This window comes from Aethalodelphis obliquidens, unplaced genomic scaffold, assembly GCF_003676395.1.
Source record: "Aethalodelphis obliquidens isolate GAN/ISIS:26980383/991018 unplaced genomic scaffold, ASM367639v1 scaffold9, whole genome shotgun sequence".
In the NCBI taxonomy this organism is placed as follows: Eukaryota; Metazoa; Chordata; class Mammalia; order Artiodactyla; family Delphinidae; genus Aethalodelphis; species Aethalodelphis obliquidens.
Window position 1 is genome coordinate 32,477,724 of NW_020837953.1, and position 70,353 is coordinate 32,548,076.

At 46.1% G+C, this 70,353-nt stretch overlaps 4 protein-coding genes across 5 annotated transcripts; 1 reads left to right on the forward strand and 3 right to left on the reverse strand.

The window, feature by feature from the left end:
• Window positions 1-4,384: 4,384 nt before the first annotated feature.
• Window positions 4,385-5,452, reverse strand: ZNF593 (zinc finger protein 593). Its single transcript, XM_027109614.1, has 3 exons — window positions 5,066-5,452; window positions 4,768-4,830; window positions 4,385-4,676 (listed from the first exon to the last, which is right to left on the reverse strand). Exons 1-3 carry the CDS (start codon window positions 5,263-5,265, stop codon window positions 4,535-4,537), a joined length of 405 nt encoding a protein of 134 aa, XP_026965415.1. The 5' UTR covers window positions 5,266-5,452; the 3' UTR covers window positions 4,385-4,534.
• A 1,207-nt stretch (window positions 5,453-6,659) lies between these two features.
• CUNH1orf232 (chromosome unknown C1orf232 homolog) lies at window positions 6,660-10,073 on the forward strand. The gene is made up of 4 exons (XM_027110708.1): window positions 6,660-6,743; window positions 8,069-8,152; window positions 8,264-8,361; window positions 9,782-10,073. Exons 1-4 carry the CDS (start codon window positions 6,660-6,662, stop codon window positions 10,071-10,073), a joined length of 558 nt encoding a protein of 185 aa, XP_026966509.1.
• Window positions 10,074-10,746: 673 nt separating this feature from the next.
• Window positions 10,747-14,339, reverse strand: FAM110D (family with sequence similarity 110 member D). The gene is made up of 2 exons (XM_027109615.1): window positions 14,246-14,339; window positions 10,747-12,434 (listed from the first exon to the last, which is right to left on the reverse strand). The coding sequence occupies exons 1-2, from the start codon at window positions 14,251-14,253 to the stop codon at window positions 11,528-11,530; spliced, it is 915 nt and encodes a 304-aa protein (XP_026965416.1). The 5' UTR covers window positions 14,254-14,339; the 3' UTR covers window positions 10,747-11,527.
• A 25,513-nt stretch (window positions 14,340-39,852) lies between these two features.
• On the reverse strand, window positions 39,853-49,876 carry PDIK1L (PDLIM1 interacting kinase 1 like). 2 transcript variants are annotated; one of them, XM_027109617.1, is made up of 3 exons: window positions 49,625-49,876; window positions 46,822-47,123; window positions 39,853-42,855 (listed from the first exon to the last, which is right to left on the reverse strand). In XM_027109617.1, exons 2-3 carry the CDS (start codon window positions 47,104-47,106, stop codon window positions 42,115-42,117), a joined length of 1,026 nt encoding a protein of 341 aa, XP_026965418.1. In that variant the 5' UTR covers window positions 47,107-47,123; window positions 49,625-49,876; the 3' UTR covers window positions 39,853-42,114. The 2 variants fall into 2 exon arrangements, with proteins under 2 accessions (XP_026965418.1, XP_026965417.1); XM_027109616.1 differs by lacking the exon at window positions 49,625-49,876 and adding an exon at window positions 49,108-49,241.
• Window positions 49,877-70,353: the final 20,477 nt, after the last annotated feature.

The following is a 70,353-nucleotide window of genomic DNA, read 5'->3' on the forward strand; positions in this document are numbered from 1 at the left end:
GCAAATTAAATTCCTTTTCTAACGATCAGCATGTTGTTACTCAGCATGAATAACACCGAACTGTGGAGGTGGTCTCTGACTCACCTCCTGGCACTTATTGATCAGCAAACACCTACAGATAGGGGATGCAAGAGAGTCACAGATAAGCTGGGTGACCAATGTGAGAGCAGATGGAGTCACCATTTGGTCACTGACCCTCTACTGGGCACCATCAATGGCAGCTATGCTGCAGGAATGTCTGAAACAGTGTGATTTAGCAGTGGGTTAATAACTGTCACCATTTTGAGATCGTTATGAGCATAAGTGATATTTTGGGATACTTGTGATAACTACAATTTGATATGAAAATATCTGTGATTTCTACTGGTGACAAAGCCACAGATACTGCTAATATTTCAATCCATAAAGAAGGAAATGGTAAATTTTAGTTAGAGGTTAGTGAAAAGAAATATATAATTTTTTTGCCATGCAAGTTTATAGGCCCCCTGAGTTGGGAAGCCCAGGTTAAGAGCTTTCCTCTAGAGCGATGTCTGACACAGACTAAGTGTCTGCAGTTATCATCATCATTATCATCATCCCAGGCCAGGGGACTCCCAGGACTTTGGAATCAGGCAGAATCAGTTCCACTTGTTTGAGATGAACATACACACTGTTATGTATAAAATAGATAACCAGTGAGGACCTACTATATAGCACAGGGAACTATACTCAATATTTTGTGCTAATCTATAAGGGAAAAGAATTTGAATATATATGTGAGAATATATATATATTCTTGGACTTCCCTGGTGGTGGTGGTTAAGACGCTGCACTTACACTGCAGGGGGCACGGGTTTGATCCCTGCTCAGGGAAGTTTCGCATGCCATGTGGTGCTGCCAAAAAAAGAAAAAAGAAAAAAATAAAATATATATAATATGTATTTATATATATATATATATATATATATATATATCACTGAATCACTTTGCTGTACACCTGAAACTAAGACATTGTAAATTAACTACATCTCAATTTAAAAAAAAATTAGTTCCGGGACTTCCCTGGTGGTCCAGTGGTTAAGATTCCATGCTCCCAATTCAGGGGGCCTGGGTTGGATCCCTGCCGGGAACTAGATTCCACACGCCGCAACTAAGAGTCCACGTGCTGCAACTAAAAAAGATCCCGTGTGCCTCAACTAAGACCCAGGGCAGCCAAAAAAAAAAAAAAAAAAATCAGTTCCACTTGCTATGTGACTGAACCCACCCCTTACACCTCTCTGAACCTGTTTCTTCCTCTCTAAAACCCAGGGGCTGGGGGGTGTGTGACTAGACCTTAGCTCTGTGAGGATGTCTTTTAAATATTTTGAAATCTGTAATATGAGGTAGATATGAGTTATTATTGCTTTAATTCCGTGGGGAGGGGCCTGGGAGGCCTGCCCCCTTTGTGTCACCTAACTTGGAATCTCTACCAGCGCCCCAATACCTGGCCTCCAAAGCCTGTCATGACCTTGATTGTCACCCAGAGACCTGAAGTCTGAATTTGGCCCACAGACGTCCATGTGGTGTGTGTGTTTTGTCATCATTTAACAATTTCACATACAAATTGAGTTCTCTGAAACTTGGCCAGCTCTGTTCACCCCATCCCACCTTCACACGTGGCATCAAACATGAGTGCACGTCGTCGGCTGCTTCCTTTCAAGGGGACTCCAGTTCACCAGGTCCCCATAGGACTTGCTCCCTCATTTGTGAACCAGTAGGCTCCCAGTTTGCAATTTGGCCCTCACCTCTCTGGCTTTGTCCTTGGCCTCACGTCCTCATATGCTGCACTGTGTGTATCCCTTTAACACTCCTCGGTGCTTTCCCCTGTAATGTTTTTGCCTCTTCTTACACTGGCCTCCCTGTGGCACTCTGGGGAAATCCAATAAACACAGACCTATCTCCACCATCCTGATTTCATCAAACACCTACCCTGAGCTGGCACAAGATAGAGGGGAGAAGCCAGCCAGCCTCTGCCCTCCCTGAACTCACAATCCTGTAGGGGAGAAACCAACAAGAACTCGCCACGTGTACTCAGATACTCCCTGCAAAGGACTGGGGTCCTAACAACCACACCAGTGCCTTTACTCTGGGTCCCCAACACGTGGCAGGGCTATAGGCAGTGAGGGGCACAGTAAACGGCAGCTTCTATTCTGAAGGTAGTTTTGTGAGTTTATGAAAGGTCTTTGGATCTATTTGCTGTAAAAATTTCAGTGATAACAGTAGGTCATTAAGTGGAAGGAGGACATGCCCTTTCCCCAGCATGTCCCCATCCTGTTGCCCAGGTTGGGCCACTGTTAAGTTTTCTGGGTGTTCTTCCATTCTCTCTATATGCAGATACTCTACATGCTATTCTGGAAATATGCTTGTCCCCCCCTTTTTATGAGTTAATCAATACCAAATGGAATCATACGAATAATGCCCAGCACAGTCAACTACTATGTTTTTTTTGGCCACACCACGTGGCTTGCAGGATCCAGGTATTGCACCCAAGCCATGGCAGTGAAAGCCTGGAATCCTAACCACTAGGCCACCAGGGAACTCCCAGTCAGCTACTATTTTTTAGCACACCTCAGACAGCTTTCTTTTTTTTTAATGTTATTATTATTTATTTTTATTTATTTATTTTTGGCTGCATTGGGTCTTTGCTGCTGTGCACAGGCTTTCTCTAGTTGCGGCGATCGGGGGCTACTCTTCGTTGCGGTTCGCAGGCATCTCATTGTGGTGGCTTCTCTTGTTGCGGAGCACAGGCTCTAGGCATGTGGGCTTCAGTAGTTGTGTCACACGGGCTCAGTAGTTGTGGCTCGCGGGCTCTAGAGCGCAGGCTCAGTAGACGTGGTGCACAGGCTTAGTTGCTCTGCGGCATGTGGGATCTTCCCAGACCAGGGCTCAAACACGTGTCCCCTGCATTGGCAGGCGGATTCTTAACCACTGCACCACCAGGGAAGCCCTCAGACAGCTTTCTTAAGATGCAGATCTTTTATTATTGTCCCCAAGCTGACGTAAGGAAGTCCCTACAGGAACTCCATCTTGGGGAAAGGGGTGGAATGTGCCTTCCCCCAAGGTAGGTGTGGTTGATCCAACAGAAACCAAGTGAAAAAGGCCTATTCCTGTTCGGAGGGGGTGCTAATAAGGCACCCAACCCCTCCTTTGCTGAGAGCTGACTGGTGACATCCAATCATCTGAGGTAGGGTTAGGGCCACGACCAGGGCTGGGAGGCCCTCCCATACCTGGTCCAGGCCTGAGACTTCTCAACACTGCCAGGCAAGGCCTCTCCTGCCTACCCGGCCTGGACTCCCTGGTGGGTGGGGGAGGTGCTGCTCAGGCCTGATGCTGATCTCTCCTGACAGCTGCTCCTAAGGCTGGCAGGGCGGGCAGGAGGGGGAAGGGACAGATTTAAAGGTCTAGCTGCCCCGCCCCCTGCCAGACCTGGGAAGGCAGACGCTGGTGAGCATCCTCTCTGTCCTGATTTCCGCTTCTTGGTACCATGAACGCCACTGGTCCTCATTCCCGCTTCCATCCCACAGGACATCAGGAGGACTAGCAGCACCCACCATGCGATTTCGACGCCTGACACCTGGCTACTTCCGAGTGCTACAGGTAAGCACCCCAAATGGTGGCTTCTGGGACCGACCCCTTCCTCCCCCTACCATGGCTGGGATGATACCCAGCAGCCAGGCTGTCACGTTCCCTGCCGCCTGAGCAGCCAGGGCCCACATAGCCCACATAGGCAGTGAAGCGAGAGAGATTGGGGTGGAATCTCCCTGGGGCAGCAATGGTATCCATATCTCCTTGCTGCAGCTGTAGCTTCTCAGCCCCTTTCCACCCCCCACCTTCCCAGAAGTTTCAGCTGACCCCTCAGGTGGACCCTCTGTGCACCTCCAGATGCAGGTGGCCGGGGACCTGAAGGCAGAGCCCCGGAGTCCGCTGGTGGGGATCGTGGCTGCACTGCTGGCTATCCTCGGGCTGGGCGGCTCCTGCTATGCTGTCTGGAAGATGGTGGGGCAGCGGCGGCCGCCACAGGCTCCATGATGAAGTAGGCAGCCTCTCACCTGGGCCCTGGGGGGTAGGTGACTCGCGGGGGCTACAATCTCAGAAGCCTACTTCTTTTCTGAGGGGGGGGTCACTCCCTGCCCTCATTGGAAGCAAGGTAGTATAAACCTGATCCTACCCATCCCCCACACACACCTGGGCTGCAATGGGGGGCTTCAGCTCAGATGCTAGGACCCCTGAGGGAAGGAAAGGAGGCAGATTCTAAAGCTGAAGTAGGGAGCAAACACCCTGGGCCCTGTACACAGGAGTAGAGAGAAACCCTTACAGGGCTTGAATTTGGAGGAGTGGCCTGGAGGTTAGTGAGTCAGAGGCAAGCTCTCTTTATCCAGTTCTTTTATTGGGAGGGAGGGCACCCGGCAGAGGCCATCTACTTCCCAAACCAAAAGAGACTGGCATAGTCTCTCCCAGCCTGGCCCTTGCATCACTGTCCATGGGCAGCTCCTCTGCCTTGCATCCTCAGGCCATGTCAGGTAGACGTGTCCATCTCAGGGACCGCGGTGGATACTTCTGTGGGCACTGCCAGCCTTTGGGGAGGAACATAGGAACCCATACCCGCTGCCCTCTCTGCTTCTTCCTGACTGTAGGGCTCCACACTCAGCTGCTTCAGCCTGGGAAAAAGAATAGGAGTTGAGAGCTGACCAGATGCAAGCCCTGTCTGCCCGGGACACATCCATCAATCCTCTCCTTACTACTTCATACCTTTTCTTGTGGTCTTTGGATCGGAAGTGGGTCTTCAGGTTGGCAGAATCGATGAAGTACCTCCTGTAGGGATGGGGGGTAAGGAGGATAGTTAGAAGGTGATGCCTCTCAGGTACGCCTATTTCCCTGACTCTAGCTCATTCCCTGATGCTAGGCTCCGGGCTTGAAGGGATGGGAGGCCGGCAGACCCACTGGTCCCAGGAAAAGAGACCCTGCGCGTCCCGGGACCCGGATCTCACACCCCCGGCCCGTCCCGCGGACCCTTCTCCTCCTCAGGCTGGGCCCGGCCGTAACTCACGCGCAGGCCAGACAGCGATGCAGGCCGCCCCCTGGCAGGTCGGGATCGGGTTCCGCGCTTGGGTCTGGCTGGGGCCGTGCGGCAACCTGGAGCCGCAAATCGCGGTGAATCTCATCCAGGTCCGGCCGCCGCCGCTTCGCCTTCATCTGGCGGGCCAGGGAGTGCGCTCGGTGCGCGCCCGTCCGGCGGGAGCGACCCATGGCTGGTGACAGCAGGACTAGGGGTCCCAGAGCCGAGCTGAGAGAACACGTGTGGGCGCTTCCGGACTGCTCAATGACGCCTTGTAACGCCCTGGGAATGATCAGGCTCAGCCAGACCGCCTCTGATGACGTCACTTGCGCGGGCCGCGCCTCGAGCGCCCCCAGGCGGCCGTCGATGTCAGTGACGGAGCTCGGGGCCGGGCCCCACGAAGTGTCCTCTTCCGTCGCTGGAAGGGCAGGGTGGTGCGTGCCCTGGGGGGATGCCGGCCCGTCCGCTGCCCTGCCCGCCCCGCCTGGCCCACAGCACCGTCCTCTGGCCTTATCACGCCTTCCTGGTTCCCAGATCTTAGACTCCACGTTGCGCGTGTGGGGGGGGATGCTGCATCTTTGGGAGGCACTGAAAAATGTCTGTGATGTTAATAAATTAATAAATGAACGAGAGTGAATAAGTTTGGGATCCCGGCCCCCACAGAAATACCTCTAGTCCCTGAGAAAGCCCTCGCCACTTCTCACCCCTCCCCAGTTATTCCTCCCCAGAGATCACAGTGCTTAGGCGTACTGTCAGACTCAAGAGGGGTCGGCTCCTCTCACAAGAAAAGGAGATGCTCACAGAAGGACCTCCCATCTTTGAGCCCCTTCTCTGAGCCCTGGACTCCCAGGCGTGGGCTGGCATCAAAGGGAGAGATACAGCCCAGGTGTTGTGTGCTCAGAGTGGGGAGAGGGCCAGAGAGCCTTTTCCCATGCACCAGAGCCTGGTGTCTTCCAGGCTGACCAGAGGAACTCAGCAATAATTCAGGGGCTCCGGTTCTTTGGAACCTGTTGCCAGGAAACAGGGAGACCAGCACGTGCATCCCTGGGGAGAGGAATCAGTTTCCAGCCCAGACAAAGCGGTGAAATGTAAGCCCAGGGCACCGACTGGGAGCCTTTGGGACCTTCCCACTCCAGTTCACAGAGGCTGAGTGCAGACATAGGGCAGAGCCCTGTTGAGGGCACAGCTGGTATGGCTACAGTCACAGGGGGAACAACTGTGGGTCCTGAGCCCAAGGACTTTGTAAATGGAATTCGTGAATGGAAGAGAATATTTCTGGAGCCATTCCAAATGATCAAATTCAAGAACTCCTAGGCCCAGGAAGGAGGCTTCTGTGGAGGGAGTCTTCATTACACTTGGCGAATATGGGTCAAGACGAGGGGCTGAAGTGGCAGAAGCTGGCTCTCACCACAGACTCCTTTGGATCGGGTTCACCTGCTGGGCACTGTGCCATCTGGGGAGGCTGGTGCATCTTTAATGAGGTCACCTGATCCCTGGGACAGGCTCTCAGCCTCACCAAGTTCCTGGAGCCAGACACACTGGGTGCTTCCCGTGCCTGGGTGCCAGGCCCATTTCCCCTGCAGCCATGAACCAAACCTTCTGGAAAACCTACAAGTCCAAAGTGCTACAGACCCTGAGTGGGGAATCTGAGGAGGACCCAGCAGAGGAGGTGGGTAATATCCTGCTTGCCGGATGGGGCATGGGTAGAGGGGCAGCAGGAGTGAAAGACACTAAGAAGGGCAAGGGACTGGCTATGAGAGAGAGAGAAGAGAGATTTGTGCAGAAGCAACTGTCAATTCATGGATGACCAATGGCACGGTGCAGTGTCAGAAAGTCAGGACGTTCCAGAAAACCAAGGAAGAAAAGACTTGGGGGGCACTGGAAGAGTGGCCACTGTCTCCAAAGATCTCAAGGGCTGCCACACGGAAGGGATCCTTTTAGGACCAATGCACAGTACCCACACAGATACGCTCAGCTTGACACAACTTTCTAATGGGCAGAGCTGAGCAAAAGCAGGATGACTCACCTTGAGAGGAAGCAAGCCCCCGGGAAGTAGGGGAAGTGGCACTTGTACACTGAGGGTTACTGTAGCAGCAACAGAACAGAGCCATACTTGGACCATGTTTATTCTGACATTTAAAAAGAAAAACTGAAAAGGCTCCAAAACAGCCTTACCTCTGGAGGCTGCAATAAATGGCAATTGCACAAACAGACATGGCAGAGGCAGAAACTAGTGCTGGGGTGTGTGTATGTCAGTGTGAACACGTGTCTGTCTACACAGGTTGGTGTCTAGGGCTGGCCCTGTGTAGAAGTGTCTGTGGGTCAGTATTGGGATTGGCGTCCATGTGGAATCCCCATTTAAGGTGTGTGTGCAGGTGTGAACTGGTTACAGGTGTTTTCAGGTGTGTTTTTGGGGGGCAGAAGTCTACAGAGGCATGCAGGCATTCGCAGGTACTATGTTTGTATGGCATGTGTGTTTGGGTGTGTGTGAACATCTGTGTCTTGGTGTCTGTGGATGAGTGGAGAGGTTGTGTGTGCTGTGAGTGGGCCTCCGTGCAGCTGTCTTCAGTTGTGGAAGTGCACAGGTGTGAATGGTATAACTGTGTAAGTGTCCTTGTGTAGGTGCCTCACAGCACATATATCTGTGTACATACAGGGGAAGAGTTGTAGCCATGCGGAGGCACGCTCCTGTACAGGTGTGTGTCTACACTGGCGTGCAAGCCCTTGTCCACATGTTTTGCATGTATCTGTGGGTGGGCAGTATGTGAGCTCAAAGGTGTCTGCGGGGATTGACTGTACAGGAAATGTGTGACAGGTAGATTTGCGTAGAGGTACAGCTGCGTGTATTTTTGGAGGGTGTCAGGGGCCTAGGTGTGCGTCTTGTTCCATGGGGTTTGGAGGTGCCAGGTCTATGTGTACCAGGCTAGCAGTGGGGGAGGGAAGTCATATTCCTCTGCGGCCTCTCTCATGCTGGGTAGGGGTCTTGTGTCCCAGAAGGAGAACCCAGCGTTAGTGGAGTCTGAAGCAGCAGAACCAGCTGAAGAGGCCTTCAATCCCATGTCACAGCTGGCCCGCCGGGTGAGTTCTCCCTTCTTCCACCCCAACCCTGGGGAGCCTGGCAGAAGCTGCTGTGGAGTCCTGGGAGGTGGTGCTGGGGGCTCTCCTTGACTCCCAGCCCCTCTCTCCCAGGTTCAGGGGGTTGGGGTGAGAGGCTGGCTGACAATGTCGTCTCTGTTTAACAAAGAAGACGAGGACAAGCTGCTGCCACCAGAGCCCTGTGCTGACCAGTACGTGTGTGTGTTGAGGGGTCTGGGATGGGCCTGGGGATCCCCTTCTCCCATGTCCTTTCCTCTGGTTTGTTTGTCTTTCTGACTATGGAGGACTGGGGAGGGCCAGCCCCTGGCTGTTTCTGTTTCTCTCAGCAGGAAAGAGGCCCAATCAGCATATCTGGGAGATTAGGTTAGATCTCAGGAGGAATTTACCAGCTGTTGGGATTGAGATGCTAAAAGGTATTACGGGCTCTCTCTCCCCATCCATGTGGGAGGGGTCATCTCCCTAGAAGAAGGGAACCCAGGAGAGAAGTTTTAGGTGTTTGGAACAGCGAGTGGTTCAGATCAGTGGTTCCCAAGTATTGGTCTAACCCTCATCCTCCCAGGGAACTTGAGACAAACACAAATTCCCAGACCCTCCCTCAAAGATTTTGATTCAGCCGGTGTTGACTGAGGCCTGGTATCTATATTTTCAGCGAGCTCCCTGAAGACTTGAGGACAATAGTTTAGGAACCACTGTCTTAGCAGGTCTTTGATGCTGGGGGCATAGAGGGTCAGACCCGGGGCCTTGTCTTCCTCCTAGCTCCATTGTGGCACACACTTCATCTCTGCCCTTTCCTCCAGCCCAGTCACACTTCCCTTTTGGCATTCCCCTATTCCTTTCTTCCCTAGGTTCCCCCTGACCCACCCATCTCTCCTGCCCCAGGGTTCCTTTTCTCCCTCCCGCTCACCCCCTCTCCCTACCTCAAGCCTCATCACTGCTCCTTGATTGCCCTTTCCCCCACATCTACTTGCTACCTCCCTAGTTCCCCTCTCCCGTAAGCCTTTGATGTAGGCCTTTCTCCTTCCCTCGGGGTCGCTCCACCCATCCTTCTACCCAGCGACCCTCATTTTTCTGGACCCTCTTTTCCTCCATCCCGGAGCCAGAACGCTGTCCCCGCCCCGTCTCCTTCCCCAGGGCTCTGCCCTCGGGTTCCGGAACGACCGCCCCCAGAGTCTGACCCCGCCCCCTTCCCGGATCTAACGTTCCCATTCGGGTCCCACAGTCTCTTCGCATCCTTCCGCCCGCCCCTCTTTCAGGGCTCCTCCTCCTCCACCTTCCCAGACCCTGCGCCTCTGGCTCGCCTCCTCTGGCCTCGCCCTTCTCCTCTACCCTAAACCCCTGACCCCAGCTCTCTCCCCAGGGATCCTGATCCCGGTCCCCTCTTCCCAGACCCCTCACCTAATCCCCTGACCCTGTCCCACCCCAGCCCCCTTTCCCAATGCCTCTGAGCCCTCCCCTTGCCTCCAGGCCCTGCCGCCAGTCTCCCGGGCCCCTCCAGCCCTTGACCTCACCCGGGCCCCACTGGCTCCACTACTGGTCCCGTGACCCCGCCTCCTGTCCTTTGTCCTCTCCGGGGCCTCTCGGCCAGCCCCTGACCCCGCCTCTCTCCTGCAGCCCGCTGGCGGCGCAGCCCTCCTCTCAGGAGGCGGCGGAGACGCGCGGGACCGGGTTCTGGGACGTGTTCGCCAGCAGGTGGCAGCAGCAGCAGCAGCAGCAGCAGCAGGCGGCGGCAGCGTCCATGCTGAGCGGCGCGGAACCCACTCCGGATCGGGACCCTGAAGCCGGGGACGAGGCCGCCGAGCGCCCCGAGCCGCGGGAAGCCGATCCCGCAGCCGGCTTCAAGTGGGGCTTTCTCACCCACAAACTGGCCGAGATGAGGGTGAAAGCTGCGGCCAAGGGCGACTAGTCTGCCGGCCTAACTGGGCGACCGCTCCTCCCCTCCCACGATAAAAAAAAACCCTGGCCCGACACTCCGTGTGACCGCGTGCTTTTTTCCATACGGCGGGGAAGGCTGCTTTTGGGTGGGCAACCTCAGGGCAGGGTCCAGCTGGAGTGGTCCTCGCCTTCTCCCCCCACAAACGTACAAGGAGAAAATGACCAGAGACCTCTTAGGTATCAGGGTAGATTGTGTTCGATTTAGGGTACAACTTTCCAGGAATCTGGGGAACCCTAAAGGACAAGTCCCGCCGCCCTGTCCAGCCCCTTTTAATTCGACAAACGTTTCTTGTGGCCTTGCTACGTGGGCTGTCCCTGTACTAGGGGAAGGTCAGTGACTAACAAGAGAACCCAGACTACCAGCGGGTCCCACACAAGGTGATAAGTTGAGGCACAAAAATAAGGCTGTAGTTGGGAGCTCAGAGGAGATGACCCCGGCTGGGAAATTCAGGAGTTCCTGAGAGAGAATGCGTATATGTAATCTTAGAAGGATGAGTGGAGAGAAAGGGGAAGGTAACCCAGGCAAAGGGAGAAGGCCGTGAACAAAGACTTACAGGTGTGAACGTGTGAGGAAACAGGTGACCTTGTTTGTCTTTGAGGGAAAGGAAGACGGTGACAAGATGTGAGGCTGCGGGTTGCAAAGGCCTGGTTTGAAGAGTCCTTTATTGTCCTCGATTCTGGATCCTCCACATCTCAGCCCTTCATATCTAGTAACCAAAATGGGTAGCAAAGCTCCAGGAATGGGAGCCTTCAGGGGCTGGTGAACCCCAGGTTTCTGGAGCAGACCCCTCCCCAAAACTCCCCAAGCGCGCGATTCCTGGCTCCCAGCTCTAATTTGGACCCTCCTGGAGGGGGTCGGTGGCGGAGACGATCATAATGGTGTTAGTACTAATTCGGTGGTGGTCATAGCGGCTTCGTTTATTGAGCACTTCCTATATGCCAGGAACTTTGCCAAGCGCTTTGTGACCATTTCAAATATACTTTGATCACCGAGGGGTGTGTCTGCGGTCCCGAGAGGCACAGTCTGCCTGGAACCCACACTCCAAAACCCTCGCGCGTCTGCTCTGTAATCCAGCCTCTCGACTCCTTTAAATAACTTTTTGACTTTATTCAGCAGGTTCTCTGATCTCCCACCCGAGTCTTCACTCGCCCAGTCTTCACTAGCCTCCCGGCCTCCACAGGGGCCACGAGGCCGCCCCCTCCCCGTCCGCCGCCTGCGCTGGGAAGGGCCTTCGGGATCTTTTTGTCCCATCCTCCCAAGGTTCACGAGGGGAAACCGAGATCCAAAGGGAAGGGTTTGCCCAAAAGCACCCGGCGCGTGAGAGGCAGGGTGTCCCCGCCCGTGCCTGGGTCCAGCCCCGCGCTCACCCCTTGCCCTTCCCCGGACCCCGGACTCCACCAGAGCCTGCTCACGAGCGGCGGCGGTCACACCTCGGACTCGCGCGGCGGGCCGCGGGCGCGCTGGCAGCCGTACAGCCACTGGATGACGCGCGCGTTGCGCTCCACCACCGACACCTGGGGGCGCCCGTCCCGCGCCGAGCCCGCCGCTTCCGAGCCACCGCACTCCGCACGGTCTCGGCGTTCTGCGCCGCCGTCGCTGGACGTCCAGTCGCTGGCGTCCCCAGAGCCGGGCGGCGGCGACGTTCCGGGCTGGGGGCTGGCGTCGGCGCCCCAGCTCTGCGGAGAGAAGCGCTCGGCGCCCAGCACCTCCACCAGCGCGCGCTCCAGACCGCAGTAGTTGAAGAAGCGCTCCTTCTCCGACAGGGGCAGCGAGCACGTGGGGCACAATGCCCGCTTTCCCGCTGCGTCTGGGGCATCTTGGGGCGCGGCCCAACCCCCAGGAGCCGCGGGTCGCTCCGTTGAGCCTGGGCTGCTTGAAGCGACGTCTCGGGGGGCGCCCAGGAAGAGGCGACGCACGAGCCCCTGGCCCTTGGCGTTCTCTTTGTTCACTGAAGCCTTGCATTCGCGCTTCTGGCGGTAGAATATGAGGGAATCAGGCCTTGGCAGCCGCCTGCCACTGCCCCGGCGGGCAGGTCTGGGCGTCCTGGGCGACGGAGGGGGCCCCAGCTCGTTGCAGGGGTGCGGGGTGAGCGGCCTGGGACCCCCACGCAGAGCTGGCTCCTGGCGTCGCGCTATCACTTGGTGCGTCTTGACATACTTGGCTTTGTCGGCCTCCAGCCTCTCCACAGCGCTGGGGGTCCGTCCCCTGGATGGGGTGGAGGGAGAGGCCAGGAGCATCTTAGCAGAACTGGGCAGGACGGTGCCCCATAAGCCACTGGAGGTAGGCAGATAGTTGAGGAGCTGAGAGCAATTGGCTGGGGCCTCCTGGGACCTGTGGAGAAAGAGGAATGGTCAGGGGGAGAGTAGGAAATGTCCCTGCCCCTCTCCTGCAGGCATTCCTGGGAATAGGCTCAGCCAGCCACCCCTCCCCCATCCAAGTCAGCCAGGTGCCATGCCCAGGGGGCAGAGGCTCAGGTATCCCTCCCACGCCCATCCCTCAGAGACAATGGGCAGGGGCTCCCTGGCCACCCAGAAGCATATGCCCCTTTGAGGGTGCCCCATTCTGGCCACAGGGCCATGCCAAGCAGGCATCGGCAAGCAGGACACTTGGAAAAGGAAATGGGGCTGGTCCCTGCCCAATTCCCGACAGTAGCCTCAACCGGAAAAAATACCTCTTCCCAACCTAGCAACTTTGAGTCCAAGACAAGGAGGCTTCCCAGCCACATGCTGGCTCCAGCAGGACCCACCCATCCCGCCCCCAAACACAGAGGTCAGGGATATAACCACAGGGTAGGAGCCTCCAGTAATTGCAGCCAACTGCCCTGCCCAGGCCCAGCAGGGCCATCAGGGAAAGAGAGGGAGGTGGTCACCAGGTCACTTCAGCCAGCTACCTGCCACCTGCTCTGTGCCCCTGCGAAGGGAATTCCACAATGCCCAACTGTATACCTTGTTTACCTCTGCATTTCCATTTCATAGAAGAGAAAACTGGCCCAGGGAGGAGGAGGCTTGTTCAGGCCTTACTGAGAGTTTGGGCCCAGGACGGGAACCCAGATCTCTTTGCTTTACAGTCCAGAACTAGTTCCAAATGAGTATCTCACTTGCCTATCAAAACTTTCCTCTATGTTTTGCTTCTATTCCTGCTGCTATAAAACCAAGCACTTTCTGCTAGAGATTGGCCCCCTTATCTCACTAAAAATTTCCTTCCACTAATTCTTCCCAATAACCTGCGCTCCCAGAAATCTGCCCTCAGGGTCCCTCGTCCTAAAACCCCGTGACCCTTCTCATCCAGCTCCCTTCTGCTGGGGAAGGGGGGGCCGGAGGGGTCGTAAGTCAAGAGCTGAGGTTCCCCTGGCAGGAACAGAGTGGGCCACCCACGCGGCTCAGCACACTCTACCCCATCCCTGTTTCCCTGCTCCCCCCGTCCTCCATTCAGCTGAGAGGGACACATCAGTTCTGGGGGCTGAGGAGACCTCGGGTCTGCAGGCAACAAAGGAACAGAACTTGCCAGGGATGGGGGAAGGGGAGCCTTGGTAAGGGGCCTTGGGGCAGAGACTGCCAACCCTACCCACCCCAGGGCAGCCTGTGTACACACACACACACACACACACACACACACACACACACCCATCTAGGGTCTAGCAAGTCAGTCCATAGGTAGTTGGTGACTGGGAAACCAGGCAACAAGGAAGGCCTGGCAGTGCCCTCCTTCCTGCCTCCCAAGGACTAAACTTGGCAATAGGTCAGATTCCAAGGTCCCAGGAGGGCACTGTGCTTGTCTGACCTCAAGGGTACCCTCCCGTCCCCTCCTTCTCTTCCGAGCCCTGAGCAGGCGGCTATAAAAAGTTCCTAAACACAGGGACCAAAATAGTTTGCTGTCCACTGCCTCTTCCCTGCCTTCTGGGCTGCCTTGGTGCCCAACCACAGACATTCCACCCTAGAAGGCTGGCAGACATCTTTGCGCCCGCCATCCCTTTGCCCACCCTCTCCCTGTACTGGGGTTAGTGGTCCGAACTTTGCCCAAGCATTTGGCTTTGGATGCAGATGCAGGCTAGGGGACTGTGCTCACTGGCTTGGTGCCAGCCTCCTTGCCCTCGGGTCCCTGGGTGCCCTCCCACCCCAGCCCTGGGCTCAGGATGCACTCACCTCTGCATGGTGAGGCTGAATGCCAGGGTCCCCAGGCAGGTCCAGACTGAAGGCAGGAGGGACAGCAGGGACTGGAAGTAACTTTGGTGGCAGCCAAACCTCACTCTACACAGGAAAAGCCAAGAGAGCCTCCACCCCCCCAGGTTAACCCTTGCCTTCCTGACCTGGAGCCTGGCCTCTGTTAACTCCTTCCTGGTCACAGTCTCAGTGCTGGAGAGGACCTTTGGACCACGTCCAGCTCCTTTACTTTATAGATGGTCATACGGTCCCTGACAGGTTAAGTGATTTGCACAGAGGCACAGTGAGCTTGGGGCACAGCCAGCACCCCAAACAAGGTCTCCTGATTCCCAAGCTCCCTCCAGAGCCTGGGGTGGGGACATGCGATTCACGTGGGGTCAGCCCCCTCTGCTGGGCCTTGGCAGGTCATCCTCATTCAGATGAGAAGGCGCAGGGTTCTAGTTAACCAGCTTTTTCCCTCTGTAGCAGGTTTAGACCTGTCCTGGTCCAGGTGTGTGGATGGTGTCAAGCTTGCTCTCCCGAGGGGTGAGGCCAGGAATCTGCAACCTAAAGGCGGGGGGCAGTGGTGCTGCAGATGTGCCGGGTGAGCCCCTCCCAGCAAGTCTTGTCATGAAGGTCACAAGGGAGCCCATTGAAGCTGCCTCTGCTCAAGGTCCTCTGATGGCAAATGGGATTGTCTGGGAAGAGGGTGATGACGGGATGATTCTGGGGCCAAGCCTGGGTAAAGGACCCCCTTCCTTCTCTGCCCTCATTGGGAAATTCTAGAGCTAGCACAGCTTCTTATTTGACACCTCATGTCTTCAGGGGGAGCCCTGGCTCCACAATGCTGGTTCCAAGAGAGCCCCTCTTCTCTCCCCAGTGGGTAAAGTCTGCAGTACCCAGAGCTCAAAGACCAATGTCCTTGCCAAGCGGTTCTTGCACCACCACCCCATGGCCACTTTTCACAAATCCCTTTCCCTCCCTTCTAGCACTTTTTAATGTTTGCAAAGCACATTCACACCTGTGCTCTCTGATCTCCTTTGTCCCTCCCAAGGACCCTAAACAGAGGACCCAGCAGGAGTGATCACACCACTTTATGGGTAAGGAAACAGGATTAAAGGGGGGTACTTAATTCCAACCCCAAATCCACTCTTTCCAATGCACCCTCTGCCTGTCAAGTAAGGTAATAAGTCTGAAAACCAGAAGGCCCATCTCCTGGTAAGAGATTTTTATTACCTAGTTAGAGGTAATAAAATAAAAATTTTTTTGTTGTTCATGATAGATAGTTCCATATTGTGTGGTTACAGCACTCTACAAAATGCTCCCATATACATGATCACAATTCATCCCCAGGACTATGTTTCGGAAGTAGGTTTGTTATTTTCTCCATTTGATTGCTAAAGAGACTGAGGCTCAGATACGTGAAATGACTCACCCAAGCTCACACAGTTAGGAAGAACAATTAATTTTTATTGAGAGACTAATATATCCTAGGGCACTGTTCTGAGTACTTCACACAATGATTAACACATTTAATCCTCAAAACAACCCAATTATTTTCCTAATTTTATAGATGAAGGTTGCAGGTGCAGGCCAGTAGCCCTGAGATCTGGTCATGAAGGGGTTAAGCATGAGGCCGGGCAGGGCCCAGCTGGGATGCTGTCAATGGCAGGAAACCTGGCCTGTGAAGGAGGGGGAGGATGGGGCTGTTGTGTCTGACTCTTATACAACCCCCATCCCTTTGGTCTTAAAGGAGCATCCGGGTTGGGTGGCAGGGCAGGCCGGGGCCTCCTTCTCACCTCCAGACAGATACTGGGCTACAGAAAGAGGGGGATTCAGAGTGCAATGCAGGTGCTGCCCTGGGGTAGCCCCCAGGCCGATGAGGGTGACTAAAAGTGAGCCCACCTCCCCTCAGGAGTGCTCAGAATAGGGAGACACAGCCCCAGCCCTGGGAGTCCCCAGTCAGAAGGGCCAGACACAGCCCTGCCCTCAGGAGTCTGGGGGTGGGGACTGGTCAAAGAGCCCTGCTTTCAGGAGCTCCCAGTCTGAGGGGTGACGGTACCCTATCCCAGGATGTCAATAGACACATACTACCGTCCTGGAGAGCAGAGTCGTGGGGGCGAGGTTTGAGTGGGTTGGCTTTCGGCTGAGAGAGCCCTGAAGGAGTCAGCCCTGAAAGAGGTGGGAGGTGGAGGAGATCATGAGAGATCCAGCTGCCTGCCCTGCCCGTCGCTTGGTCACACTTGACTTGAATCGGATCATCTGTCTTTCTGGTCATGGGTCCCCAGGGAGAGCCTTAAAGTGACTCCTTCTGGCCCTAGAGCCAGGACCTTTGTTGAGGGGGGAGGCCAAATCCGAGGGATGTTTCCTTCCTATTTCCGAGCTCATTCCTGGATCACCTTGAGGATGAGGGTAGATGGGAATGGCTGAGTCAGAACTGGCTCCTTCCAGGAGAGGGTGGTGGGAGGATGGGGACACATCTCTGGTCAGTGTCAGGAGTGATGAGGACAGGTCGGGAGACCCTTCAGCTCCAGCCTCAGGCCCCAGATCCACACTGTCGCAGAGGAGAAATGTGTCACTTCCCTCACCAGCCAGCTACTGCCCCCCTCACCACAGGCAGCCACACCTCGGTGCCTCTGATTCTAAGCCTGGTCAGTCAGTCACTGGCTCTGTGGCCTCAGGCAAGAACTTAACCTCTCTGAGTTTCCTTCTGTGTAAAATGAGAGCAAGACCAGCTTTTGTGTGGCACAAAGAAGTGGTGCCTGAGAAAGCACCTGGTGCCTCAGGTGCTTGTAAATTTCAGGAGTCTTGGCTTCTCAGGTCTCGCCCTCCATCGCCTTCCCCGACACTGACGGCCTAAGTCTTTTTTTCTAATCCCACAGTCTCACTCTCAGCCACATCACCAAGTCGTTCTGAACACTGCCCTGTGCAAGCAGATGCGTCAGACCTGGCTTTTGCTCTCAGGGAGCTCACCCTGCTGCAGGGGTGGGGGGAACAGAAGTGTGAAGGACTGATCACAGCTCAAATGTGAGCAGCGCTGCTGTTACAAAGCTGAACAAAGCAGGGCACACTGGGGGCATCTGTTCTGCCCTGGCTGGGGTGGGAAGCTTTCAAAGAGGAGGGGGCGTCAGATCTGGGTCTGCAGGGGATTTCTGATGGGGGTGGGATGGGAGGGAGGGGAGGCTGTAGAGGGCAGGGTCGGGGGGGGTGCCGTGTCGTTGAGGGAGGGATGGTGAGAGCAATAGGCTAAGGGGACGGCAGGAGCCCGGGTCTCAGTGAGGGCAAGAGGCTAGGGAAGGCGGCTGCTGAGAGGGAAGGGGGGCCGGTGCTCAAGAGGGCTTAGAGAGAAGAGGGGGTGCAGGGAAGAGAGGGGTTTCTGTGAGGAGATGGGTGCAGGGAGGCGATGGGGACACCGAGCAAAGGCAGGCTCAGTGAGAGAAGGGGGCTTAGAGGAGAGGTGGGGCCTCAGGGCAGGGGACGGGGATTCAGTGGGAGGTGGAGAGTTCAGAGAGAGGGAGGGGCTCAGGCTGGGGTCTGTAACGCCCGGCACCACAGGAGGAGCCCCCCTCCGCCGGCCGTGGGTGAGCCCCGCACAGATTAGAGCCGCTATCCCCTAATTCCGGGCTTTCCGTTTCGGAAGGAATCTCGACCACAACAATAGCCTGGCTCCCGCGCCCTCTCCCTCCGAGGGGTGTGGCTTCTGGGCAGAGCCGGCGCCGCCTGCTGCCCGCTACTCGCCGCGGGGGCGGCCGAAGAGGGGAGGAGGGTGTCATTAAACATTCTTCCCCCGGAACACCTACAAGATGCTAACGAACAACGGAAATAAAACAGATAGGATTTCTGCTCTCAGGAGCTTACAACCTAGAGTTAGAACAAAACCAACTGCGTTTACTGAGGGTTTACTCTGTGCTAGGCGCTCTGCTAGTGCTTGACTCTCAGTACCTCTCTTACTCCTCACAAAACCCCATGTGACATGGTGAGTAAACAGAGGCAGAGAGAGGTAACTCACCTAGGGTCACACAGCTTGCAGATGGTAGAGCTGGGACTCCAGAGCCGGCTCTTACCCACTGAGCAGCACAGCCTGCCTCGATTCTACCCCTCAGGCGGGGCCCAAGCAAGTCTGCTCTCCCTGCCCGCTGGCCCTCCTGCCTTGCTTTTCTGTTGGCTGGGCAGGACTTCAAGTCTTCTGGACCCAAGCAAGGATTGGAAGGAGGTCAGCCCCAACTGCATTGTGCTCCAGGCCTTATCACCTACACTTGCATCATCCCATCTTTATCAACAACATCTCCAGCATTCCACCTTCCACCACTGTCTTCACCAAGTGGCCTTTAGATAGAGCACAAGGAACAAAAAGCATCCAGTCTACACTAAGGAAAGTAGAGGAACACGTGGAAGGGAATCAGGAGCTTCTCATAGAAAGCAATGGCAAGAAATCTATCCTCCTACCTTGACAAATACACTTTCATAATGACACACTGAAAAATATGTTTTGATTTTTTTATACAGAGAAAGTCATCAAAGTACCAAAGATGATTGAATTTAATTATCATTGAGCATACAGGGGTATTTTGTTAGATGAGGGTCAGCAATGTTAGATGAGTGAAAAAACAAAGATGTGAATAATTAATACATTATTATATCTTCATTCCATAAAACCTAGTTTTCTTGCTTTGATTTCAGCAAAATTACCAATTGTGTTGCTATAATTAAATTTTCACATAATTTGTAGTCTGCTGATAGTAATGTCTAATTAGACCACCTTTCTTTAGTCTGGTTATTTTTTTTTCAGGTTTTTAAAATTTCAATTTGAGGAAACTTTGTTCTGCTGAGGTAGTAGCAGTTAGAATTGAAAATAAATTTTCAATACTTAATACTTAAATTTAGAGATGAATTATAAGTGTTACATAACATGTTCAAATATTTAAATGGTGTGTATATGATAAATTATCATCAGCACAGAACATATTACAATGTATCTTAATGACATCATATAAATCCCTATATCTTACATCACGACTTTTACCATCTCATTAAGCAATGTCTAGATTCATAACAGTAGAGAATTGGCAAGAATATATCTTCCATATTATACTTCACCTTCATTTACAAATTTAAGTGTAAAATGCATTGTTTAATGCTGCAGAACGTTCCTCAGCCATCATACGCCACTATTGCAAATACCACGCTACCCACTGGAACACGAAGTGAAGCAAGAAAATGGATGCTAGCATTTTCTGGGAAACACTACTTCCTTATGAAGGAATCTACACATTCATGCTCCCTGAGAGGAAAGATTTGACCAGTTAATTAATCTGCATTTTCTCTTACCTAAGGGCTTTCCCCAGTCTCCCCCACACTCCAAACAGTGGCTGTCTGCAATTTCAGCAGCAGTGGAAACCTTCCGGCAGAGCGATGCAATCGTCTTTTGTTTGGAGGACGAGGCAAGAGGTGTGGAGAAACGTCTGTTTCCATGGGGCTGAATGGTGTTAGGGCTGAGTAGATGCTGAGGGTTTGAGTTTACACTGTGCAGCTCTGAGCACTGTGTCCTGAGTGGCAGATGCCCATGTGGTCCTTAATAAATGACTTTTGGGGTACTTTTTATATCAAGGGCCCTTTATGGGTGGGAGCCTCTCTGGTCACTTGTAAACGTAGCACTGAGCTATGGCCACGGAGGTGTTGTGTCACACTGAACATACCCGAAGGTGAGGACCTACCCTTTTATACGTGAAGAGGGCAATTCCCAGAGAAAGTGGAGGTTGAGGACTAGGCGGACACCCCAAGAGGTGGGCATTATAACCACCGTCTCTCACACCACCATTGCATTATAACCAACACCTTAACATCACCACCCGATTATAACCGCCACCTTCTCCAGGGCCGTTGTCAGGTTCCCCATCGTTCCTAGGACTGGGAACATCTGCAGTTTTGACCTTTCAGCAATTACTCATCTTTCTCCTGGCACTCTTACCCTGATCTTGGCCACTTTTCTCCCACTCTCAGTCCCTGTGCTCCCAGAGTGGGGTAACATGACTCAGTGGGGCACTTGACCTAAGTGTGGGTCAAAAAGCCTATCACATTTCTCTGGCTACAGTACGTCATTTAAAGCTGGACATGTAACTTGATTACAGCCGATGAGACTTTTGCTGCGACGACTGAGACAAAGCTTCCCTCTGTTCTCTGCTATGCAAGAAACTGGGAAGACAGAGCCCTGAGAGGACAGCCTGCCCGAGGACAGAGTCAGCAGAGAACAGACAGTGAAAACCAACCTGGATGAGCGGAGCCTCCGTATCTCATCACGTGTGAAGCAAACCTACACGTGGTCTTGACACCGGGTGAGCCAGTACATTTCTTTTTGGCTTAACCCTGTTGGGTTGATTTTATAGTCCCTTACAACCAAGATCAACCAGAAGGGAACACATCATTCTCTCCCAAACTAGGTCACCTTCATCCCAGTGCCTGTAGCATTGAACATGTGCAGCCTTGGTTTGCCCACCAGTCCAACCCATCTCCACACTAATTTCTCAGGTATGCTGACTAGATATTTCCAGGTTTGTGGTAAAGCTGGCCTGGAAGAGCAGCAGAAGTTCCCATAGGGAGTCAAGAGACCAAAGTTATGGTCCTGACTTGGACATGAACTCACTTTTGGTCTGGAGCAAGTCACTTTCTCTCTCCACCCTCAGATTCTGATCTGTTAAGAGGAGGAAAGTGGATCAGACCAGTGGTTCCCCAAAGCTGGTCCTTGGGTGGATTCCAGTTGGCTACATGAAGTTTACCTGGGATGGTTTTTTTCTGGCTGTGCTGGGCGACTTGTGGAACCTTAGCAGTGAAAGCTCTGAGTCCTAACCATTGGACCATCAGGGAATTCCCTGGGTTGCTTGTTAACAAGACAGATGCCAGGCCTCCATCCTTGGAGAATCTAATTGAGTAGAGCTGGGGTGGAGTCAAGGAGGAAAGACTACAACACTGGATCAGACTGATTTTATTGTTATGAGCGCCCTTACTAGAGAGTCTAGATTTAATATGTTATCTTTTGCAGCTGAAAGTAGCTCTCATAGTTGGCTTGTTCGATTGACTGAACCTAGTACTCAGCGTGACCTGTATTCTGTGAGGTGGAGATACCAGCATTCTCCTGGTGAATGTATCTGACGTCTAAAAAGATAGGAATGTTGGAGAAGATTTAGCACATGAAATTGCATATACTCCCTATTCCCAACAAGTACATTCCCAAGAGGGCTCAGAGAATAATTCTCCACCTAGGTGTTGAGATAAGCATTAGTGACAGCAGCATCAATATCCTTGAAAAATTTTACGGTGGGTGTCCTCTGTAGTTTGGATATTGAAGGAGGCACTGTTGAGATGGGCTCCCTGACTTCACTGGGGATGATGGGGTCCTAGAGGAGAAGAGGCCAAGTGGCTGAACTGCCTGAGGCAAGGCGGGGGCCTTTACTGTAACATGAGGCAGGATGAAGTAAGAAACAGGGTGTGTCAGCTTGCAGGGAATTTTTTTTTTTTTTGGCAGCACCGCAGAGCTTGCAGGATCTTTGTTCTCCGACCAGGGATCGAACCCGGGTCCCCAGCAGTGGAAGCATGGAGCCCTAACCACTGGACCGCCAGGAAATTCCCTTGGCTTGCAGGGATCTTTGATCAGTGTCTCTAGGAATGAAATAGATGAGCAACTTACTAAATATGATTGAGCTATGTAACAGAAAAACCTCCATGTCTTATGGGCAGAAGGCTAACTTAAATTGTTGTCACAAGGGAGCATCTCAACCTTTCATCTCAACCTTTCCACATCGAAGCCAGTTCACAGACCTGAAGTCCTGATTGAATAGGAGGCCAGGTCCCTTCAGGGAGGACCTTGTAGCAATGCCACAAGCATATGCTGTAAATCTTCCTCCAAGGAAGGGGGAAGGGGAAATTCAGACCTTTTAGGAAATACTAGACATTAGCTTTGAATTGATGCTAATCGCTGGGAACCCAAGAATCAACGTGTCCAAAGCTCAACGACTGATCTATCTCCTGTTCCCCCAAATCTCTCCCACTCCTGCCTTCCTCATCTCAGTTGATCCCTCTCTATCTCAGCATCCTTCCAATTGGAGTAATCTTGGACACATCTCTCTCACGTTCCACGTCTCATCCATCAGCAGCATCTGTTGGCTCCATCTCCAGAAGACATCCAGACTTAATCACTTCTATCCTCCTCCACTCCTACCACCCTGGTCCAAGCCATCACCATCTCTTGCCTGGATTACTGCAATAGTCTCTAAGTCTCCCTTCTTCTAACCTCATCCCTAATAGTCTACTCTCAGCATAACAGCTCGATCAATCCTTTAAAAATATAAGTCAGGGCTTCCCTGGTGGCGCAGTGGTTGAGAGTCCGCCTGCCGATGCAGGGGACACGGGTTCGTGCCCCGGTCCGGGAGGATCCCACATGCCGCGGAGCGGCTGGGTCCGTGAGCCATGGCCGCTGAGCCTGCGCGTCCGGAGCCTGTGCTCCGCAACGGGAGAGGCCACAACAGTGAGAGGCCCGCGTACCAAAAAAAAAAAAAAAAAAAAAAGTCAATCATGTCACTTCTCTGCTCAAATCCCAGAAAAGGCTCCTCGTTTCGCTTGAGGGAAAGCTAAAGACTTCACTGGCTTGCAAGGCTTTACACGACCCGGCCCTGCTAGCTCTCTGACCCGATCTCCTACTATCCTCCCTCTCACCCACTTTACCCCAGGTACCTTTCGCCTCCTGGCCTGTTCCTTGAACACGCCGACTATGTCCACCTTACGGTCTTTGACCCTCCACCTGGAATGCCTTTCCTCTAGTTCTCCGCTTTGATACCTCTTTTACTTCCTTAGGACTTTGTTACTATCTCACCCAGTGAGACCTACCCTTACCTTGTTTATTAAGTCAGCCAGCCCCTTTCTGCAGCATTCCCAATCCTTTTTACTCTGTTCTACTTTTTCTTTGCTTCTTCTTTATTTGTTTCAACTTATCACATTGTAACATACTAATTTACTTGTTTGTGCTCATAAATATCTCCCCGCCCCCAACTAGAATGTAAGTTCAATGAAGGCAAGGATCTCTGTTTCGTTCACTGATATATCCCAAGTGCCTAGAACAGTGCCTGGTGCCCAGTGAATGCTCAATACATTTGTTTCATGAATGAATTTTTTTTTAATTTAATTTAATTTTTTTTTATACAGCAGGTCCTTATTAGTCATCAATTTTATACACATCAGTATATACATGTCAATCCCAATTGCCCAATTCAGCACACCACCACCCCCACTGCTCTCCCACCTTGGTGTTCATACGTTTGTTCTCTGCATCTGTGTCTCAATTTCTGCCCTGCAAACTGGTTCATCTGTACCATTTTTCTAGGTTCCACATATACGCGTTAATATATGATATTTGTTTTTCTCTTTCTGACTTACTTCACTCTGTATGACAGTCTCTAGATTCATCCACGTCTCTACAAATGACCCAATTTCATTCCTTTTTATGGCTGAGTAATATTCCATTGTATTCATGAATGAATTTTGAAGAGACCCTGGAGGGACTGTGGATGGGTCCAGAGGGAGTCTCTTGAGAGGGTGGGTCTTGGGACCAGGTGATAAAAATTTGGGGCCCCAGAAGGCCTTCCAAAACCATGCAGTTTCCCTTTCTGGCCAGTGAAACAAGAGAGGAAGTCTGCTGCAGTGTCCTAGGAAAGGGTTCCTTGCTCTCAAGGGGACACTGGAGGAAATAGCCCCTTTCTTTCTCTAGATGTGATTCTTAGAACCATGTTATCATCTTGGGACCATGAGGACAGCAAGTTTAAGGAAAAAGGTGTGTGCGTTGGTGGGGGAGGGGGAAGGAGGGGCATGAGGTTAATCTGGGTCCTTTCACTCATAATGCACCCTCACGGAAGGGCTCACTGCCCCCCTCTGTGGGCAGTACGGTTAGCTGACTGCCTGTGGCTGTCACCTCTGCCTCAGCTGCTGAGAGTCCCTTTCCCCAAGGTCACATCCTCTTTGAGGCGGCCCACATCTAGTGATTGAAGGAGGTGAGAGTATAAAGTTCTGGCCCAAATGGGACACTGATGGGCAGTACTTGCTACAGAGCATTGGTTGAATCAAAGAACTTTATGGTGTTACGTCTCCATAAGGAAGAATGTAGGAATACAGTAACCAAGGGGCGAAGCAGGAGTGACCCCACTTACCCTTACTCTAATAAGCCCTTGGAGACCTCGTACTTCCTGGCCTGGCCACTCTGAGGCAAAGAGGGCACACTTTTGCCCAGAAATTTACACTGAATTATAAGCCAAGTCTGGCTCCTGGGTGCTTTGAACTCCTTGTATCCAGGGACCCGCAGTCAAGAAGTGACGTCACTGTCATGGCAAGAGTGTTTAACCTGATTATAAACAGGCTGCTGTTCCACCACGGGGACATCGAGGAGTACGTGTGGATCCCAGGTGTTCTACTTGGCTGCTTCTTGGTACTCCCCAGCCCAGGTGTAACTGTAAATGGCCAGATAAGGTAACCCTGGCTTGAGAAAGGCATGGTGACCAGGGGCTCTGGCACCCTGAGGATGAGGGTCTGAATCATGCCACCAAGTGAGCCACTGAGTGATAGCTGAGGGTGAGGGGAACGTGGAATGGGGAGAGGAGGAGGGAGATGACCAGACCAGCTGCAGTGGTGGCGGCTGTGGTTTATCCCAGTAACATTCCTTCCCAAGTTCACTCGGGAAAAGGGCCAGTGGACACCTGAAGGAGCTGCTCCTTGAATGTGTACGGGGAAGCGGATTTGAGCGCTCCAGGTGGTTTGTGGTAGACACCAACTTTCAAGGAAGGACTTGGTGCCCACCTGTGGTGAGTGCAGTCAGCCCATGACTTGCAGCTGAGCCCCTCACCCAAGGTCGCGCACCCTTCCCAGGGCAGCATGTATCTAGCGATGGGAGGAGGTGGGGTATAGAGGTCTGACCCTTCCAGCCTGATGCAGGGGCTCCATGCCAAGTTGATGGAGCAAGGCTTTGCCAGGCCTGCATTGTAAATTTCTTTTTTTTAAACATCTTTACTGGAGTATAATTGCTTTACAATGTTGTGTTAGTTTCTGCTTTATAACAAAGTGAATCAGCTATAGGTATACATATATCCCCATATCCCCTCCCTCTTGTGTCTCCCTCCCACCCTCCCTATCCCACCCCTCTAGGTGGTCACAAAGCACTGAGCTCATCTCCCTGTGCTATGTGGCTGCTTCCCACTAGCTATCTATTTTACATTTGGTAGTGTATATATGTCCATGCCACTCTCTCACTTTGTCCCAGCTTACCCCTCCCCCTCCCCGTGTCCTCAAGTCGATTCTCTACATCTGTGTCTTTATTCCTGCCCTGCCCCTAGGTTCTCCATAACATTTTTTTTTTTTTTTAGATTCCGTATATATGTGTTAGCATACAGTATTTGTTTTTCTCTTTCTGAATTACTTCACTCTGTATGACAGTCTCTAGGTCCATCCACCTCACTACAAATAACTCAATTTCATTTCTTTTTATGGCTGAGTAATATTCCATTGTATATATGTGCCACATCTTCTTTATCCATTCATCTGTTGATGGACACTTAGGTTGCTTCCATGACCTGACTATTGTAAATAGAGCTGCAATGAACGTTGTGGTACATGACTCTTTTTGAATTATGCTTTTCTCAGGGTATATGCCCAGTAGTGGGATTGCTGGGTCATATGGTGGTTCTATTTTTAGTTTGTTAAGGAACCTCCATACTGTTCTCCATAGTGGCTGTATCAATTTACATTCCTACCAACAGTGCAAGAGGGTTCCCTTTTCTCCACACCCTCTCCAGCATTTGTTGTTTGTAGATTTTTTGATGATGCCCATTCTGACTCGTGTGAGGTGACACCTCATTGTAATTTTGATTTGCATTTCTCTAATGATTAGTGATGCTGAGCATTCTTTCATGTGTTTGTTGGCACTCTATATCTTTGGAGAAATGTCTATTTAGGTCTTCTGCCCATTTTTGGACTGGGTTGTTTGTTCTTTTGATATTGAGCTGCATGAGCTGCTTGTAAATTTTGGAGATTAATCCTTTGTCAGTTGCTTCATTTGTAAATATTTTCTCCTATTCTGAGGGTTGTCTTTTTGTCTTGTTTATGGTTTCCTTTGCTGTGCAAAAGCTTTTAAGTTTCATTAGGTCCCATTTGTTTATTTTTGTTTTTATTTCCATTTCTCTAGGAGGTGGGTCAAAAAGGATCTTGCTGTGATTTATGTCATAGAGAGTTCTGCCTATGTTTTCCTCTAAGAGGTTTATAGTGTCTGGCCTTATATTTAAGTCTTTAATCCATTTGGAGTTTATTTTTGTGTATGGTGTTAGGGAGTGTTCTAATTTCATTCTTTTACATGTAGCTGTCCAGTTTTCCCAGCACCACTTATTGAAGAGGCTGTCCTTTCTCCACTGTACTTTCCTGCCACCTTTATCAAAGATAAGGTGTCCATATGTGCGTGGGTTTATCTCTGGGCTTTCTATCCTGTTCCATTGATCTATATTTCTGTTTTTGTGCCAGTACCATACTGTCTTGATTACTGTAGCTTTGTAGTATAGTCTGAAGTCAGGGAGTCTCATTCCTCCAGCTCCGTTTTTCTTTCTCAATATTGCTTTGGCTATTCGGGGTCTTTTGTGTTTCCATGCAAATCGTGCAATTTTTTGTTCTAGTTCTGTGAAAAATGCCATTGGTAGTTTGATAGGGATTGCACTGAATCTGTAGATTGCTTTGGGTAGTATAGTCATTTTCACAATGTTGATTCTTCCAGTCCAAGAACATGGTATATCTCTCCATCTGTTTGTATCATCTCTAATTTCTTTCATCAGTGTCTTATAGTTTTCTGCATACAGGTCTTTTGTCTCCTTAGGTAGGTTTATTCCTAGGTATTTTATTCTTTTTGTTGCAGTGGTAAATGGGAGTGTTTCCTTAATTTCTCTTTCACATTTTTCATTAGTGTATAGGAATGCAAGAGATTTCTGTGCATTAATTTTGTACTACTTTACCAAATTCATTGGTTAGCTCTAGTAGTTTTCTGGTAGAGTCTTTAGGATTCTCAATGTATAATATCATGTCATCTGCAAACCTGCATTGTAATTTAACTTCTTTCTCTGCCTAAGCCTCATTCCTGCTCCTTTTCTTCATAGGTGTTTTTCTGCAATAAACACCTTGCACCCCAAATTCTATCTCAGTGTCTGTTTTCAGAAAATCCAGCCATGACACCAGCAATGTATTACCCTTGAGACATACTCTTGTTCCAGCCTCCAGGAATAGTTCAGCCTCTCTCCAGCTTCCCTTCAGAGATCCCCAGGCCATCTGAAGGGGGCTTCTGAGCAGCTCCTCCCAAACATCTCTTTCTACTTTATTAGAAATTCAGACACCCTTTCCCACTTCCTCCCTTCAACGTTTGTTCTACAAACAAATGTTAAGAACCCACTAGTTCCAGAGCCTTGATGTTTCAACGCCTTCAGGTGAGAACTGAGAATAAGTCTTTGTGCCATAAAGGCCCTAGATCCTGAGTCATCTGCTCCCCTTTGGCTTCCTGAGGTTCCAACCATAGTCAGAGAGGTTGCCCTTGCCATCCTCTGGTCTAAAAGAGATTGGTCATCAGGAGGTGGGAGCCCAGGCCGTCTTCTTTACTGATGTACTGTGGGATCTACGGTCAATCACTTACCCTTTAGAGACTGCCCTAGCAAGGCTCTGAGATGAGGTGAGCTCTTGCCACTGTAACGCACAGGCCACAATGAAAATTTTGTTTCCAAATTACCCCACCCTACAGTACATCGTATATAGGAAGCAAGTCTGTGGAACTGAGGGGATGTAGAGGTGCCGACTAGGGAGTGATTTACCTAAGGACACCCAGAAAGTGCAAGTCTGTGTTTGAGCAAGGTATTCCAGGCTCATCCACCAGAGGGCAGCCTTCACCCCTCTAGCTTTCCTGATCTGCCTTCACCTGCGGGCTCTCTTCCCAGCTCCCATAGCCCAAGGGTCCACACCACGGCTGGCATAATGTGCCCTCCCTGGACACCCTTAGTGCTGCTGCTCCACCAGGTGACCACTCTGACCGTTATTTACCTTGACCCTTGGTGCTTTGTAATACCAGTTAATTGGTAAAAGCAATGATCCTTCATTTATGTTTTTCCCCATAGTTTATGAAATATCTTCACAAACATACTGTTCTGGTTTGCAAAGCAACTTGGAAAAATAATTTATTATTATGGCCACTTTTAGAAGCGGTAACTGAGGCTCACAGGTTGAGTGGCTCGACCAAAGTCCCATAGTAAGTTACTGCAGCTGCTGCACTAACATCTAGTGAGCACTTGCTGTGTGACAAGCATGAGGTTAAAGGTTGATTTATTTAATTCTACAGTAATTAAGACAGTGAAGTAGGGATAGACAAAGAGATGACTGGAACATATAGAGCTTATTATCTGTACAGTTTAAATCTCCCATGTCCTTACTGAATTTTTGTTTACTTGACCTATCAATTACTGTTACAAATTTAACAATTTGTGTTAAAATTTTCCACTGTGGGATGGTGGATTTGTCCATTTCTCTCTGTAGTATTTCGAGGCTAAGGTATTAGTGCATTAGGCACCTTAGAAATGTGCCTTCTCTCTGTGGTGAATTGAACTTTATCATCATGTAGTGACCCTCTTTATCTCTAGTGATGCTTTTTGCCTTACTATAGTTATTTTGTCCTCTTTATTTTTTTTTTTTGCCTAGTATTTCTTTGTCCAAACTTTGTCATTCTGTGTTCTTATGTTTTAGATCTGTCTTTTGTAAACAGAACATTGCTGGATTTTGTTTTATTTGGTCTGATATCCTTTATCTCTGAATTGGAGAATTTAGCTCATCCAATGAGATTGATATATTTTTATTTATTTCTCTCATCTTGTAATGTGCATTATATTTGTTGTACTTTCCCTCTCTCTCTTTTTTTTTTTAAACAGTTTTTTTTGGATTGATCTCCCCACTCCTCACCTCTGTTTATTTGGAGGTTGTAGGCTCTTGTAATGGTTGCCTCAGCAATTCTAACCTAATATCTGCTGAGTTTTCTATTTCAATTAACATACTTTTGCATTTTCAGAAATTGTATTTGGTTCTTTTTCCAAATGTACTAGTTCCCACATAGTATCAAGTTTCTCTTTTATTTCTTTAAATACATTAAACAAATTTATTTTATATTGTGTGTCTGGTAATTCCAATATCTTTGAAGGTCTGTTTCACCATCTCTCAGTTCTACTTGTTCTCCCTTATGGTGCCTTGTTACCTTGTGTGTTTGGTGACTTTTTTTTTTTTTTACCATGAGATGCTCATATATCCTAGCAATTTGTGAGAGGCCTGTGTTGAAACTGAGTTCCTTCAGAGACAATGTGCCTTTATTGCTGTCAGTAATGGTGGTGCCATCAGCCCACACCACTTTAAATTCTCTGTTTGAGGATTTGGGGATTATATAAGTAATGTGATTTGACTTCAGATTTTATGAGGGAACTGACTTGTAAATTATGAATTCTTAAAGGAGAATTTTATTTTCCCCTCTTCCCAGGGCCAGAGTTGATACAGGAAATTTTCATATCTTCTCCTTTCTGAGTGTGAGGGTTTACTTGACATTGGCTCTTGCATTATACTTATAATCCTTTGGGATATCCTATTAGAGTTCTATCTGGGAGGGGCCCTGGGATTTATCTCCTGTCTCCCATATATCCTTTGCAGACACGAAAGGAGGACATTACGGTCTGCAGGCCTTGACAGGCATCCTGTGAGGGTTAAGGACAATTTGGGCATTTACTTTCCCCTCTCCACAGTTCCTGGTTTCACTTCATTTGGGGGCTTGGCATATTCCTTACTTTCACAGCAGCTCAGCAACATCGTAAAAAGTAATTTTTAAAAAGCCCCTCTATGCAATATTTTAATTATTTTCATCAGGAGGGTTACTCAGGTACCCAATTCACTGTGTTGTTGGGAAAAAATGTTAAAATGAAATGTTTCATTATAACTCACATTTATTTGTTTTATGACATTTTAGAGTTTTTTATAATTTAATGTTATGAGTTTCATATAGTATGACTTGTATATATTATGATTTATAATGATAATAAATCATTTAATTTGCACAGCTAACCTAGAGAGGTAGATATTATTATCCCTATTTTACAGATGAAGAAACATAGGCACTGAGTTTTACCCAAGGTTACACCAACTCTAGGGCTGAACAGGGACTTGGACCCTTGGTATTCACCCTCTAAAGGTTAAGAACTTCTGCTAAGAATCTTTGGAAGACATGGACCTCTTTAAGAATCCAATGAAAGCTCTAGATCCTCTTCCCAGAAATGTGTATGTTGATACAAATACACTAAAATTTCAGGGGGGTCAAGATTCTCCAAGATCCATCCATGGATTCTACATTAAGAACCCCTGCATGTTACAGTGCAGTGAGGTGGAACAGAAAGGCATTACTTTTTTTTTTTTTTTTTTTCCCCAGTACGCGGGCCTCTCACTGCTGTGGCCTCTCCCGTTTGCGGAGCACAGGCTCCGGACGCGCAGGCTCAGCGGCCATGGCTCACGGGCCCAGCCGCTCCGCGGCATGTGGGATCTTCCCGGACCGGGGCACGAACCCGTGTCCCCTACATCGGCAGGCGGACTCTCAACCACTGCGCCACCAGGGAAGCCCGGCATTACTTTTTTAGCTTTGATCACAAGTTCATATTCTTCTGCCTGTCTTCAAAGACCCTTCATAAATTGATCTCATTATATTCATCCAACATTTTTTTCCTGACATACATTCCCAGCAGTGGTCCATCTCAGCATCTCCATGATTTCTACTCAATTCTGGGCTTCCTCTGTTTGTACAGTGCAGAGTAGTGATTTAGATCATGGGCTCTCAGGTCAAGATAGCCTGGGTCTGAACTAACTGTATTCATCAGTTAGTTGATTGGCATCAGATCCTGAACTAACTGTGGACCTTGGGCAGGTGATCTACCCTCTCTGTGCCTCTGTTTCTTTACCTGTAAAATGGTAAGAATAGTACTTATGTTGCAGGGTTGCGGGGATCATATGAGTCAATGCATGTGAAGCACTTAAAGCAGTGCCTGGCACATTGTAACTGCTTGATACATTTTTAGGGGTTATTACTATTCTTTCTTATATAGTGTGTCACTATTAGTTTCCTACATCTCATCTGTAAACTGAGAGACGATTTCTGTAAATAAAATAGTTTTTAAAATTATCTAACAAAGTGCTCAGCACACAGTAGGGCTAATTTTCTCAAGAGGCAATTTTTCTTTTGCCATTTCAAGGGGGCAATAGAGCTTTCTGTCCTGGAGGCCTATAGCTTCACTTGTCCCAGTAGGGAGACAAGTGCTTTGCTTTTTTTTTTTTTAAATATTTATTTATTTGGTTGAGCTAGGTCTTAGTTGTGGTAGTGAGCTCCTTAGTTGTGGCATGCATATGGGATCTAGTTCCCTGGCCAGGGATCGAACCCAGGCGCCCTGCATTGGGAGCTCAGAGTCTTACCCACTGCGCCACCAGGGAAGTCCCCAGGTGCTTTGCTTTTCAAGTCTCAAGGGCAATGAAATGGCTCAAAGTGTTGAAAGACAGGGAAGTGAGCAACCTTAAAGAATAATTCTTCTCCACAGCCCACTGTAGCTCACACGTACAGACATTCCTTTGGGAAGGACTGGAAGTACTAAGTGTCCTCCTCCAGCCACTGGTATTGATATGATTAGAGCGGAGGGGCTGAGGGCCCACCGGATCTCTCATCAGCTTCAGGAATCCTGTCTGCTAAAATGGAAAAGGCAGGGCCCAAGTCAAGCCTCTGGAGCAGGCTGGTTAGTTTGTGAGCCAGCTGGAAAAGGACCAGAGCCCCTGCAGATACAAGTAGTTGTATTCTGACATACAGACCTACATAGGAATGGCTGCCTCTCAGGAGACAACCAGGCAACTCCAGGCTGCATTAGGCTAGTCTCTGACTCAGTTTTCCAAACCCTTTGGTGTTCATTCTTTTCCTTTTAATATCCACCCGATTTACCCTGCACCCTGAGTTCTCCTTATGTGACTAGAATAGTGGTTCTCAGTCTTTTGGACCTCTTTAAGAATCTGCTAAAATTTATGGAACATCTCTATGGAAAAATGCATGTATACATAAAATTTTGCTTACAATTCTAGGGAGTCTGCTGACAATCTTGGAGTCCTCTGTTGGATTCCTGCTTAAGAAGCCCTTCCCTGGCGCAAAATACCTGATAATGATTTATCTCTTCTGCTTCTCAGAAACATAGTTAAGTTCTAACATGAGGTAGAAGGAACCTGAGGGTGAAGACAGGGGTGGGGTGCTGAAATGGGGCCTGTGCTGCTGGTTGGTAGAAGGTAAGTGAATCTGAAAGACTATACTTTGACCTTATCTGCCTATCCCAAAGTCTGACCAATGCTCTTTCAGTTGCAACATTTAATCCTATTTTCACATTAGGGTCACTAATATTTTAAAAATATTAGTGTGAGGGCTCTACCTACTGAAATTCTCACTTAATTAATATGAGATGGACCCTGGGCATCAGTTTTTTAAACATTCAAACGACTTTATTAATGCAAAATAAAATACATTTAAGTATATAGTTTGGCAAATTCTGATATATATATGAAACCCATGAACATACTCATTATCCCCCAGATTTCCTCCTTATGCACCTCTGTGGTCCATGCTCATACCATCTACCCCACTTCATCCCCAGGTAACCACTGAGCTGCTTTCTATTATATTTGTTCTAGATTTTATTAACGTGAAATGTAGCCATACAGTATGTACCTCCCCAGGGGAGGGGCCTGGCTGCTTTTACAATATCATTAAAGATGCATTTGTTCCTTTTTATTGCTGAATAGTTATAAGGAAGTTTGGGCATACTGCACAGACTGAGGGCATACTCCCCATAGGACTGACCTCACTGTAGACATCAAAAGCAACTTCTGAGATTCCCAGGGTCACCCTCACTTCTCAGGTGCTAACTACAAATTCAGGAGTTCCCAGGACCACCCCTAGGTTCAATAATTTGCTGGAAGGACACGCAGAACTCAGGAAAGTGTTATACTTACGACTGCAGTTTTATTATAGCAATTAGACCATTAGAACCAGACCCACTAGAATTGTAAGCAAAGGCAGAGATACACAAGGGCATAGTCTGGGAAGGTTCCAAAAGTGAAGCTTCCATCATCCTCAACACGTTACTCTCCCGGTGTTAAAATGTGACAATACTCAGAGTACTACCAACCAGAGAAGCTCATCTGAGCCTTTGGGCCCCAGAGTTTGAATGGGGCTCTGTCACACAGTGCCTGAATGGCTGACCTTTAGTCTCCAGCCCCTCCCAGAGGTTCAGTTCAATTCCTTCAGTCTCCAGTTCCTCTGGAGGTTGGAACTGATGTGATGTGTTCCAAAGCCTTCAGTGTAAATCACATTGTTAAATCTACCATGTTGCTATTTGTCTCATCTGTTCTTTGTTCCCTTTACCTCTTTAATGGGAGCACAGGCTCCGGACGCGCAGGCTCAGCGGCCATGGCTCACGGGCCCAGCCGCTCCACGGCATGTGGGATCCTCCCGGACCGGGGCACGAACCCGTGTCCCCTGCATTGGCAGGCGGACTCTCAACCACTGCGCCACCAGGGAAGCCCCTGCCTTCTTTTGCAGTGAGTAGTTTTGATGATTCCGTTTTACCTCCTTTATTGGCTTATTAGCTATATCTCTTTGGTTTTTTGTTTTGTTTTGCTTTTGGTAATTGTTTTAAGGTTTATAGTATATACCTTTAACTTATTACAGTCTATTTCAAATAATATTATACCACTTCACGTATAGTTTAAGAACATAATGACAGTATACTTCCTTTATTCCTCTGCTGGCCTTTGTGACATTGTTGTCCTACATTTAATTCTACATATATTATAAATCCCACAATACATTGTTATTATTTTTCCTCTTTTAAAGAGATTTTTCAAGAAAAGTGTTTTATATTTTCACACATATTTACCATTTCTGTTGCTCTTCATTCCTTTGTATAGGCCCAGATCCATCTGCTATCATTTCCTTCTCCCTGAAAGCCTTCTTTTATTTATTTTATTTTTTAATATTTATTCATTTTTATTTGGTTGCACCGAGTCTTAGTTGCAGCAGGCAGGCTCCTTAGTTGCAGCTCACCGGCTCCTTAGTTGTGGCACGTGGGCTCCTTAGTTGCAGCTCACAGTCTTCTTAGTTGCAGCATGCGGGCTCCTTAGCTGTGGCATGTGAGATCTACTTCCCTGGCCAGGGATCGAACCCAGGCCCCCTGCATTGGGAGCGCTGAGTCTTAACCACTGTGCCACCAGGAAAGTCCCTGAAAGCCTTCTTTTAATATTTCTTATAGTGCTGATCTACTGGTGATGAGTTCTTCCAGCTTCTGTACTTCGGAAAGAAGTCTTTTTTAACCTTCGTTTTTTGAAAGGTATTTTTTTTCTGGGTGTAAAATTCTAGATTTTTTTTTCTCTAAGTATTTAGAAGTTGTCATCCCACTGTCTTCTGGTCTGCATTATTTCCAACAAATCTGTCATCAAATTGTTTTTTTTCTTCTGTATGTAAGGTATGTTTTTCCTCTGGCTCCATTTGAGATTTTCTTTTATCATTGATTTTAAGTAATTGATATATCTTGGCATAGTTTTCTTGTTCCTGAGCTTATTGAGCTTCTTGGATCTCTGAGTTTCTAATTTTCATCAAATTTAGGAAAAAATTTTGACCATTATTACTTCAAATATTTTCTCCAACTCTCGTCTCTTCTTCTGCGACCCCAGTTATACACGGGCCACTTAATGTCTCACAGCTCACTAATGCTGTGCTCATTTTTTTTTTTTCAGTCTTCTTTTCTCTCTGTTTCATTTTGTATAGCTTATATTGAATTGCCTTCAAGGTTGCTAATCTTCTATAGTGTCTAATTTCTGTGTATTTCTCACCTCAGTAATTATATTTTTCATTTCTCAAATTTCATTTTGGAATATATATATTACAAACCTTCTCTCCTTAACGTGCTCATGCTTCCCTCTGCCTCCAAATATACACACGAAGTATATCTAACACCTTTGTATAGTACTTTACCTGTGTTATTTCTGAGGCCTGTTTCTGCTGGTTGTTCTCTTCAACGTGGGCTGTATTTTCCTGCTTTCTTTGCATGCCTAATACTTTTTAATTTTACGGCAGACATGGTGAATTTTACATTATTGAGGACTGGAATTTTTTGTACTCCTTTAAGTAATTTTGAGCTTTGTCCTGGCACGTGAAGTTTCTTAGGGAAAAATATTTATTCTTTCAAGACTGACTTTTAAGCTTTGTTAGACAGATCCAGAATACCCTTTAGCCTAGGACTAATTTGGCCTCACTCTTGATGGATGTACTTCTGTGATGTATTAGGAGATCTCTCCATTCTGGCTGGTGGGAACAGCAATTATCCTAGATCCAGTGTGAGCTGGGAGGGTTGTTCTGCCTGATCCTTTCAGACAGTCTTTCCTGCTCACAGGTAGTTTCCTCACAAGCATATACTCATCAGTGCTCAGCCAATGTCTTGAAAAAGCTCTCCGCAAATGGCTGGAATTCACTCCTGTGAATTCTAGTTGACCTGGCCTCCCTGAACTCTGAATGCTGTCTCCTCAACTCAGCGAGATTGCTGGACCTGGTTTAGATGCCCCTTCCCTGTATGGCAGCCTGAAGATTCTCTACAGGAAGCGAGCTGGGGCAATCACAGTGCTCCTCATTTGATTTCCTTCTCCCAGGGATCACTATCCTGCACTGCCAGGTGTCCAATGTCTGACGGTTTAGCTGTATAAAGCCGGAAGTTAAATCTATGCCCTGTCACTCCCTAATGGCCACAAGCAGAAGTTATCAGTTTGGTTTTTTTTCAGTCTCCCTAGGTTAAAATTCTAATGTATGGCCGAAATTGGGAACCACTGTAGTCTAATTCTATTCTTGTTATTGGAGTTTTAGCCACTATTGCCATGCTCTTCTCTGGCCCCCTTGCAGCCGTGCTTCTACTGTCACCTCTCAATTCATGCGGGTTAACTCACATTCTCCTTGCCTTATACGCAAAGCTAGGAGAAATGGCATGACATTCTAGGATTTGGTGCTTATGAGTACTCTCCAAATTTCTAGGCATGGTTCTCTACGTCTGAGAGACAGAAATCATGTTATCAGCAAATAGAGGAAAGAAAACTGGGCTAAGGAGATTGTTAGTTAAGAACTATACCTGTGGAGGGTATAAGGCAAAGAGTCAGGCAGGACGGGACATTATAGTCATGGAATACAAGATATTTTTCAAATATTGTAAAAATATAAGTTAAATTAAATAAAAAACAAACAAAACTTGCTCTCTATCAGGGGTGTAAATTAACAGTAAAAGTAGCTCAGAGTCATTCCCTGAGTCCTCCAAAGAGAATGGGAAGCAATCATTTGTTGATTGTGCCGTGCCTTTCTACATGCAGCATCTCATTTCATCTTTGCAGTTCTCTGAGTCAGGTATTATCTCTATTTTATACATGTGGGAAGCTATAGATTTGAGAGGTTAGGGAATTCATGCAAGTCACATAGCTAGTAACAGAAAAGTAGTGTCTGATTTCTAAGTCTGTGTCCTTTCCCTCTCTGTCTCTGACAACAGCTGGCACAATAGTTTCCAGCCCCAATGCATATTTGTTTAAATAACATTTTTACTTTAGTATAAATCACTAAAGTGTAAAACTTGTAAGTCCAGCTTGATGAATTTTCACAAAGTAAACACACCCCATCTAACCAGCACTCAGGTCAAGAAACAAAGTGGTACAAGTACCCTAGAAGTCTCCTCACATATGGCCCACTTTCAGCCCAGGAGTTATAGCACAGAGGTACTCAGTAGAGCCTATAGCTCAGGGTCCCTTAACTTGGGGTCGATGTGGGCATCTATAAATCTCCTGAAATTATTGGCAAACATTTTCCTGAGGAGAGGATGTAGAGCCTTCATCAGATTCTCCCCAAAGGGACAAGAATAAAAGCTACAACTGAAGACTGGTTCATGGGAAATCTATTCATTCATTCAACGTATCATCAAAATCAGAACATAGTAACAGCAATGGCTACCAGTGGAGAATTTAATGTGCCAGGTACTTTATGTGTATTATCTCTGACTCTGACAAAAACCCTGAAATGTAAATATTATCACCTCCATTTTACACATATGGGAACTGAGTCTCAGAATGAAGTGACTTGCCCAAGGCCACACATTAATTATGTAGGTATTTGTGAAAGCTAGTATTCAGTATGAGACCTGCTACCTGCCTGTGCTTCTGCAGCGAGACCACAATGCCTTTGGTAACATTAAGTTGCCTAACCTCTGCTCAGAACAAGCCAAGCTTGAAATACCAGGGCTGAACTGGAAATAAAAGAGTGAAGTTCCCAGCTCAGGCATTTTTTTTTTTTTTAAACAATTCCCTTCTAACCAATGACAACTGCAAAAGGGAAAGTGCTGCCTTTAAAAGAGGCACTTGCCGAGCTTCCCCGGTGGCATAGTGGTTGGGAGTCCGCCTACCAATGCAGGGGACACAGCTTCGTGCCCCGGTCCGGGAGGATCCCACATGCCGCGGAGCGGCTGGGCCCAGTGAGCCGTGGTCGCTGGGCCTGCGCGTCCGGAGCCTGTGCTCCGAGACGGGAGAGGCCACAGCAGTGAGAGGCTCGCGTACCGCAAAAAAAAAAAAAAAAAAAAAAGTTTAAAAAAAAAAAGAGGCACTTGCCCTCAAGAGGTGTGGCTTCCAAGAAGTGTGGCTGGTAGGTTTCTCAAGTGGGAGTTATTATCTAATCAGAACCAACTGTCTATCATTACACTGCACTTTGAGAGGACATCTATGATTGGTCGACCAAGAGAGCAACATTTGAATTTAAAGAAAAGACCAGAACAACCTTAGGGTCATTACTTCAGTGAGAAAGATAAAGCTTTGTCAGAGTAAACTCCACCTGGAGTCAGAGATTAGGCACTAAAACCGTGTTAAGGTAAAAGCTTTACCTCATTAACTGGTGTTTAGTTGCTATTAATTTCTTCATCAAGAAATCAGCCCCTATTTTAAGTAAAACTCACTGAAAAGATATGTAAAAACTATGTGAAAACGCTTTGTAAACTGCAAAGGAAAAGGCTAGTAAATACAAGTATTTATAGCTTCAAGATTCAAAAACAAAACAAAACAAAACCCTCTAAATATAAAGCAAAATTTACCTGTCTGCAAAGGCTGTACCAGGAGGCAGCAGAGTCAGAAGCAGCCACAATTCTGACACCTACTTTCCTACTCATCATTAGATCACATGTAGAGTTAAAGTTTTCTCTCATTTTCCCTCTGCTATTCCATTGGACCACTAAGTAACTACATCCTCAGTACTTTGTTTATTCTGGAAAAGACATACATAATAAAACCTATAAAAGAAGAGAAAAAAGTGGCTCAGATGACTTTTTTATAGAAAAGAAACCATGGTCTCAAGTTAAAGACTGAAAAATTGCATCCTCTTAGTACTTTTACTACACTTCATTCTGAGTCTGGGATGCATCCTCAGCTTAATGAGATAGAAAGAAAAATGAAAGAAGATCATTTATTTCAGGCAATACAAGTTCTTCTAATACAGCAAACATTAAAATTTTAGAGAACTTGAAATGCTGAAACTCCTATAATTCAATCATCTTTTCCTCTGCAATAGCTTCTATTATAGATAGTTTCATTTAATAGATAAGGCTGAAAAAGACATTGTTTCAAATTTTATATGCTCTATTTTATGTCTATGAAGTAAAGCATTACAGAACCACTCACAGAGCCACCAAAGCAGCAATGTAGCATTTCCAGGGTTTTTTTGTTGAAATTCACTTTATTTAAAAAAAAAAAAAGTCATGAACAATAAATTACAATCATTTCCCCCTTTTATAAATTCTTCATAAAATATATTTGACAATTTAAAAAGAAAATTTCAAAAGTTACTTTCATTTTTGAAGTGCTGATGACTTATTTTTTGACCATTTTGTCATGCTGGTGAATTATCTGTAGCTGCTACAATAGTTTGATTGATAAACATTTTACAGTTAAAAACAACAACAACAAAGAGGAAAAAACAGACCAGCAGAAAGAACTATTCAGTGTGCTATTTATCTGACACTTAACATTTACTTCATCATAATGACAAAGTATCCCTTAGCACCAAAAAACTACAGGAACCCCATCTTTCTAAGTGACAACTAGTGCAAAATAACATTCTAGGAACTAACTGTACAACCCCATTATTTTAACTGGCCACAGCTGCCTATAAACTTATTTGAAATATTTGGTCTTTTTTCAATTAAGACAAATTTCATAAAACACTATAAACCATGGCAAGAGACTCTATGAGGAATAATTGTTTATTGAGTACCTATTATGCGCAAGGCACTGTGCACAAATTCTTGCTTTCATTTTTCCCCTAGCAATATACAGGAATTTCCCAGCTTCACTAATCATCTTTTATTTCTTACTCCTGGCTGGAAAAGGCCCATGGCTATATACCATTTTTTAATTCTTATTTTATCAACTGATCTTTAGTGCTGAGCACACAGTAGGTACTTAATAAATACCTCCTGACTGAAAGAATAAAGACAAAGAATTTACTATAATTTTTCTTGGTATCATGGGTTATTTTAGAATACAAGGACTGGAGAAAATTTCAGAAGAAACTTCCTGATCGCCTTACATCGTTACCGCCAATGAAAGAAATAATTCCACTTCATAGGTAACATAGAATATTTTTCAAAATAAATTATAATTGTTAACTATTTTAAATGAGGTGGGGCCAAAACCATGACATGTAGATATCTGAAGAGCAAATGAAGCATTGGCATACCATCACCTAAGTCATCATGAATCTCTTGCTGAAGTGCCATGTTATTGATTAGACATTATAATGTTTTTTACTTCCAGTAACTCAATCCCCTTGGCCAGATCTGTGTTATACTAATTTGGCTATCCAGAGGGTTAATTATCATGAAGTTCCAGTGTATTTCCACCTCTAATTTCCAAAAGAATTCTTATATTTATCAGCTTGAGAGTAATATTAAAAGTATATGATTTTTTTTTACTTAAAAGGTTTTATTTTTAATAAAACCTTTCAGTTATTATTCAAACTTCATACCAAGTAATGCATAGTTCAGAAATTTTATGTACTCCAATTTTTTGTGCTTTTTCACCTTTTATAGTCCCCCGAACACATTTTAAATAAGGAAAAAATTACGATAGGAATATTCCAAAAGTTGTGGAAGTTCAAAAAACTGAGGAGACTGAATTATCAATGATTTCAATATTCTAATACCTTTTAAAATTTCTTTTTTTAACTTTTGACCAAAGAGTCTAGTGCTTTATAAAGATTAATCTATATACAATGGTCTTAAAGTATTAACAACCTTAAAGGTTGTTAATGTTCTGTTTTAGGAAAACTTTTCTTCCCTTACATTTGAACTATCTGCATTTACAGGAAAAAAAATTGGAGACAACCATATGGGGTTAAAATCAAACTGACTTCAAGAAGAATAATGGTCTGTTGGTTCTTGACACAGACCATACCAAGTGATTGTATAAAATTGATAACCTCTCTATTTGAAAGATATAACTTATGCCACAGTATTTTACCCATTTGCCAAACTGTATCATTTCCCACTTTAGAAAAAGGTGATCAACATTGAATACAACCATATCACTACCATTACTGTGCCAAATTAGACAAAACAGCATTAGTGCCAAAATGAAAGAAATTCCAGTGATTAAATGAGAGACCATATTAGGGCAGGCAACGTGAGGGTAGAACTCATTTGGTTTCTTCGACTTGATGCTGAGGCTTTGACAAAGTCTTGAAATAAAAAATTAATATATCAATTACTATCGTTCATATACAGCAAAGTTTTCAGATACAGAAGAATCCTGTGTTCAAATCTGTATCAGATTGCAGATGCTCAAGTGCAGACATGTCCCAATGCAGTGGTTTAATTAGTTAATTGAATGCGTGGTTATCTAAAGAAGGTATGACTGAATCATCAATGTCCTTGCCAACCTGTACCACATGATTGCATGGCTAATTCAACTCCTGCAGCTTTAGGGCACTGGAGAGCTCAAACATACTTCAGCAGCTTTGGATCATTTAATTTCACTTACGTTTAATCAGATAATTTTAGACTCTCCAAAATGATGCCTTAAAAAAAAAGCTGTATAATATTATAAAAATAAAAAACTTAGTATGATTTCATTAGAGGGAGGGACAGGGTAGGAGATGAGGGAAGGTTCTTTTATTTTTCATCACTGATTTCACCAGCAAATCTCAAAAACCCAAACCTACATCAAATAATTTAAACAGAAGTGGCATTTTTTCATATGGAATGCAAAATGCACACATTCACATACTTACATATACATAAATATATACATTTATGTTTCCTTTACAAAGCTTCAAAGGTTGCATTACCAGCATGCAAACCCCTTCTTCCATGGAAATTCCTAATACTGACAAGGAATGTCTAAAATACTTAAGAGACATATTTCCAGAAAACTGGACTTTCTTCTTTTCTTGGCTCTTAGAAAATTTTCCTGCCAAACTTCTACCAATGATCATTTAAAAAAATTTACACTCACATTGGTAATACACACTTAAAACATATTAACAAAATGGCCAGCTTGGACTTAAGAAAAATGAGGAAAAAAAAATCCCACAATAAAATCTAAACCCTTACAAGGTGGAGTTTAGCTTTTTATATTCTTTTTCAGCCACATTATGTTGCATCACTGTTAAAACAGAAGCAGCATATTATCCAAGATATTTGCAAATAATATATGTGTCACGTTTCCCAGCTGCTATCTTTAAATGCAATTTGTACTAATCTGAGTTCTAGTTCAAAAGCATCTGGACGATCCTGAGGGTTTGCAGCCAGCATTTCCTTAATCAGTTGTTTCATTCGCCCATTCATAGACTTTTTCTTCACAGGAATGAGAAGTTCCATTTTGGGATTTTCCAGAAGTGCCTCCCCAACAGGCACGATCTCAGTTCCTTGTTTTACATAACTCCCCAAGAGTTCCTTCTTTGTCTCTGTGTCTATGAATGTGATCCTTTCCAGCATTGCCCAGATGATAATCCCCAGAGCAAAGATGTCAGCTTTTGCTGTGTAATGTCCCTCCCACACTTCAGGAGCCATGTAGAAATCTGTTCCACACGCTGTGGAAAGGAAACACTTGTTTACACTGACAGGTTCTTCTGGATTCTGCCCAAATGCTGAACAAACTTTACTTAGACCAAAATCAGCCACTTTCAGTGTGGGTTCCAAGTCACTGGTATCCAACCGGCTCTGAGAAATCAGGATGTTATCAGGCTTTAGATCTCGATGGATGATCTGGTTTTTATGCAAGAAAGCCAGGGCACTGCTCAGCTGAAGCATGAAGCTGGTGTTAGTTTTACGATTGGGTTTCCTGGACAACAGATACTCATTCATATCTCCTCCGTCACAAAAATCCATCACAAACCACAAGTAATAGGCGCTTCTGGGATCAAAGGCAATTTCTCCCTTTAGTGAAGTCTCTACAAGCTATAAGAAATAAAAAAACAGATTACAATCATCTGCACAGTTTATACAATTCAGCTATAGAGAAAGAGTTACTGATTAAGTTAGTCTCCAATGTTAAGTGGGAATTCCATGAATATTTTATTTGGTCAGTGCTTTCATATGTGCGTTTTATTTTAAACTTTAGTACTTCAAACTGTCACTTTGTCCCTAACAAATACACATCAAATCTCCAAGTCAAGAGGTAAAAACTTATTTTAAAATAGCTTTATTCTGAAAAGTATCCAACTGGCTATACATTTTCTACATGTGTCAATGGAGATGAACTCTAACCCTCTAGTTAATAGCTTCCTGAAAAGATCAAAGTTTCAGCAGGTAGATTTGCCAGCTGGGGAATAAACATCAATTAGGAAATTCTATTCCATGAAACTGCCTGAAATCTACTTCTTGCCTATTGCACTTACACTATCAACATAGTCTGTGAAACTGAGAGAAAATTATGAAGGAACAAGAAATAAAGTGCTCCTGTAGTCACTGATAAAACTAAAGACATCATTACTTCATAAACTTCTACAAGCAGAATGCAAATATGTTGGCTATCTCTATCAACAGATGGCTTCTAAAAACCAATTTATAAAAATCATACATGCATTTTGATATAAAAATTCAAATCTGAGTTTGTATATTTGTTTGATACAAGCTGAAAATCTAGAATAAACCACTGTTTTACTTATATCATTATCTAATTATAACTCTCCTACTACCTGAAACTCAAGATTAATTACTTCACTGAACAGGAACTATCTTCTAAAATACAGTGCTTTGAAAGCATTTGTCCTATGGTGTCCTTTTCAGGCCTATGGGTTGAATAGAAACTCAGTAGGGAAGGTGAGGAGTTGCTGAAGATTGAGTGAACCGCTAATTTTATGTTTAAATCTACTAGTACTTCCTTTTGTCTTTTTGGTGGGCAGAGGCAAAGAACGCCTCTCCATGCCATCTCCCCCAATGGCAAACAGCCATAACTGCAACGGTCTGCAGATGTCTTCTTTGCATACATTTTCCTTGTTGCATGTGTTTGCCACTGAGACAGAAAATGAAAAAAGAGAAAGGTCCAGATTATACAGTTATTTACCAGGTGCACTGTTACTAAATATGCTGAGATTAAAGATGAGCACCATCACTCTTCCTTCATTTCTTCTCTTCTTCTGTCTTCATTCTCAAAAGAAAACTTCCTAAACAGCTTTGAGCAATGCAGACTTCCAGAATTCAAATAACGGTTTAGAGTAAAGCCAGATAGTAGATATTTTAGGCTTGACAAACCACATAAGGTCTGTGTTCCATATTCTTTTTCCTTTTCTTTCTTTCTTCTTCTTTTTTTTTAAACAACTTCTAAAAAATGTAAAAACTATTTTTAGTATCCAGGCCATACAAAAACAGGCTGAGGGCTATAGTGTGAGGGCCCCTGGTTGAGAGCTACAGAAATACAGATCCCAGTCTGCTTACTGTCACGTGTAGAGGATGTTAGCCATTGGTTCTCTTGCCTGCAGTCCTTTAATAGCTTCCCTGTTCTCTTAGGATATAGTCTAAGCTCTTTAACATGGGCTATGGGATCCTGTGTGCTCTGACCTGGCTGATCTTTCTAGCCTCATCTAAAACAACTCTCCCTGTATAGTGCAGTCTTAGTATTTTCTTTCAATTTTTAGAACGCTTCATGCTTTTTGCTTCTAGACATTTGTATGTATAGTTATTTCTGCCTGGGAAGTTTTCTCAGTCACTCACCTGGCTAACTCCTATTCACCCTGCAAGTTTCAGTTGAAACAGTTCTTAATTCCTGAACCCCAGGATTATGTCAGGTTCCCTACTCTATGTGCCTATACCATCTTGTACTTTTCATTCATGACACTCATCACAAGTATACATATTGGCCACTAAGTTCCTATGCATAAGATGTATCCTCTGTTAATTATTTGTTTTACATTTCTTCTAGGTGAGGTTTTCAGCTCTCAGGAACTGACTGAATGATTCCAAATGAGAACAAGGAAGATATCTAGAAAAACATGGAGAAAAAAAAATTTATGTACAGAATGGTAAGACCATGTATAGAGACTCTGTGGTCACACTATAGATTTGTTTGTCTTTACTAGTGTAAATTTAGAGTAGGCACTTGCTAAAGCGTGGATGAACGTCTGGTTAATAAAATAAATCCACAGAAAAGACAATTTTAATAGAGCTGCTTATTACTGAATACCTCCTATGTGCCAAGTATTGTATCTACATCACCTCTAATTTTGACAACTCCCATGGAAGGTAGAAATTATTATTCCTTACATATGAAGATACAGATGCTGGGAAAAGGTGGGTTATATATCCAAGGTCATACAGCTAGCAAAAAGTGCCACAAGTCAAACACAGGTCTATTAGGCTTTAAAAAGATGAAATAAATTATTAAACAAGAAGGTACTTCAGATTAAAAAAAAATCACTGAATCAAGTCTGGAAGTACTTTATATCTTAAAGCCTTGAAAGATTAGCTGGTTAATGCCTAGTTACTATAACAGTTGCTTGATCTGGACTCAAGGATACCATCAGTACTTGCAAAGACATCACATGTTTAAATGTCTTTGCACTTGTAGTCTGATTATGCACTTTAGTCTCCAAAATTCAATGCAAAGTCCAGCAAGGTTCTATCCACTTTTAGGAGGGAATGTGGTAAGAATGTTTCTGATAGTTTCTATCATTGCAACGTACATAATAAGCACTTTTAGAAAAAAATACAATAAAACAAACAGGCTAAACAGTTGTGTTTTATATCCCTTATCTTACGAGAGAAAACTTCAGGGCACAGCACGCTAAACTTGCAGTATAAATTAGGTTCTCAAGACTGATATTTGTTTACCATACAATGAAACTTGCAAGTTTCTAATTACACAGAATAATGCGTTCGTTTTCTTTGTTGTTCCTAGTCCAAAAGCTTTTGTTGTTCTAAAACAGACTTTTGTACCCTGATGGTAAATTCTGAATTCAGACACACTCATGGCAAGTTGTTTCCTATTCCAGGAATAACTGGACTTAAGAAATTTTGCTCTGGCCTTTAACTAGCTATGTCTTAAGTATCTTTTCTCTTCATCAAGTGTAGAGCTACTAGAGATTTTGACCAATGGCAGAAGCCAATCTTAAAAAAAAAAAAAAAAAAATTTTTGTTTTCCTATATTAATGCTTTCCCCAGGTCTACAGAAGAGTAATTTGGAGGCAAAACAGTAATCTGGAGGTTAAAAGAGCACAAGTTTTAGCTGCTGGATACTTCTATGTTTAGCTCCCAATTCTGCCACTTGCTATGTGATTCTGGATAAATTCATTATCTATTCTAAGCCTCAGTTTCTTCATTTGTAATGATGGTAATAATAGTACTTTCCTCATAGGATTGCTCTGAGCACAGAGCATGGAATGAGTAGGAACCCAAATGTTAGCTATCACCTGTTAATAACATTCAGGTGCTACACCACATACTCCATGAAAATTCAATGGAATTGCATGGTTAAGACATTAAATAACCTTCTATAACAGCAGAGGCTTATGTTCAAGCCAGTGATATATAAAGAAATGCCCAATTACCTATGGGTACTACTACTAGTTGTACAGTTTTTCCTTCTCTTCTGTATTCAGTTCCAAAAAAACCTGATTTCAAATAAGTGAACTAATTAGACTCTAGTCTCGATCACTTCTCTAGTTCCTATGTTGCCCCATTCCTATGCAGACTGGCAAGTATCATGGCATAACAGGCGGCATATGTTATTTTTAGGTATTTGCAACACAGGTTTAAATAAAACCTTGTTTTAAAGCAAACGTTTACTCAGTTCTTGGCAGACCCCTATCTATTTCTAACTATATACCCTGCATTTAAACGTAGAAGTTCGTCTGACTCTTTCAATCCTCTTATTGCTGACCAATGCTACTTTCAAATCATTTCTATTTCCCATTCAACCACACATACCTGTAAATAAAGGGAAGAATTAGAGCCGTGGGACATCTTTTGCACCATCCCATCCTTTTGTAGGATGCATTCCTCCAAGTGAATCACATTTGGATGTTGGCTCTTGATACTGCTTAGTGCCCAGAACTCACGCAGGGCTAGTTCAACATTTTCAGGTGCATGGCATCGAATTTTCTTCACTGCCACCCGTGCAGAGGTCTTTCTGATGACTGCTTCATATACAACACCGTAACTACCTCGGCCTACCTCCCGTATTAGATCGTACTTTGGCTGGCTACTCACCATCTTCAAGGTCAAGGTTTCTGGAAAAATCAACAAAGTGATCTGTTGACATTAGGTCTGCCTACTGGCTTGTATTTCTTCTTATGCACGATTTAGTTATCATCTGTCTCACTGTTTGCAGTGCTTGAACGATATTTGCTATACATTGGGTAAATCTAAATATCTTAATAATAGTAAACCACGTAACACTAATGTAGTACTTACCATGCATCAGGAACTGTTCCAAGCAGTTTATAACATTAAATTCATTTAATCCTCACAGCAGCATTATGAGGTAGATACTATTATGGTCATTTTATAGATGAGGAAACTAAAGCACAGAGTTTAAGCAACATGCCCAAGGTCAAACAGCTAGTAACTGGTGGACCTGGGATTTGAAACCAGGCCATCTGGCTCTGACAGCCTTCATTTTAACCACTACACTATACTGCTTCTTACATGAACTGCTTCAAAACATCACTGCTAAAAATAAACCAAAAAATTCAGTATTTATTTACTGATTGTGAAAAAACAAACAAAACTCCAGCTTCTCCTGAAAACTGACACACACATAAAAGGTCATAAAAATGACAAAACCAAAAACCAACCCTCACAGTTAGAAATACAAAAACCTGGCTTATGCTTAGGGACTGAAAGTGAACAAGATCACATAGAGAAGTGAAAATGTGCAGTTGTTTTTATTATTTAAAAGTAAATGGTCAGACTGTGTATGTTCTTATTTTAATTTTGTTTATGTTATTTCCTTATTTCTTGCAAAATAAATGAAAATACAGTTTGTGGAGAAAAATGTTTCTTTAAAGATAAAGTAAGTTACTTAGAATACGGTTAAATTTTGCTGTGGTTTTAGCCATAGTTATTTAGATCTAGGTCTTTCTTGCCAACGAAAACTGTCCTGCATCTTAAGGGGTTCTCTGAGGGAGTTCTTTGGAATTCAATTTGATAAATCATTTAAAGGCAGGAGCAAAGGCCCTACGTGGAAACGCTCACGTGTTGAATCAAGAAAGTCTAAAGTGTGCCTCCTCACTCTCCGAAGAATGTCAAGACTCTGAAGAGCTTCAGGAACAAATTCTCATTTGTAGAATGCCAGCATGGGCAAGAAAAGTAACCTGAGATTGAACAATTTTTATATTGTACAGTTTAGGGGAACAAAAAGCTATCGACACTAGAGCCTGTGAAGTTGGGACCGGCTATTTTAAGTCCATAGGATAGATTTAATAAAGAAAATGAAAGCTCCTGAGATTGGTTCTTAATCCCACTTCCTCTAACTGGACACCCACTCTTCAAATTCCTGCAGTATTTCCTAGGGTCTGATTTCCTGCCACAGCATCCTCTGCCCCAGCTGCACAGTGGACACTCCTGTTCTCCGTGGATCGCCAACTCCTATCCATCTCCAAGTGGCTCCCGCCTTTGAAGCCGTCCCATATCCCCACACGAGAGAGCCCCTGAATAAGGGGGAGGGAGGCTGTTTCTGCAATCCTTGAGATCCTGGGTCAAGACACAGCACGGTGCTGCATCCCGCGCGAACCTCGGGGACTTGGGACGGCATCCCCCGGGCCCCCGCGCCTGCCGGGCGCACCCAGCGCTCGGACTCGGGCCGGCCAGGCCGTACACCTGCCGGCGCCCGGCAAGGGCCAGTCCTAGGCAGAGGTGTTGCCCGACGCGGCGGCTCAGGGCCCCGCTCATTGGCCAAGTATCAGGCCCTCCCCCTCCCCGGCTACTTCCAGATGAAACCCGGAGGGGATCCTGCCGGGGCCCTTTACCCCGAGGAGACAGTCCTGCAGCTGCCCGACTCCTCGGGGCCAGCAACTGAGGCCTGGGGCCTGGGGAGGAGGCCACGGGCAGAAGAGGAGGCCGCTGCTGGGGCCGGAGGCCTGAGGCGCGCGGGGCCTTCCCCAGGATGCCTCCGCTGACAGCTCTGTGACAGGCCTCCTGGGGCGGGAGGCACGTGCAGGGCCCTCGGCTCTGCAGCAAAGCCTCTCTGCCACGCCGAGGGGCCAGATTTACCTCAGGGTAGCCGCCGCCGCTTCTCCCTCTCACGGGCTCTGCAGGCCGCCATTATCAGGCTGCTCGCGCCTCAGCCGCTGCGGCCTCCAGTCAGAGGCCGGCGCGCGCCCCCGTGGTGCGCGCGGACACACCCCCTTACGCCGCGAGACCCCGCCCCCCTCCGGCTCTCCGTAGCGTGAGCCGGGACGCCAAGCGCCGGTCCTACTGGGCGCGTGCCCGGCGCTCCGCTGGCTTGCCCCCGGCTCCCGTTGATTTCCCGAGCCGGGAGTCGCGGAAGGGGTGCGCGCTCCGGAACGCACCACTCGTGCCCCTCCCCGCAGGGGTGGCTGGGATCGGGGAAGCCCACTCCACACCCGGGGCTTGGTCCTCTTCCAGCCTCAGCGGGCGTCCACGGCCCGCGGCCCCGGAGTGGTGGCCCGCGGCCCGGGAGTGGTCCCCCGCAGCAGGTCCGGGCCGGGGGCGGTGCACGCGCCTGGTGCGCCTCCCCTCCCCCGCTCCGCCCCCATTTCCGACCTACCTAGCTGCGGGCAGGTGTGCGGGGTCGCTGGGGTGGAACGCCTGGTGCATCTTCCTCCGCGCGGGCCTGGGATGCCTGCGGTAAGCGGACCTTTTCCGCGGACCCGCGGGGAGGCGCAGCCCGAGCTGCGAGGCCTGGCGCCCGCCCCGCCTGGAGGGAGGCTGCACCTTTTGTCAGAGTCACTGAGCCATGTTTGCGGGCGGTGCAGTTGCTGAGGCGGCAGCGGCGGCGGCGGCGCGGGGCTGGCTGCGATCATCTGGGAAGACGCCCCTGCTCCGTTGGCGCGGTGGTAGCTCCCTTAAAGAAGCCGGCGCCTCGTTGTTCTGGGGCTCTGCAGCCGCGAGTCGGAGGCGCCCTGCCCCCGGCGGGGAGGAAGGGGCCGCGGCGCCGGAGCTTGGCTCCTGCAGCGCGCGCACGCCCTGCCTGGCGGCGACACCCTCGAACTCCTCGTGGAGAGTTGGGATGCCCCTCGCTTCTGCAGCTAGCGACGGAGGTCCGGGCCGGCCGGGGCCGGGATTGACAGCGAGGACAGCCCGACGGTCAGTCTGAGGCACTGGGGCACCCCACAGCCGTCAGCCAGATCCAGGCCCGCGTTCGCCTGACAGCAGCCCGGGACTGTCAGTTGCTCAGAGACCCGGACCAATCGGTCATTCAGTTCGTTTCACAGATCAGTAAGCAACCGCCAGAAACGTCCCTTCTTTCTTCGCCGATTTAATCTGCACCTACTTTTTGTCAATAAGGGGGTTGTTCCTCTTTCCAGTGCTGTATAAGGCACAATGTGCAAAGAATTTCTTGTTACAGCTCTCAAGGATCAACCAATTACCCGTTCTATTTTCTGTTCTCCATTTATGGACCTTCTCCCGAGAGTCTGGGACTGGGTTAAGTCTTTAAGTGATCTCTCCTAATCCTAACCAAACCCTACGAGGGCAGGGTTTATTACTAACCCTGTTTTTACAGGTAAGGAAGCAGACCTCTGCCTTATTTGACAGGTGTCTGTTTTGAGGTGGGGGGCACCTGCCTTGAATACCCACTCCCCTGGTGTAAACCCTCCTACCCACCTCCAAAAACAAAAAATAAAAAACCCTACTCGGTAATCTGTTCAGACTAGTCCTGAGTGCGGTGTACCAGTCTTCAGCTGTCAGCTGGGAATACTGATGTATTCTGAGTTTTGATTTCTGCCCTTGAGAACAGAGGGAAAGTAGAGGGCTCTGTGTAGACAGCTACTTACCTGTGTGTAACTAACTGATCAGAATCTGGGGAGGGGTATTTCTTTGGTCAAAGGAGCCTTTTCTTTTTGTCTCTTTGACTCAGTCATTAAATACAGGAATCCCTCCTCTCAAGACGGTTGCAGAACTTGAAGTCCACTCCCATAACTCCAAAGTTATGGAACTGGCTCTAAAGTCTGTGAAGTAGATGTTTAAATAATTTGGGGTGTCCTCTTTAGGAAAAAGATTACAAAGTGGACCTGTGAATACATTGCTGGGGCCTTGGAAAGGGTCTCTGTGAGGGACTCTGAAGCTTAAGCTTCCGAATAAATCTGCCCTGAAGATTACATTCTATCATTATATTTGCCCATAAGCCTTTTACTAGGCTGAGAGTTCCTGGGGACAGGAACCTTGTCTGTGATTCATTTCTGCATCCTCCTTTATCTGATATCATACCAAAATACTCCTGAGGATAGCATTGTCGTTCGTTGCTGATGGGAAGGCAAAATGATGTAACTAACTAAGGTAATTTGGCAATCTATAGCCACATTACATATGTATTTACTCTTTCACCCAGTAAACCTAGGTCAGGGCTAAACTTGCAGGAATCTGTCCTAGTGATATATTGGCAAAATACAAAAAGCTCTGTGCACAAGGCTATTCATTATGGCATTATTTTTATAGCAAAAGATTGGAAACTGCTTGTGTCAGTTAAGAACTAGCTGAATAAATTATAGTACAGACACAAGATGGAGTGCTATGCAGCTGTAAAAAGATATGTGGAAGAGTTCTTATATATACTGATAAACAGAAACTATTATGTAGTGATGCCCGTATACGTTAAGGGAAATAAGATACATAGCGTTTATAGTATGCTATCTTCTGTGTAAGTGGGAAGATATAAATATACATTAATTGCTTATATTTAAAAGTTAAACAATAGAAAACTAAACTCAATCTTCTAAAAATTGTTTGCTATGTGGGATGGAGTGGGTAGGGATGGAAGTGAGACTTCTGTGAATATACATTATTATATAGTTACTATTTTGGAAACTTGTAAATGTTGCACATTTATAAAACAGTTCAATAAAAAGAATAAAGCACTCCATAAAAATTAAAAACAAATGGAGGGACTTCCCTCATGGTGCAGTGGTTAAGAATCCACCTAACCAATGCAGGGGACATGGGTTCGATCCCTGGTCTGGGAGGATCCCACATGCTGCGGAGCAACTAACCCCGTGTGCACAGCTACTGAGCCTATGCTCTAGAGCCCACGAGCCACAACTGCTGAGTCCTGCGTGTCTGGAGCCGGTGCTCTGCGAAGGGAGAAGCCACCACAATAACAGAGGCCCGCACACCGCAGTGAAGAGTGGCTCCTGCTCGCTGCGGCTTGAGAGGGCCTGCATGCAGCAACGAAGACCCAAATGCAGCCAAAGATAGATAGATAAATAAATTTTAAAAACAAAAAGCAAATGGGAACAAATGAAGTGGTATAACTACACAGGGAAAATAATTTTAAGTGGCTTTATAAGTATTTTGACTGTACCTCCCTAATAGGATATAATCTACGGATGAACTAGAACTGCATAGAAATATTAAATTGCATTTGTTAGCCTTATTATTAGTAATAATATTGCTATTCTGAAGCTGTGATAGTTATATTTTTGGATAAAACAAAGTAGTTGTGTCAGTGGCAGTAGGAATCAAGATTTTCAGCATACGAGAAAAAGAGTTGCAAGTATTAAAGAAGGCTAGGATGAACTTAGATCTGAGTTACATAGCAGAATGAATGAAATATGTATTTTTTTCTCTCAAAAATGTATGTTCTAGCTCTGCTGAAAAGCCCTAGAAGCAAAGACCAACCCAGTAGTAATGAACACCCCTAGTGCACAGATTTGGTCTCTAAATACCATTTTCCAGTTTAAAAATCAATTAAGAATTAAACAAAGAAAGTCAAGGCTCCTTTGATAACTGGCTGGTTCTAGATCTGGAGCAGGAAAGATGAGGTTGGGTTGTCTTATGCCTGAAGGCCAGGAAGCTATCAAAGACTATTAGGATCATGTAAAAATGACTGAGGAACCAATACAAAGGGGCCCCACTGGCCAAAGATGGAACAATTTGAGCATTAAAAGAAAAATAATGACATCAATAGATTGCAACACATGAGATACATAAAAATAATTAATGATATGTAAGCAAAACACATTTTTATCGATGGAGTTGTACAGGAAATCAACTAATTACTACAAACATTGATAAATAAAAGAAAATAAAAAATTTTTTGCTCCTTCCTTGATGAGTTATATTGCAGGTGACCAAATAGTAGATAAGAAAGTTATTTTTTATAGAAGGATCCAATTAATAAATGCCGGAGAAATGATAGATTTAGAAAGGCACGATTTTGCAAAACCTAATGAAACAATGAGTCCTGGCAACAATCGTGAAATGATGCTGAAACAACTGGATGAAAAATTGTTGGGAAAATTTTTAATGGAGACCTTAGACTGACACTGCCTGAACCCACTGACCAGGCTTAAAATCATTAAGAGGGGGATACAATGCTCTCCATGGAATATTCTTGCCTGGAAAAAAAAAAAAAACCCTAATCAAGCCAAGATCTAATTATGAGTTTACCAGAAATATGGGGCATAGACAAACACCACAGGCAGCCAAACTCACAATGTGGGACATTCTACAGGACAAGTGACCTGGTTTCTGCAACAAATTCATGGCATGAAAATTAAAAAGGAAGGTAGAATGTTAAATCATAAAACTCAACACACTTACCAAACGCAAAACCATTACTTGGATACTCATTCAAGTGAACTGCCAAAAGACATCTTTGGTACAATCAGGGAAATTTGAATGTGAACTAATTGATTAAGGAATTATTTGTTCTTTTTTGTTAGGTGTGATAATGACATAGTGCCTGTGGTAATAAAAGCCTTTTTCAGTTAGAAATGCACAGTAATGTATTCTGGATAAAATGAAATGAGGTTAAGGATATGTTTTAAAATACTCTGCAAGCAGCATAGCAAACAAAAAGAGGGAGGAAGACTGGCAAAATATTGTTAGTTGTTGAAACTTGGGTACATGGGGTTCATTATGCTATTCTACTTTTTGTGTATGTTTGAATTTTTCCATAATATAAAGTTAGACAACCATGCTCAAAAAATTGAAATGTCCTGGATAGGTGGGAACTTGGCTGTAGCAATCCTGACCCCTGGTGGCAGGTTCTATTGGTGCAGCTGCTGCCCCCACCTTAGGGCAGGTCTGAATTCCCAGACCTGCCTAGAGCCCTACGAAGTGGGTAATATTAGTATACTATTTTACAACTGAGGAAACTGAGACTCAGAGGGACTAATAAGTCACTGGTGGAGCCAAGGGTCCAAAGTCCCATAAATTTCTGTGTTTCCGGACCTTACTTTTCCTATCTTAACCAAGGGATCACATGGGAAGAGGCAAGCAGAGATGCCCCTGATTAGAACAGGTCCACAGGAAGCAGATCATCAGGGAGCAATTTCACCTGTAAACTACAGAGAAATATAAGTAAGTAATATAAATGTAAATACATAATAGGTAATATTCATATTACCTCCAGTGCCAGGCATCGTACAAAGTGCTGTTTATACATTATCTCATTTACTCTGCACAGTTATCCTGTGAGGCATACGATTACTACTCCCGTTTTACAACTGAGGAAACAGAGGTTCTAAGAGGTGAGAGGAGGGAATTCTCTGGTGGTCCAGTGGTTAGGACTTGGCACTCTTACTGCCGGGACTGTGGTTCAATCCCTGTTCAGGGAACTAAGATCCCACAAACCACACAGAGTGGCCAAAAAGAAAGAAAGAAAGAAAGAGGTGAGAGGACTTGTCCTAAGTCACACAGCTAGGAAATGTCTGAATTGGGACTTGAACCCAGGTCTGACTATAATTCCTATGTGTTTTTTAAATTATTTTTTTGACATATAGTTTACATACACTGAAATTCTCACAGTTTAAGTGTATAATGCTTGCATTTATAACCTCTAGTAACTATTGTACACTGCTTGTCTCACTTTAGCATGAATGCAAATATTAATTTTTTCCTGAATATTTTATTAATTTTTTCTAAGTAGGAATGGGAGCCAAGAAAGAGAAGAAAACGGTCAAAAAAGGGAAGGGGGGCAAGTAAGGTCAAAGTTCACAGTTCTGCCTAGAGCTGACCATCCCTCTGGCGATTTTCTTTTCTTATACAAAGGGGTGGCTCGTTATATTTTTATCCTCTCTCTTCTTTTAGAAGAATCTCCATCATTCCCTCTCAGCCACTTAAACGTAATGTCAGTGCTTCTCAGATGGGGTGATTTGCCCTTTGGGGGACATTTGGTGGTGTCTGGAGATATTTTTGGTTATCACAGCTGGGAGGGTAGGTGCTGCAGGCATCCAGTAGGAGAGACCAAGAATGCTGCTAAACATGCTACAATGCATAGAACAGTCCCCAGCAGCAAAGAATTATCCTGCTCAAAATGTCAATAGTGCGGAAACTGAGAAACCCTCGTCTACAACAGTAGACTTGCTATGCACGCACCTCCAAGGCAAGTCTCTTGGTCCCCTTTCCCATCAGATTGCTGGCCCTAAATTCCACCCCTGTAGAAATTCTGGAGGCATCATTGATGATTTTCCAGAGACTTAGTACCCTTTAAAGTCATCTCACCCTAGGCCAACCACAAGGTGTTATCAAAATGCTACCAAAATTTTTTAAAATTATTTATTTATTTATTTGGCTGTGCCAGGTCTTAGTTGCAGCACTCGGAATCTTTTAGTTGCAGCATTTGGGACCTCTTAGCTGTGGCATGCAGGCTTTTAGTTGTGGCATGTGGGATCTAGTTCCCCGACCAGGAATTGAACCTGGGCACCCTGCCCTGGGAGTGTGGAGTCTCAACCGCTGGACCACCAGGGAAGTCCTGCTATCAAATTATTAAGGATGACTAACTAACCAGGCCTACCAGTGACTGTTTGGGGGAGAGGCTCCTATCTTGCCATAGCAGGGAGAATCCCCATCAGTATTCCTTCCTCCCTCCTTCCCCAGCTGGGGGAGCCCCAGCCCCATCTCTGCAGGGGGAGGCTGATGCAGAAACTCCTTTGGCACTAACGTGCTGTGTAACCTTGAACAAGTCTCCTCCCTGCTCTGGGCCTGAGTTTCCCCATTTGCAAGATGAAGGGTCTGACCAGCTCATCGCTAAGGATCCCTCTAGCTCTGACACTGATTCTTCAATCCTCCACCTCCACTATGCTTGTACCAAGAAGACTGAAATGGTCATTTCTTTTTTTGTTTTTTTTGGCCATGCTGTGTGGCTTGGGGGATCTTAGTTCCTCGACCAGGGATCGAACCTGGGCCCTTGGCAGTAAAAGCTCGGAGTCCTAACAACTGGGAATTCCAGGACTGCCAGGGAATTCCCTGAAATGGTCATTTCTGATCCAGCCCCCGGACAAGTGATTTAGGGGCCCAAGAAGGTCATGTGCCAGATACAAGCTGTTTTGTCTTTGGATGGGTCCTAGTTGTCTCCTTGGTGAGGACTGAGAACAGCTGGAGCATCTGGTAATTAAGACCAAACTCCATATGCCCTGCCCTTGGTGCCAAGAGCTGCTGTTGGGGTTGTCCCTATCTGAGAATCACAGTGGATGAGGAGTTGAGGGCTGCAAGATAAGGTCCCAAGAGCATCCCAAACTGTGGATTCATTCAGCTTCTCAGCAGGTACTGAGATGATGAAACTTGGGCTGCCTCTGACCTTTCTGGATGCTTCATGTTATAAGGGCAGAAACCCAACTCAAACTGACTTAAAAGGAATGATTGGCACGCTTGCCCAAGAAGAATGGAGGTGGGAGGGCTAGCTTCAGGGAAGGTTTGACTTAGCTGCTCACATATCACCAAAGATCCTTCAGTGATGCTGACTTCATCTTAATGCTGGCTCTTCTCATGGGCCCAGGTGGTCAGCAGTGCTCCTAGGGATTCAGCCATAGGAGTTCACATCCCACAGGAACAAGAAAGTCAATTCCAATCTCTGTTCCACAGACCACAGTGCAAGAACTGATTGGCTCATCTAGGGTTGTGGGCTCTTCTTGGACCACACTCTGTGCCTTGGAGGATGGGACTTAACTGGCTTAAGTCCAGAGGCTAGAGGGGCAGCCAGCAAATGTCACTACACATACCCTTACCGAGGAGTCAGCTAGTACCTGGCACATGGTGGGCACTTTATTCATTAAGTCAACAGCTATTTAGTGAGCATCTACTATGTGCAAGAAATTATGCTAGGTGCTGGTAAAAAGCAGTGAACAAGAAGGCAAGGCCCCTGTCCTCATGGTCCTCAAAGTCTAGTAGGGTAGATGGAAACACCTAAATGAGCAAAAACAGTACAGTGTGATTAGTTCCAGAAGGGGGTTACATGAGCCCAGAGGAGGGGACCCTAAGCTGTTCTGATATGAAGGGGCCTGGGGGATCAGGGAAGCCTTTTGACAGGAGGTAGCATTGAAATTGAGACTTGAGGGTCCAAGTGAGACACTTTGACACTCCTACGAGCTGACATTCTTTAAATATTTGGTCAACAGTTATTTGGAGCAGGGGCTGTGCAGTGTTTGGGGAAAAGGGAGAGAAGGAAGCCCCAGGTAACCTCACTTAGCTTCTTGATGGTCCTGAGCCATTGTGCCCTGGACAAACCTGTAGACCCCACATAGCAAAACGAAGAAGGCCTGCTGCTCAGTGTAGCACCAAACGCTGCTTAGGTTCTCCCCTTACCTCCCAACCCCAAAGCCTTACCCACATCCTCCTTGCAACAGTATACAGAGCTCTCCCTGAGACGAGTGCTAGTAAATATAATGTTCTCCAGCATGTATGGAGCCTAAGAGCGAGGCCCTGTTCCAGGCACTGGGCACGTGGCCAGTAACAAACGCACACAGGGCCTGCTCTCCCAGAGCACACCTACCTTTTTTTAAAAAAGTTAATTAGTTAATTAGGTTGTGCCCAGTCTTAGTTGCAGCAGGCGGGCTCCTTAGTTGCGGCACATGGGCTCCTTAGTTGCGGCATGCACGTGAGATCTAGTTCCCTGACCAGGGATGGAACCTAGGCCCCCTGCACTGGGAGCTCAGAGTCTTAATCACTGCACCACCAGGGAAGTCCCTCACCTACCTTTTTATTTACTTCCATGAGGGATGGTGGAAAGAGACACAAATACAGCTGTGAAAAGTGCTATGAAGGAGAAAATCTAAAGGCCACAAGATTAGTTAAGGGCATGAAGTGGTGGTAGGATGGGTTGTTTGAGTCATGGAAGACCTCTCCGCGTGAGACATTTATGCTAAGAAGTGACTGATGAGTAGCAATTGGCTAAGTGAGCAGTGGAGGGAAGAGCACCGTGGGCAGAGGGAATATATGTGTCTGGCAGCTCTACCAAGAACTGAGGTGGAAGATTAAATCAGGATTTGGGGGAAGCAATGGAGGGAGGAAGGTATAAAGAAGCTCCATTGTGCCTATAGTTACAAGCCTTGTCTCCAGTCCAACTTTATCAGTAATAAAACCCATATCTTTTTTTTTTGGTCACGCTGCATGGCACGCAGGATCCAAGTTCCCTGACCAGGGATTGAACCCGTGCCCCCTGCAGTGGAAGTGTGGAGTTCTAACCACTGGACCACCTGGGGAGTCCCAAGCCCATATCTTTATCTCTCCATCTTCCTGATTTCCTTTCCCATTTCCTAACAGGTCCAGATCCCAGTTGAAAGGGGAAGAGGTGTGATGATCAGCCCCCAAACACCAATACAAGACAGGGGCCACATCCTGTAGGGTCTTGTAGACCATGTGATTGATTTTGAGATAAAAGTAATGGGTCATTGAAGTTTTTTTTAAATTGTGGTAAAATACGCATAACATAAAATTAATCATTTTCAGGGTACAGTTCAGTGACATTAAGTACATTCACACTGTTGTGTAACCATCACTACCATCCATCTCCAGAACTTCTTCATTTTCCCAAACTGGAACTCTACCCATTAAACACCAACTCTCCATTCCCTCCTCCCCTCAGCCCCTGGCAATCACTATTTTACTGCCTCTAAGAACTTTACTACTACAGGTAACTCATATAAACATTTTATATATATAATATATAACAATATTTGTCCTTTTTGTCTGTCATTTCACTTAGCATAATGTGTTCAATTCATGTAGCATGTAGCATGTCAGAATTTCATTTTTAAAGCTGAATAATCTTCCATTGTATGTATATATTACATTTTTTTATCCACTCATCCAATGATTTTTGTTTATTCATCCTTCCATCACCAAAGTGTTTTAAGTACACTTTGATCAGATTTCCAGTTTAAAAGATCACTTAGCTGTCAGGTGGAGATGAGATCAAGGGTGAGTGAGACTGATGTGAAGGAGGTCAGTTGCAAAGGTCTCGGCTGCTGTGGGCTAGGCTGTGATCAGGGAGATGGGGAGAAGTAGACTTAAGGGCAAGTGGGAGACTGCACAGGATCTGGGCTTTTCGTTTAGGGTGGGAAGGACACATTGTCAAGGAATGCTAGATTGAACTCAGTTTTCCTTAAGGACTCAGAGCTGAGGGGGTCCACTGGGCTGAAGATAAGGTACCCTCTCTTGACATCTCAAGCTTCCTCTCACCATCTCTGCTTTCTGGGGAACCCAGATTGAACCACCAAGAAACGTTCTCATTATAATTTGGCTTTCCCTGTGGCCTTCTAACAGAGAAAGGACACACCAGTCTTCTGGTATGTACATTCTTGTTAAATTTATCTTTGTAAATTCTTAGATTGATACCTGCTTTAATGATTGATTCAGACTCTGTTGCTTGGTTATTGTCAATCCATTGATGAAAGAGGAATCGCCTCTTGGAGGGCTGCAGGAAGTCAGTTTTGACATTGTAAAGCTGAGTCCCAAACTCAGGACCAAGGGAGATCCTGCCTTGTGAGTCCTTCTCCTGCCAGTCAGATTTCTCATGGAGACCCCCTTCTGTACCACTGTATTATATGCTGAGGGTTCTAGCTAAATTCTAGGTGAGTCTAGCTAAGAAGGCAGGTGATCAAGAGGGACTGTAGTTATGCTGTGTGCCCACAGCTTGCCCCTTCCACTGCTGGTGGAGCTGTAAACTTTTTATTTTTTAATTGAAACATATGTACAACCTTTTAAGAAAACAATCTGTCAATATTTACCAAGAACCCTTTCAAAAATCAATCCCACTTCTGAGAGTTGAGCCTAAAGGGGTAATTAAAAACGTGGCATTCACGGTAGCACTATTGACAACAATGAGAAACTGAAAGCAAAAGATGTGTCCAACAACATATCCACAGGACAGAATATTCTGCAGCCACTAAAAAATAGGCATTCTCAAAGAGGCAGATCCTGTTCTTAAACATGTGAAACTAATCTATGTGGAGGAGGGGTGGTAACTGATGGGGAAGGTGAAGGAATCTTCTGGGGTGATGGAAATGTTCTGTGTCTTGATCTGGGTGGCAGTTACATGGGTGAATATATGTGTGAAAATTACCTGAACTCCACACTTCATATTTGTGCTCTCTGCTGTTATGTAGGTGAGACCGCAATGTAAAAGAATGCGTTCTGAAGGCAACATAGCAATGCCCACTAAAATATAGCTCCTGGAGAGAAGGGGCTTGTCTGTTTTGCCGGCAGCTGTTTGCCCAGAGCCTAGAATAAGGCTTGATACATTATAGGCCCTCAATAAGAGCCTATTGAATGATTATAGGAAAGGCTTAGAATAAAATGTTAAATGAAAAAAAAGTCCCAAAGTTGCACAACTTGTAAGTACTCTGTGATTGCAGTGTTGTAAAAATGATGGACAGGAAAAAGATTAGAAGGAAATGGAGTGAAATGGTGTCGGTGGTTGTGTTGAATAGTGGGATTATAGGAGATAATTTATTTTTATTTTTATTGAGGTGACTGATTTAAAACATTATGTAAGTTTCAAGTGTACAACATTATATTTCTACTGCTGCATACCCTACAACGTGCTCACTACCACAAATTTAGTTTCTATCCATCACCATACAGTTGATCCCCTTTAAACATTTTACCTCCCCTCTGCCCCTTTCCCTCTGGTAACGGCTACTCTGTTCTCTGTATCTACATGTTTGTTTTTGTTTAGTTTGGTTTGTTCATTTATTTTGTTTTTGTTCATTTGTTTATTAGTTTCTTATATTCCACATATGAGTGAAATCCATACAGAATTTGCCTTTCTCTGTCTGACTTATTTCAGTTCGCATGATATCCTTGAGGTCCATCCATGTTGTTGCAAATGGCAAGATTTCATCTTTTTTTTTTTTTTTTTTTTTTTTGCGGTATGCGGGCCTCTCACTGTTGTGGCCTCTCCCGCCGCGGAGCACAGGCTCCGGACGCGCAGGCTCAGCGGCCATGGCTCACGGGCCCAGCCGCTCCGCGGCATGTGGGATCTTCCCAAACTGGGGCACGAACCCGCATCCCCTGCATTGGCAGGCGGACTCTCAACCACTGCGCCACCAGGGAAGCCCAAGATTTCATCTTTTTTAAATGGTTGATTAGTATTCCATTGTGTGTGTGTGTGTGTGTATCACATCTTTTTTTTAAAGAACGTATATATATATATCTTAATTTATCATTTTTGGCTGCATTGGATCTTCGTTGCTGCATGCGGGCTTTCTCTAGTGGCGAGCAGGGGGTTTTGTCGTGGTGCGTGGGCTTCTCATTGCGGTGGCTTCTCTTGTTGCAGAGCACGGATTCTAGGCACACGGGCTTAGTTGCTCCGCAGCATGTGGGATCTTCCCAGGCCAGGGCTCGAACCTGTGTCCCCTGCATTGGCAGGTGGATTCTTAACCACTGTGCCACCAGGGACGTCCCATCACATCTTCTTTATCTATTCTTCTGTTGATGGGCGCTTGCGTTGTTCCCATATCTCGGCTATTGTAAATAGGGCTGCTATGAATATGGGGGTGAAGATAAGGAGATATTTTTTCCTTGATGAACGTCTTCCCCTTTCTGTTCTGTTTGTGATTCTTTTTTTTTAATAAATTTATTTATTTTATTTATTTATTTTTGACTGCGTTGGGTCTTTGTTGCTGCGTGTGGGCTTTCTCTAGTTGTGGCGATCGGGGGCTGCTCTTCATTGCGGTGCACAGGCTTCTCGTGGTGGTGGCTTCTCTTGTTGCAGAGCACGGGCTCTAAGTGTACGGGCTTCAGTAGTTGCAGCAGGCGGGCTGAGTAGTTGTGGCTCGCGGGCTCTAGAGCGCAGGCTCAGTAGTTGTGGTGCATGGGCTTAGTTGCTCCGCGGCATGTGGGATCTTCCCGGACCAGGGCTCGAACCCGTGTCCCCTGTGTTAGCAGGCGGATTCTTAACCACTGCTCCCCAGGCAAGTCCCGTTTGTGATTCTTTATGTGACATCATTTGGAAATAGAAGCTAACACTGAGTGAGTGCTTATTCTGTGCCAGGCTTTACACTTTATATTAAATGTACACTTCACATTTTTTAGCTCATTTAATTTTCACAACAACCTTATGAGGTAGGTATTTCTCCCCATTTTACAGATGGGGAAACTGAGGCACATTGAGGTTAAGGAGTCTGACCAAAGCTACACAGCCCTAAGTAGCAGATCTGGAAGGGAGGCCCAGCGGTAGTCTGGCTCCAGAGGCTACAGGCTTAACCATTATGCTGCACTGCTCCTCAAAAACTAATGTCAAAACTCTAACTTTGAGGCCTTTGTGACGGTGAGCCCCTGGACAATGAGCCCCTCTGCTCTCCTCTCCCTGGGATTGACCCTCTCTTCTGGGAGGCCCCAAAGAATTGAGCATCTCAAAGGAGTGAAGAGGGGAGTGAGGTGTGGAGAACAAGCACCAGAAGAAAACAGGGGAGCAGGAGGGTCGAGGCCTGCCCTAAGCAGAACCGCAATCCCCCCACTCCTCAGCCTGGGCTGTCTCAGGCCTGGGGCCAGGGCCAGGTCCTGCCATCCACTTCCTGGTAGCCGCCCCTCCCCCACACCCTACACCCTCCCAGTCACTGTTCCTGGAAGTTAAAGGAACTGGGCCGCATGTTTATGTGGCCAGAGCAGATGCCTGTCTTTGGCTCTCACCACCCACAGGAGGACTCGGTGCTGCTGGCAGATAGGATTTGAGCTCCTGCCCAGCTGCTCACCTGCTGTGTGGCCTGCGGTGTGTTCCTTGACCTCTCACGAGCCTCAGTTTCCCCATATACATAACAGAGATACTAAAAGCACCTGAAGGGATTGAAGGCAACTGTGTGGATGACTCATTTGGCACTGCTGTCTGGCAAAGCAGAGCACCCACACAGGGTAGCTATTGTTACTATTATTATCCTGCCACCCTCATTCTCTTCAGGGCCACAGAAGGCCTGGAGAGATAAGCTGAAAAGGCAATCAAATGTCTTGGCTACCAAGAGGGAATGCCTTTCTAATCAGCATAAACGTCAGCGTCCAGTTATTAATACCCAACCAGCCCCATCAGCTCTTGGATTTAGCATTCCGACGACGAGGTGGAGGGTGGGAGGGCGGGGCTGGGGAACCTGTGGCTGAGGGCTGGAGAAGGAGCCCACACTCTCTGTGGGAGCGGCCCTTCCAGGCCTCACAGGCAGCACCTAGCCCCTTCTCCCGCCAGACACCCTCCGCCTGCAGTCTAGGGTCTGGGAAGGTGCGAAATTCCTGCATGAAGTCAAGCTCCAGGCAGTCAAATTCTCAGTCCCCTAAGGACACAGCCCTGTCCTTCCAGGGATCCAATGCCCAAGTGAGCAAGGCCCCCCAGTGGTGCCCCCAGAAGAGACAAATCAACTCATGGAATGGTGGAATGTTGAAGGTGGAAGGGGGCTCAGAGAACCCCCAACCCGCCCTAGTGGCTTAGAACTCAGTCTCCGGACTCAGACAGACCAGGGTGACTAGAAAAAATCTACATCTCTTAGTTTCCTCCACTGTTAACTGGGAACAATATTTTCAAGTCTTTCATGTAATATAAACATTTTCATTTGGCTTTTGAAAGAACAAATGAAATAACTCATATAAGCACAGGGCTTAGTGTGCAGTGTGTCTGGTAAAGAGTAGGTGTTGGTAAGCATAACCTCTTCTTTCACACATTACTTCCTTCTTGCTCCTTCCCGTGTGAGTGGCAGACCCCAAGGAAGAAAGCTCTTCCAGGAATTTCCCATTCCCCCACCCGAGCTAAAAATTTTACCAGACAGTGCTTCTTTGTTTTCTTAAATGACTTTAAAAAATTAAAACTTTAATTTTTTTTTTTTTTTTTTGCGGTACGCGGGCCTCTCACTGTTGTGGCCTCTCCCGTTGCGGAGCACAGGCTCTGGACGCGCAGGCTCAGCGGCCATGGCTCACGGGCCCAGCCACTCTGTGGCATGTGGGATCTTCCCGGACCGGGGCACGAACCCGTGTCCCCTGCATCAGCAGGCGGACTCTCAACCACTGCGCCACCAGTGGTGCTCCATACTTTTGCCTTTTTCAGAATGTCGTATTGTTGGAATCATACAATATGTAGCCTTTTCAGATTGACCTTTGTGACTTACTAATATGCCTTTAAATTTCCTCCATGTTTTTATGTGGCTCGATAGGTCTTTTTCGTTGTGTGTGCTGAATAATATTCTATTGTATAATGGGTTGTCTCGCAGTTTATTTATCCATTCACCTACTGAAGGACATCTTGGTTGCTTCCAAGTTTTGGCAATTGTGAATAAAACTGCTATAAACATTCACATGCAGGTTTTTGTGTGGATATGAATTTTCAACTCATTTAGGTAAATGTCAAAGAGTATGATTGCTAGATCATATGGTAAGAGTATGTTTAGTTTTGTAAGAAATTGTCAAACTGTCTTCCAGAGTGGCTGTACCATTTTGCATTCCAAATAGCAATGAATGAGAGCTCCTGTTGCTTCACATCCTCACAAGCATTTGGTGTGGTCAGTGTTTTGGATCTGGCCATTCTAATGGGTGTGTAATGGTATCTTGTTGTTTTAATTGGCAATTCCTTAATGACATATTATGTTGTATGTCTTTTCATATGCTTATTGGCCATCTATATATCTTCTTTAGTGAGCTGTTCAGATCTTTTGCCCATGTTTTAATAGGGTTGTTAATTTTCTTATTGTTGAGTTTTAAGAATTCTTTGTATATGTTAACTTCTTTTTTCTTTTAATATTTATTTATTTATTTATGTGGCTGTGTCGGGTCTTAGTTGCGGTATGGGGGATCAATAGTTGTGGTGCGCGGGCTCTCTAGTTGTGGTGCACAGGTTTAGTTGCTCTGCGGCATGTGGGATCTTAGTTTCCTGACCAGGGATCGAACCTGTGTCCCCTGCATTGGAAGGCAGATTCTTAACCGCTGGCCCACCAGGCAAGTCCCCTGGATAACAGTTCTTTGTCAAATGTCTTTTGCAAATATTTTCTCCCAGTCTGTGGCTTGTTGTCTCATTCTTCTGACTGATTTTTATTAATGATTCAATGTGTTTTTTTCCTGTTATTAAAAAATGTATTCTTTTAATTATGTGTCATATGAATAGCAGAAAGGCTTGACTTTGCCAGTGCCTTCTCTATGAGGGACCTCACTTTTGGTAGGTGCACCAGGCAATGTGGCTTCCTGCATGTTCTGTATTGTGGCCCAGAGAGGGAGTGTGACTGGTGGAGATTGCACAGCTTGTTCTCAAAGATGATACGTCCAACTCACTTGCATAACCTTCACAGGTAACCGGAGAACTATCTTATTTGGTCTGTATGAGATTCTTGGAATTCTCCTTTTTTTCTTGACTTTAACAAAATTGTAGAAACCATAATATGACAACAGCAGATATTTTCTGAAAAGGAAAAAATTTAAAAACCATCCAATTCATCACACCATTTCACTTTTCTGAGAATTTTGTCTATCTAGCAGATGTTGGGACAAGATAGCATCTTAGGGTATCTTGTACTTTTTTATTTTACTTGTTTCTAGGTTTTAGTTTTCAAAATGATATTTTAGAATGGTTGCATCATATTCTATCTGTTTCTCAAGCATGCCAAATTCATGGCTACTCTGGAGTGGGCTTCCCCCAGGTTGCCGTGAGGCTGGCTCCTCCATACATTCAGGTTCCCTCCTTGGGGGGCCCTGCTTGAACATCTTATCTAAAGCAGTCCCCCCAATTGCAAGTCTCTCTCCATCCCATTATCCTGTTTTATCTTGATAGTATTTATTTTTATTGTTTTATTTTTATAAATTTAATTAATTAATTAATTAAATTTTGGCTGCATTGGGTCTTCGTTGCTACGCACTGTCTTTCTCTAGTTGCACCGCAACGAGGGCTACTCCTCGTTGCGGTGCGCAGGCTTCTCTCACTGCGCTGCTTCTCTTGTCACGGAGCACCAGCTCTAGGTGCATGGGCTTCAGTAGTTGTGGCGCATGGGCTTAGTTGCTTCGCAGCATGTAGGATCTTCCCAGACCAGGGCTCGAACCCATGTCCCCTGCATTGGCAGGGGGATTCTTAACCACTGCATCACCAGGGAAGCCCGATAACATTTATTACTATCAGAAATTCTTTATTTATTTCTGTGTCTGTCTTCTCCCAGCAGAATATAAATTCCACGAGGACAGGGAACTTTTCTATCTTGTCTGCTCTGTATCTCCAGTGCCTACAACAGTGCCTGGCACATAGTAGCTATTCAATAAATATTTATTTAATTGACTCAAGAATTCAGAAAATCAGTTTTTCTAGTCGGTCATTGATTTCCCTTTTTTTTTTTTTTTTTTTACTTATTAGTTGATGCTGTAATCAATGTCTTGGGGAATCAGTGTATCAAGGGGTTTGGGAGGAAGGTTTTGGCAAAAGACTTGGGTTCCTCTCTTACCTCTGTCATTTACTAACTTTGTGACATTGGCCAGTATATTTAACTTCTCTGAATCTAGGTTTCCTCATTTGAAATGAGGATAATATTAGTGCCTACCTCATAGAGTTACTGTGAGGACTGAATAAAATAATGCACATAAAGCACTTAGCACGAAGAGCAAGTAACATTAGCCAACCATTACCAGTGCTCTAAGTATTTTCCAGGTGTTGGCTCATGTAATCCTCAAAGCCGCCCTATTTGCTGGTTACACACCCGTGCTTATTTTGTGAAAATTCACTGAGCTGCACATTTATTTGTATATTTTTCTGTATTTGGATTATAGTCAATAAAATTTTGCTTAACAACAAAAGCCCTAGGAGTAGGAATCTTTATCACCTCCATTTTACAGATGAGGAAACTGAGGCCCAAAGAGGTAAAGTCACTGGTTCAAGATCACAGAGAGTAAGTGGTGAGGTTGAGGCTCTGGAACCTGCGCTCTCAACTGCAGCTCTTAATGTCCTTCTCAATGCCTGGCCTGTTCAAACACTCACTAAACAGTAGCTTTTATTACTATAACATTTAACATTATTGTTGTTTAAATTTTTTATTCTATTTTAAATAATGCTTCAGAGTATATACCTTTGGGCATTTATGGCTTTTCTCTGCTTTTAAATTATTTCCCTTAGATACAATCCCAAGGATAGACTTAAGTGGGGCAAATGGGGCCCAGAGTCACCCGAAAGTGACTTTCTCAAGATCACATACAAGTAGCGGAGCGTGGAGTAGGGCCATCATGCACAGGTGTATGTGTTGTTTACTTCACAGGGGCACTGGATCCAGGGGTGAGTGGACTTCCCAGAGGAGGTCCCGTAGGAGCCAAGCCTTGGGCAGGGTTTGAATGGGCAGAGGAGTGAGGGCACTCCAAGTGAAGGCACATAGGAGGGGAGAATGAGGAGGATATGATGGTGAAATATGGGAAAGCAGTCTCAAAGGAGTGGAGAATCAGAAGAAGGGGTATATTAAGAGATAGGTGGGGCTGGATCTTTCACTCATTCCACAAATGTTTGCTAGGCTCCTACTATATGCCAGGGATTGTGAATATATCAGTGAACAAGCCCATGCAATCCCTGTACTCATGCAACAGATACTTCATTGGATGGAGGTGGTGACATAAATTGACAAGGAAATTGAGTGAAACAATTACAGATTGTGATAAATTTAAGGAAAGAACAGGTGCTAAGTCCAGGAGTAATGGGATGGGGACCTATTTAAATAGAGTGGCTAATGAAGGCCTCTTTGGAAAGGTAACATCTCAGTTGAGAAAGGGAAGAGACTATGTTAGGCAGAGCACACCACACGTGCAAAGGCCCTGAGATGGGTGCTTCAGAGAGGGCATTCAAAGCCAGGTAGAAGAAGGTCTTGTGGGGGTTGTAAGTTCAGAAGTCATTTCAGACAGTCTTGAGCAAAGGACATTTCCCTCCTTCCCAGGCTGATCTTTCTTCTGAGTTCAGCTGTATTTTTCCTTCTCTCCACTGGTTGACTCACAGAGCAGTCACCCCAAAGTCATGTGTCTTCCCCAACCAGCTCCCTATCTCCAACTGTGCTTCCAGTTCTCTATACTCTCCCGGACTGTTGCCAAGCTCCTGATTCTTCCTTCCTCATTCTCTCACTTCTATCCCTTCTTTGGCCTCCTTTCTAGACCAGGGAGGCAACAAGGTACTGTGGTGCAGTGGGTCACACACAACAAGCACTTTGGCAGCACACAGACCAGGGTTCAAATGCCAACTCTGCCATTCAGTGAACTTCACCAGGCCTTGGTTTTCCAGGAGTTATACCTTGCTGGTGTTTAGGGAGTCAGACGAAATGATGATGTTTGTGGCAGCAGATGACACACAGTAGGTGTTTGATGAATGACAGTACCTTGCACTTTCCCTACCAATCTTGGGAACAGTCTTGTTTTCTTCATACCTTGGCTCTTTATAACTGCAAAGAAGAGAGATGGTAAAGATCTGGGGCAACCATTGACTCCCTAAGTCTCTCTCTGGAAGAACCAAATCCCGAAGTACTCCTTTATCAAAATATTTTAAACTGCTTAATTTGTAATCTTAATACCTATCATTAACTGGAGGTTTACTGCATGCTGGTTACTGTGCTAAGTGCCTTATATACTCTCTTCTCATCCTCATGACAATCCTGCAAAAGAATTTCCATTATTATACCCATTTTATAGTTCAGGAAACTGAGATTCAGAAAAGTGAAGTGACTGGTTTAAAACCACATCGCTAATTAAGGCGTGAAATTGGACCTTGAGCCCATGTTTTTCCAGCACCAAAAACCCCAAAAGAAAACAATCCTGTGTGCCCAACCATTAGGCCATCCTGCCTCATAGCCTATCTGCAAAAGCAGGGGGAGCCAACATGTTTCATTTCCTGGATAACAGGAAACCTGGTGAGATGAGAGATTTTCCCAGAGTCTCATAATGGACTGGATGCTAAGCCAGGCATTGGTGGGCCTGGCCCCAGACTGCAAACTTGCCCCAGCAGAGCAAACTGGGTGCTCTGAGACCTCGGGGTGGCCCAGACCTTCCTCCCTGAACTGGAATGTCTCCACAGAGCAACAGAACCATAAACACAAGCGGCCCTTTCAACAGGACACTGGGCCTGAGTCATGGAGTATTTATAGATGGGCCTCTTCTCAGCTTTGCCAGGATTTATCAAGTTCACTTGGGGTTCGAGGGGTGACAACCTGTTTGTTATTCAAGGTGTCATAGCAGGCTGTTGAGACATCCTCGAAGAACAAGGCCTGGAGTCCTGCCCATGTTTAGACTTGACCTGACCCCTCCACGGAAGACTGAGGCAACGATCCCTACCCCAGCTGTGCCACCTTCTCCCAAATAACCCCTGCGCCCGCCCCAGCACAACCACACATGCACACGCACACACAGTGAACTCATGGTCTCAAATTAAAAATGGGACAGGAATGCTGCTTCTCTCAGGAAGACCTCTTGGAGTGATCTGGGAAGTTTAAAGACCTTCCCTAGCCCCACTGCTCCTAGGGAGTGAACCTTCTCATTGGTCAGATGTCATAATAACATTGACTGAGGACCTTCTCTGTACCAGATATCATGCTAAGAGTTTTAATATTACCTTTTTTAATCCTCAAATAATTTAATAAGTTGGATATTAATTTAATATCATCTTTATAGATGAGGGAACTGAGGCTCAGAGAGGTAAAGTAACTTGCCCAAGACCACACAGCCAGTAAGTAGCAGGGCCAGGCTCAAAATCTAGGTCTTCCTTGGTTCCAGTCCAAGCTATGGGTGACCTTGGGCAAGTTACCTCCCTTCTGAGCCTCAGTTTCTTTATCTGTAAATTGGAGGCACTAAATACCTACTTCTTACAGTTGTAAGGACTGAATAAAAGTGGTACATAGTAGGCTCTCAACCGCTTATGACTACCCCCACCTTGTACCCAACAATGAGAAAATTAGCTTGTCTTAAGCTGTTTACGACCATCAGCCAGGTCACATCCGGCTCAAACTTCAGGGACTTGAATCCAGGACCCAGGCTATTCTCGTCCCCATGGCCCAACACTTTGTTTCTTTCTAAGAGCCTGAGTGACTCAGAACCCAGGGCTGGGGCAGGGGCAGCAGAAGAGGAAGTGAGGGGGTGGAGAGGGAGTTGGGGGGT

Bases quoted from the DNA above. Each gene is read 5' to 3' on its own strand.
- ZNF593 (XM_027109614.1), bottom strand. From the start codon at position 5,265: ATGGGTCGCTCCCGCCGGACGGGCGCGCACCGAGCGCACTCCCTGGCC. The intron at 4,831-5,065 runs GTGAGTTACGGC...CCATCCCTACAG, and splicing joins CATCGCTGTCTGGCCTGCGC to GAGGTACTTCATCGATTCTG. The intron at 4,677-4,767 runs GTATGAAGTAGT...TCTTTTTCCCAG, and splicing joins TCCAAAGACCACAAGAAAAG to GCTGAAGCAGCTGAGTGTGG.
- CUNH1orf232 (XM_027110708.1), top strand. From the start codon at position 6,660: ATGAACCAAACCTTCTGGAAAACCTACAAGTCCAAAGTGCTACAGACC. The intron at 8,153-8,263 runs GTGAGTTCTCCC...CCTCTCTCCCAG, and splicing joins TGTCACAGCTGGCCCGCCGG to GTTCAGGGGGTTGGGGTGAG. The intron at 8,362-9,781 runs GTACGTGTGTGT...TCTCTCCTGCAG, and splicing joins CCAGAGCCCTGTGCTGACCA to CCCGCTGGCGGCGCAGCCCT.
- PDIK1L (XM_027109617.1), bottom strand. From the start codon at position 47,106: ATGGTGAGTAGCCAGCCAAAGTACGATCTAATACGGGAGGTAGGCCGA. The intron at 42,856-46,821 runs GTATGTGTGGTT...TATTTCTTATAG, and splicing joins ATTCTTCCCTTTATTTACAG to CTTGTAGAGACTTCACTAAA.